This window comes from Bidens hawaiensis, unplaced genomic scaffold (genome assembly GCF_021521415.1).
Source record: "Bidens hawaiensis isolate Kalapana, Puna unplaced genomic scaffold, B.hawaiensis_p1.1 tig00011661_1, whole genome shotgun sequence".
In the NCBI taxonomy this organism is placed as follows: domain Eukaryota; kingdom Viridiplantae; phylum Streptophyta; class Magnoliopsida; order Asterales; family Asteraceae; genus Bidens; species Bidens hawaiensis.
In genome coordinates, this window is record NW_027491918.1 from 306,950 (window position 1) to 379,038 (window position 72,089).

General features: G+C 35.7%; 2 protein-coding genes and 1 pseudogene across 3 annotated transcripts in view; all 3 read right to left on the bottom strand.

Annotated features, from left to right (window-relative positions):
- The window catches only part of LOC143538650 (bifunctional riboflavin biosynthesis protein RIBA 1, chloroplastic-like), a 3,772-nt pseudogene extending 1,301 nt beyond the window's left edge, over window positions 1-2,471 (bottom strand). Inside the window, exons 1-3 of the transcript XR_013136282.1 lie at window positions 1,319-2,471; window positions 628-849; window positions 214-536 (exon numbers count right to left, since the gene is read on the bottom strand). The product of XR_013136282.1 is annotated as a bifunctional riboflavin biosynthesis protein RIBA 1, chloroplastic-like (transcript). The remainder of the gene's footprint in view (window positions 1-213; window positions 537-627; window positions 850-1,318) is intronic.
- Window positions 2,472-21,740: 19,269 nt separating this feature from the next.
- Window positions 21,741-27,747, bottom strand: LOC143538629 (ABC transporter G family member 1-like). The gene is made up of 8 exons (XM_077032144.1): window positions 27,531-27,747; window positions 24,708-24,787; window positions 23,458-23,922; window positions 23,289-23,372; window positions 22,941-23,057; window positions 22,664-22,858; window positions 22,478-22,564; window positions 21,741-22,380 (listed from the first exon to the last, which is right to left on the bottom strand). Exons 1-8 carry the CDS (start codon window positions 27,745-27,747, stop codon window positions 21,757-21,759), a joined length of 1,869 nt encoding a protein of 622 aa, XP_076888259.1. The 3' UTR covers window positions 21,741-21,756.
- Window positions 27,748-41,671: 13,924 nt separating this feature from the next.
- On the bottom strand, window positions 41,672-46,773 carry LOC143538652 (ABC transporter G family member 1-like). Its single transcript, XM_077032163.1, has 8 exons — window positions 46,315-46,773; window positions 44,071-44,150; window positions 43,405-43,869; window positions 43,229-43,315; window positions 42,960-43,076; window positions 42,672-42,869; window positions 42,501-42,587; window positions 41,672-42,401 (listed from the first exon to the last, which is right to left on the bottom strand). The coding sequence occupies exons 1-8, from the start codon at window positions 46,598-46,600 to the stop codon at window positions 41,769-41,771; spliced, it is 1,953 nt and encodes a 650-aa protein (XP_076888278.1). The 5' UTR covers window positions 46,601-46,773; the 3' UTR covers window positions 41,672-41,768.
- Between the last annotated feature and the right edge of the window lie 25,316 nt (window positions 46,774-72,089).

Here is a 72,089-nt window from a genome sequence, read left to right on the forward strand (position 1 = left end):
TTTAGACAAAAGGTGTTATGGGCCACCTTTCAACCCATTCACTCATGAATGGGCAGATTCGGGTCTCATAATATGTCAAATGGGTGCAAAAACCCTAATAAAAACTAGCATAAAAGGAAACAAGTCAAACAAAAAACATTTGATACATATTGGATAAAAAGTGTATTGGGTCAATCCATGAAAAACAAACAAGCGAATAAGATCATTATTTACCTGATTAGATCAGCAATAGATATAATCTTTAAATTTTCCCTTTTGACAAATTCCTTAAGCTTTGGCAATCTAGCCATGGAACCATCATCATCCACAATCTCACATAAAATGGCTACTGGGTCAAACCCAGCTAACATAGCTAGATCAACAGAAGCTTCCGTATGGCCCGGTCGTTTTAAAACACCGCCTTCTCTATATTTCAGTGGAAAGATATGACCTGGGCAGTTAAAATCCGAGGGTTGTGAATCTTTTGAAGCTAAAGTTTTTATGGTTGTTGCCCTATCATTGGCTGATACACCAGTAGTTGTACCATGTTTTGCATCCTACAAGTTCGTAAATAATTAAATATATTCATTTATTTGATAATTTAGTGCTGTTTGAAATTGCTTTATGAAAGTGATTATCTTTACATACCACTGAGACTGTGAAAGCTGTAGTGAGTTTTTCTTCATTATCTTTATGATTAACCATTAAAGGGAGTTCTAATCGATCCAAATCTTCAGCTTTCATGCTAACACAAACAATCCCAGTTCCATGCTTAACAATAAAAGCCATGGCCTCTGGTGTGACACATGATGCTGCCATTATCAAGTCTCCTTCGTTTTCCCTGCATTCGTCATCGACAACCACTACCATCTGCAATGTGAACAAAAAATTGGTATAAAATAAATATATAACTTTATAAAAACTATTATTCTATATAAGAATAATAATAAAAACTAAACAATATATTTTATGTTACAGATAAAACTATTAACTAAATATATAAAACAAGTATAAATGTATTAAAATTAATTAATAAATAATAAACGAGTCGAGCCCAACCCAAGCTCGAGTTTGAAAAACTACTCACGAGAAGAGCTGGAACCATAAAAATAGATACGAGTACGAGCACTCGTAAGTTCAATACTTCAACGAGCTCGAGATCGAGTTCTCGTAAGTTAAAACGAGTCGAACTCAAGCCTGAACGAGCTCCAGTCAAACATTCTACTTACTTTTGGGTAGGGGGTTATATCATACAGTTTTGAGTTTTTATCCTCACAAAGACAGAAAAACAAAAACTTATTGTAATTTACAAACAAAGATGAAATGAAAGAATACAAACCTTTCCTTGTCGTATATCTTCAATTGCCTCAGGAATGGACGAGAAACCCGGAGTGGGCTGATACAAATCATACTCATCGGCAGCATTAGAAAAATCATTCATCTAGGAGTTGTGTCAGCTGATAAGGTACCCAAAGCTATTGAATCAGGCTGTATCACTATCCCAGATGATGATACACTTACACCATTAACTCTTTTTTCATTAACAGAAAAACCGCCATCTATAGGCAATAGTGAAGCTCTGAGCCTACCATCACCTTTACTTTTGGAGCATGATCTAGTACCAAGATGAAGAAACGCCTCGGATGCATTCCCATTGGATGAAAATAGGTTTAAAAAGTGATGACCATTATACGAGCTCACATTTGTGATCATCCTGCATAATTGTGATTATAGAATAAAACGATTGGATAAGTGTGTTGATTATTAATACAGCACGGTATAATAACGACAATAGTCTCTATCTTCGAATAAAATGTTGTAGGATGTTAAATGCATTTTATACAAGACATTGGGTGACTTTCATCATGTTTGATTGGATTTGACCAACGTTAAGATAAAACACAACCCAAATCTACCCAATCACAAGTAAATGATTTAAAATTGTCATCTCTAGTTACATCATTTACAACCATCTAACCAAAGGCCACAAAGAATATAATATAGTTTTAATTCAATGCTTGAAAGAATATTTTATAGTTTAATGATAGTTATGACCATTAGCAAAGTATTATAACTACCCCATACAATAAAGACATATATTGAGCCAAAATCATTATGATCTATGTTTTGTATTATACTAATGAACAAATAGATGCTTCCAATTAAAAAATTTCCTGAAATCGCATATAAAAAAGAATTTTTATCATGTAGAAAAGGGCAAACAAAAAAAATGCAGATTCTAATTACAAGATATTCTAAAGGAAGGGTCTATGTTGATCAAGATCGAAGTCGAAACACTTTTGTGCCTAATGGGACCCTACATGTTTTGTAATGACAAAGATTATGCTTTCCAAATCTAAAGCAAATAACAAGGGAATAAGTCCTAACACAGTTTCTGGATAAGTTAAAACATTCAACTTTGGTCAGATAAATGAAGTGTTTCAACATAATATTATATCATACACAGAATCAATACTGTCAATTACGATTGTAATGAAATATTGGTCCCGACCCTGTCTACAGGAATCTAATTAAAGAAACCACAACTCATAATTTGAACAGAATAAGCTTCATATCCAATTCCAGTCCTAGGGTTTCGTGTGTAATTAAGTTCAAAACACCAAACTGGAAATATATGTTTGAAACAAGTCAACAACAATCCTAGAATCGTGTAATCGTTTGCTAGAGGTAACGACCGATCAATTACAAAATAAACAATGCAAAAGCAACCGGATCGAGCGGCAAGTTTCTACAATGTTTGAAAGAATATAATATAGTTTAATGAAAGTTACAAGCATCAGCAAAGTATTGAAACTACCCATACAATAAAGTAACACAATTAGCCAAAATCATTATGATCCATGTTTTGTATTTAATGAAAAAAGTAGATAATTCCAATTAAAAGGTTTCCAGAATTTGCATACGAAAAGGAATTATTATCTTGTAGAAAATGGCAAAACAAAAAAAAAGCAGATTCTAGTTAGAAGATGGTCTAAAGGAATGGTCCAGGTTGATCAAAACCGAAGGCGAAACACTTTTGTCTCTAAATGTTTTGTAATGATAAAGAATATTCATTCCAAATACTAGCAAAGTTGTTAATTAAATCCCAACTATATATAATATTATTATGACTTTTCCTCTTGAGGATAATAAATTAATAATAAGTACAAAAATTCAAGTATAATATTATATTATACACAGAATCAATCAATACTGTCAAATATTAGATCCCAACCACAACTCTTAATTTGAGCAGATTAAGCTTGACATCCAATTCCAGACCTAGGGTTTCTGTTTGTAATTAAGCTCAAAGCACAAAATTATAAATATCTACGCGAAATTACAATCAATTACAATCCTAAAACCGTGTAATCATTTGCTATAGGTAACGAACTAACGATGGATTACAAATCAACAACGAAAACAAACAATAATCGATAAAAACAAAACTGTGAATTTGAATCGATGTATATAAGCATGCAATTGAATAGGAAGAGAAGAGGTTACTTCGAGCGGAGTAGAGGAGAAGAAGACATGTTAATGGAAGCCATTGATGCGTTGAAATGGGGCTCCGAATTGAACAAATTTGGAAGTTTTGAATTGATTTGATGAATGAAGATAGAAGGCAAATTGGGTGTTGATTTATTTATAATAATATTAGATGGCAAGTAGTGTGGAATGAAACAGGTAAGGCAAATTGGGTGTTGATTTATTTATTTATAATAATAATATGTTTGTGGGGGAAGAGAAAAAGGGTCATGCACTTTCTAGCCATTCTTTGAATATCTAACAAAAAAATAAATAAATAGTAATAATTGATAATTGTAATTTGTGGGTTTGAATTAGACTTATGTGTCGAATGTAAAGTATTGGTGGTGTTTGTTTTTTCAGAGATAAAATCTTTGCAGTCTGTGGATCACATTTGTAAGTTTCTGTAGTAGAAGAGGTGAACTAAACCTCTGCAGTCTATAAAAAGAAGACTGTTTGTTTTTTAACGTCTGCAAACTGCTAAAATCAAACAGAATTTTTTAAATAAGCAGAAATTTAAATAAAAATGTCCTTTAAAATAGAAATTTAAATAATCTAAAATAATATTTATAAAACCACAATTTTTTTCTAAATCACGTGTTTCTTATTTGATAGATATTGTGTTTAAAACAATGTTAAAGGTGAATTGTGAAAGTTGAGAACAAGTCCTCTTAGTACTATTCTTTCTTTTGCTTACATATAAAAATATACAACAAAGATGAAAATACAAAGAAACTTGCTTTAGGGTAAAATATTATCTTCAAAAAGATTATTAGATATCAACAAAACCCAAGCCCAATTCATCCCATATTAAAGCCTAAATGTTCGATTCTATAATTCTAGGTTCATTCTCATCAAATCTCATAACATTATTTCTTTAACAGAAACATACATGACCGTTTGTAATATGTAGAGAACACATTTGAATATTGCTAAAATAAATGCTAACGTATGTAGATTGCTAAAATAAACTAGTGGTGGTGTATGAACTGTGGTAGTGGGTGGTGGTGGTGTTGGATGGTGATAGTGGTAGTGGTGGGTGGTGGTGATGGACGGTGGGTGGCGGTGGTAGAAGGCGGTTGTGGGTGGTGGATAATGGTGGTAGACAGTGGCGGTGGGTGTGTGTACGGTGGTTGTGGCGAGCGTTGGGTGGTGGACGATGGCGGTGGGGGATGGGGTGGGCGGTGGTGGTGGCGAATAGTGAGTGGTGGTGGTGGTAGCGGACGGTGGGTGGGTAGTGGTGGATGATGGTGGTGGTGGATGGTGGTGGTGGTGGTGAAGGAGGACGGTGGGGGTTGGTAGGGTGTGGTGTTTTAACCTTTTGCAGACCTTATAAGATCTCAGAAGTGGATGAGCCAAGTCTGCACCAAGAAGAGTTTGCACATACGTTTTTAATGAAATGTCTTCAAGAAAACAAGCACTCTGCAGATAGCAATGTCTGCGCATGATCTGCACGACGCAGGTAAAAGAGGTCGCGCATACATTTTTCAGAAAAACAAACATCACCTGGGTGGATTTGGATTTACAACACTGGGCTCCCCTCTACATTGTTATTGTGGGTTGACAATGTACATTATTTAGAAAAAGAAAATTATTTCTGACACAACACGTATATAGCACAGTAATAAACATATTAAAAGGTTAAGTCGGGAACAACAACTCGTTAATAAAGATGTTGTCTATTTAAAGGGTTTTAAAAGTTTTCTTTTGGTGTTCAGGTAATATTTTGATTTTTAAGTTTTCTATGTAGCTGTTTATTTTAAAGCGAGTCTAGTTGTTTTCTTGAATTATTTAGGCTATATGTTGTAGGCTAACCAAAGATCTCTGATTAAAGCGTCTCGTCAACGTCAAGTAGGTAGGAGACCATTAACTAACCAACTCTTTAATAATGTGTTGTGGGCTATTTAAAGATTAAATAAAAAAATTAGAAAAAAAAACCTAATTGGTGCATTGGAGGATGAATAACAGTTAACGGGAAAATGCTCCCCCCCCCCCCCCCCCCCGCCGACACGTTGTTTGGAGTGGGTGAGGTTTGGGGCGTTAACATGTCTAGTTGGCATGGAAACGACTTGGGTATAACCTAATAAACACTTTGTTTGGAGGAACTTCAATGATTACTCCACAGTCCACACATTTTTGCTTCCCCATTCTCTAATATCTTTCATGAGGTTTCTCTAATTATTAGCTAATCAATTGTTTATTTCCAACAAATTTGGTCCTTTTCAGCTGGTTTCTTGAATCTTGAGTTAAATATACAAACTCAAGTTTGTTAATTTAAATGAGAGGTAAGGAAAAAGAACCATAAAAGAAGACCAAACATAGAAATGTTCATTTGAGGTGAGTGAGTGTTTGTTCAAAGTTTATATTGTTACAAACTCATCGATTATTACTTATATTCGTAAATAAACATAAAATCGTAAACACGACATGATTTTAGATGTGTTCGGGTCATGGTTTGTCTTGGACACGAATCAATACATGACATGTTTTTGTATTAAACTAAAAAATCATATGTCAACTTGAAATTTAGAAAATAAAGATCTTTTCAACACATGAAACTTACATGAGAGATAAAGTTTGTTATTTCAATCGTTCTTCACAACCAACTCTATCACTATTCCATTCTAATAATAGTTTCAAAAATTTTTTTAGCAATTTAATCTTTATCTAACAGACTTTCAACTTATCTATCGTATTCACAATTTCTCGAACCAAATATCAAGATCTTTTATGATTTGCAAATATGAATTTGATTCTATCAAAATGAATGGTTGTTAGAACAAATTGTAACACGTGTGGGGCTGTGGGCTATTCTTTAGTGTACATTGGCCTTTTGGTTCAATGCTGTGAGATGATGGTTAAGGTTGAGATATTAAGTCTTAAGTTAAAACCTGATTTAAGGAGGGTTTTTCTACAGTAATGGGTTTCCTCCTTGATTAGTGGTGAAGCTTGGGCTTCGTCACGGTGGTAACCGAAGTCACGGACCCAAAAATTTTCGGGTCGATGACTTGGTTCATGTCGGTGGTTCGGTTCGGGTCGAAACAAACAATATGGCATCTATATATCTATTTTTTTTTCATTCATTCAAACGATTGTTCTTACAATTAAAAAAACTAGATAGTTTTTTAACCAACAAGACCTAAAAGAATCAGAATAATGCGAGAGACGAGAGGAAGGGTGGATACCTTAGAAGAATAGTTACAAAGCAGCTCAACGACCTTTAAAATTTTTGAATTCCTCAATTGTGGATTCCGAATCAAATGTTCAGCAATTTCTTTTTTTTATGTAAACCACCAAGCTATTCACAAGATACTCATCTGACATCTTATAGCGAAGACGATTCTTTAATATTTTCATTGCTGAATCACCAGGATTCACTTCATTAGCATCTGACTGTGGTTGTGGAGCTTTCGAATCACCATGATTTTCTTGTTGTTTACTTGGTTAAGATCCACATCATTAGATTTGATTGTGGTTGTTGTGGAGCTTCAGAATTAACTCGCTCACTAGTTGAAGCTCTTTAACATTTACTCGTTTGTTCATCACCCGCTTTTTTGAAAAAAGAATAAATAGTATCTTACTTTTTTATGATTTACCTAATTAAGAAAATTCAATAGGGTGAGTTAAAGTAAATTTCACCATACAATACCAGTTACAAGCTTAGTTGATTAATTTCCCTAATTCAATAATTACAAGCCCTAATTTTATAATCCTTGAACATTAATCAATATAAATGCAACACAATGTTTAACAACACAAAGATAAACTATTACCTTGTTGACAAGGCTGAGCAACGGACGGTAGGTGGTGGAAGTGGTGGACGGCGGATGGTTGTGGCTGTGGCTTGTGGTGGTCTCCGGCCCTGTAGGAACAACCGAACAAGTTGCAGGGACGCAAGTGAGTTTTATAAACATCCAAACCCTAATCAGTAATCAATCTGCGTTCTTTTTTTTTTATGTTTTGTATAAACAAGTTTTTGAATTTAACAAATAGCCCCCTCTATTTTGAGTTTTATAAAAACAAAGCTTTTTACTATATTTTGTAACTTTTGTTTATAAACCACGAGGTTTTATAAAAAGACCAAACGATGGGGTATTATATTTAAAAAAAATCAGTGGTGACCGGTATCATTTTGGAAAAATACATCGAGGGTAACCACAATTAATACCTATAAAAGTTTTCAGAAAAAATCGTGAAATTTACCCTACTAACGGAGAAAACGCCAGTGACCAGGGCCACCGGGTCTCCAAAGAGCGCCGCCCCTGTCTTTAATGGTGTTTTTAAATAAGTCAAAATCTGGAACGTCAAAATAAATATGAATGATTATGTGCGAATCCAAACACTATTAAATAAAAATAACTAAAACCATAAAGTTATGAGCAAATTACCAAAATAGCCCATTTCATGAGAGAGAAAAAATCAAATAGCATTTGAGATTTCAAATTCTTAAAATAGCCCTTCAAATCTCACGTACACGTGAGTTTGTGAGATTCCCCGTGACTTTTCGTGGACGAATCAGATTCTGCCAAGTGTGTTTCACTCCCACCTACCCCGATATTTTTCATCTCAGATCTGTCGGAAACGTAACTTTTGACACCAAATATAACCTGAAAAAAACCAACTGTAACGTGATGTTTCAAGCTGTTTTTATCGGCAACGTGAGTTTTCAAATAAGATTGATTTTGAATTATTTTGAAATTCATCTCCTTAGATGAATTTCATATGAATTTCGTTTTTTTGAAAAAGGCAATCATCTTCATTATCTTCTTCATCTTCTTCATATTCTTCTTCATATTCATCTTCATCACATTCATTAATAATAATCCCACCACCTCCTCCAACCATATAACACCACCTTCTACACTCTCCACCCATTAGCGCCGGAGACAACAAAACGGCATCGGAAAAGCCGTCGGAATGTGGCGGAGAATCGTCGGAATCCGCGGTGGGAACGTAAACACACAAATTAGAAGCTAAAGCCATCTTCACCTTCCTCCATTTGCTATTACCCATTATTATTTAATAGATCTGGAAGTGGGTTTTTGATAATTTGATAATATTGTTAATAATAATAATAATAAGAGAAAATTCCCGATATCGTTAGTTTGTTTGGATCTCACCAGATGATGATGATAATAAGGATGTTGGTGGGTGGAGGTGTAGAAGGTGGTGTTATATGGTTTGAGGGGGTGGTGAGATTATTATTAATGAATGTGATGAGATGAATATGAAGAATAATATGATGAAGAAGATGAAGAAGATGATGAAGATGATTGCCTTTTTCAAAAAAACGAAATTCATATGAAATTCATCTAAGGAGATGAATTTCAAAATAACTCAAAATCAATCTTATTTGAAAACTCACGTTGCCGATAAAAACAGCTTGAAACATCACGTTACAGTTGGTTTTTTTCAGGTTATATTTGGTGTCAAAAGTTACGTTTCCGACAGATTTGGGATGAAAAATATCGGGGTAGGTGGGAGTGGAACACACTTGGCAGAATCTGATTCGTCCACGAAAATTCATGAGGAATCTCACAAACTCACGTGTACGTGAGATTTGAAGGGCTATTTTAAGAATTTGAAATCTCAAATGCTATTTGATATTGACTATTTTGATAATTTGCTCTAAAATTATTCTATCAACGAAGTACAAGAGCCCACGTTGAAAAGATATGGTGGGCGTGGGACAGAAGGTACTGAATTTTATGAGCCGATAACTATTAAAAATTAATAAAAAATTAAAATTGGATGCGGATGCTAGATTTGACTTTGACCAATATCTTTATTCAAAAGTTGGGAAGCATCTAAATTCTAACTTCTTTTAAACTAATCTTTCTATTCAAAGTGTGATTAGATTTGTAATTGACTAATTGTAATCTTAATACATTTATTGTGCTACAAACAACGTTTTTAAAGTTGCATCAAATAGTTATATTTATACTGTTTCTTCTACGGGTTTGACGGTTATACTCGTCTAAGGATCGACCGATCGAGAACTTATACAAACATTTATAGCGTATGTTTTACTGGTTTGATGGTTTGACTGGTATAAGAATCAAGTAACATGATAAACAATTTAGTAATTTAAAAAGTATGAACTAGTATTAGTATACTATAACTAAACTGAATACAAAAGAAAAATAACTAACACTATCGATTGGTTTAGCTGATGATGGTTGTATTGGGGTGTTACAGGCCCGTCTCCGAGAATGATAAAAAAAACTTAGGCCTCGTACGAGATAAAATTCGAGCCTCCTCCTTAGTTAAATACCCGCCCCATTAGGGTATCAGACTGGTTTGGGATTACCTTTAAATTTTCACATATTTGAGACAGGTATGTGATTTGTAATATACCAATTATCTGACTCTATTACATAGCCCCATTTACCAGATAATATACCCAATTGTAACCCGCCATAATAATTTTTTTAATCTATATTATATATGTTAATATACTAACTACAATATACATTATTATATTCGGAGTATATTATACAGACTAAAAATGTTAAATTTCATTTAGTTATATCTTGATTTAATATTTAACTAGGTTATTAACCCGTGTACGACACGGGTGGAAATATTGAAATTTTCAAACTAACACGTGTCATTTGAAAGGACAACATAAGTTGTTATATGTCATTCAGGACGACAACATACTTTAAGTTGTAAATAATATTTGTACGAAAACAAATGATTGTGAAATACAAAGATAAACCAAAATAACATTCAAATTACAGTGAAAATATAATCAAAAGTTAAAAATGTAAAATACATAAGCTATTATAAAGACTTCCTTATAAACAATATTGATTCTTTATTTGTAACTTTGTCTTCCTTTTTTAATATAAGAATTTTGACACCACTCTTCGCTATTGATAAAGCTACATAGAGTTCTCCATGTGTAAACACCGGGTCTCTGAGATATATGTCAACTCTTGCTAGAGATTGACCTTGACTTTTATTAATGGTCATTGCAAAACATACTACAACTGGAAAAAAAAACTACATTCTCTTCAATTTAAACGAAAGTTTCTTATCTGAAGGTGTTACACCATAACGAATTATATAAGTGTGATAACCAGCATTAGTACCTGAAAGAACTTTTACTTCAACAAAACGCATACCCAGATTAATTACTCGCAATCTAGTTCCATTACACAAACCGTTCTTCTAATCCATATTCTTTAGTAACATTATTGGCACATCGACTTTTAGAACCAATCTATGAGTCAAAATAATTTTGGTTTTTCTGATTTATTTAGCATAATGTGTTTTTTAAAATTTTAGTTTAAATTAAAATATAAAATATAATTAGTATGGTCTTAATTAAAAACCAAAAAAATGATTTTTTTATATGGAGCACAACTAAATTTGTTAATTTTGTTGCTAAGTATGGAAACAATATAAATTGAGTAAACCATATATAAGTAAAAAAATAATGGTGAAATATCTTTGCGCCTCTAATTAACATAAATTTATTCGTATACACATCTTAATTAAAACATATATTTTAATTGGTTTTAAGAAAATAAAATAGTATGGATAACTGGAAATTATGTTCCCTATCAATTCTAAAACAGAAAATAGAAAAAAGAAATATGTAAACATATATTAAATGTTATTAAAAATTCGTTTATTAAAAATGTATAATGTAGTTAATAAAAAAAATATCAAAAATCGTTTATAAATTCCTGTTACAAGTGCCAAATTTTTAGGTAATAACATATTAATTTTTATTTAATATATTTTAGTTAATAAAGAAATTATACTTTAGTGTATTAACGCGTTTAAAATAAAATGTTATCGTTCAAAATGTTAATAAGTAGTTCTCTTGGCGTTGAAGCTGAACGTTTACAAAAAATATGCATACTTAAAAAAATTTAAAGGGTGACTAAAAAATATTAAACTGACTAACCGTTTAAAATCTTCTTATTGGAAGGCGTTGATTGACCAAAAATTATGTTTTCTTTAATTTTGAATACATCTGTAATAGAATATAATATGGTTAGCATATGAAAAAGATGAACATAAATATAAAAACAGAATTTTATAGAGCATGATATTTCAATTTTGTTGACTTAATGAATGATTTTAATACACAAAAAAGATAAATTAGAAAACCAGGAAACCAATTAGGTTATTTATATTTTATGTTCATAAATATATTAAATACATGATAATTAGAAATATTACACATGTTACAACAATAACACAACTTACTCTACTGGATATGAAGACTATCAGCTAATTTGAATCCACATAGATGATCAGAAATTCATTTATCTAAAAGTATCTAACCCATCAATATATTTCTAGAATAGTAGCCCATGTTACAAATGGGTTGAAAGCATATCAACAAACCACATATATATATAGACAATCATAAAATTTCATAACTAACATATTAACCAACAAACATATTTAACATAAATTTGTAACCAAAATATTAAACATTTAGATTGTATAAATAAAAAGGTAATACTTACACAAATTTACTATACACCTAAACTAAAAAACCAAATGAAGATATGAACATGTTATAATCATATTAGCCCACCATTAACTTCTTCGACATTTCATAAACAAAAAAAGTAATTTTAAAAATGTTAAATTTTATTTAGTTATATCTTGATTTAATATTTAATATTTTGTTTAAATCAGTTGATTGTATGCATCTTCTCATTAAATAATCCAAATGTGTCTTTTATTTTTCTGCTTATTTTTTAATTGATTTTTGTTTGTATTAGAAACTGAATTTAATATAGTATTAATTGTGTTGACAATGAATTTAATTGAGTATATTAATATAGAATTAATTCCTCTGGATTTTATCAAATCAAGTTTGGGCTCACATTGCCATATATATCTATAAGCTAAAAAAATCCTTTGGGCCCTTTTGATCTTTTGGGCCTTGTGCCATTGTACATATTGCACTGCCCTAAAACCGGGCCTGGGGTGTTAAACAGGTAGTGTTCATGAGTTGACGAGTACAACCCGAACATGACCCTCATATTCACCGGGTATCCTGAATATGACCCGTTTGACCCGGAAGAAGGATTTCATTTTTTCTATTTTATTTTACACATCTTAGTACTTCTAATTTATATTTTAACAATTAAAACAAAACAAACTTGATGAGGAATAAACACGAAACAACAACGATGACGAGTAAGCACTAAACAATGGCAATGACGTCGAAAAATAAATGGCTTAAGCTTGAAAATGTATCGTAATTTCTTTTTATTTTAATTTTCAAAAGTAAAAAGTAAATGAGAAAATGTTGCAATTCAGTTGTAAAATATATTTTTACATTAAATTTTATAATATAAAAAATCTACAAGTTTGATTTCTAAAAACAAAAGTTAACTTTTTTTTTTAATTAAGACCGGTTCCAAACCAAATTGGTTCTAGACGAATCCTAATTGGAGGTTCTCACCTTACGAACCAAATTTAAATCCTAGTCACTTTCTTTAAAACCGGTTTTGACCAATGTTGGCTTAAACTTAACCTGTTTGAAACCGAACCGGATTGAAAAGAAAGTGAAAATGTGCACCTCTAAAATCCAGATCGGTGAGTGATGGACTAAACATGTTTGATGGGCTAGAGAATAGAAAACTAGAGAAGGCCTGACATTCTGACAATGGTTGACAATATGGGGCCTGTTCAAGTGCATGGGCTTAGGGCCGTCCAAATCGCTCGTCGTTCGCTTGGAAATTGCTCGGAAAATGCTCGCTCGTTTTTTCGCTCGATTGTAAACGAGCCGCTCTGCTCGGTTCGGTTTGCAAACGAGCCAAGCAACGAGCAAAGGTCTGCTCGGTTCAGTTCGGCTCGAATATTTTTAATTTATTTTATATATAATTATATATGAACAAATATAAAAATATATAGACAAAACACATAAATATAAGCTTACAATTTTTTAACCCCTTTAAATTTTTCCTATTTTGTCAATTTTATAGTTTTATTTGTTCCCTTCAAGTTTTTCGAATACTAGAAGTGTGTTTACATGATCAATTTATCTCACTTCAAACTTACTTTTAATAAAAACTTGCAACCCATTACACGTTTGTCTAAAAACTACTAATTTATTTATAAAATATATAATTTACGACCTTTAAACTTGTTTCTTATTGAAAATTTTAAAGTGAAAAAGAAATAAATAATGCCTGAAATCGCTCGATGTTCGATCGAAAAATACTCGATTCGATTTTGGCTCGTTTCGGTTTTCGCTCGGTTCAAATTTCAGCCGTTCGGTTCGGTTCGGTTGTAAACGAGCCAAGCAACGAGCAAGCTTTCGCTCGGTTCGGTTCGACTCGTGAACAGCCCTACATGGGCTCCATGCTTATGCTAGTTGCATTGGTGGATTGGACCCATATGTGTGGCAATATACAATCGGCCCAATATATATGTCCACCTTCAAAAGTGAATACCAGTTATTTTACATCCAATATAGATAGTAGCAATCTTCACGATGATATTATGGTGGGAAATCTTTTTGTCGATTTCGACCTGACCATCTTCATTACTTGCCTCCTTTTTCGACGGCATTTTACACTTTGAGCCGACTAGTCTACACGTATCATGTAAGTTAGAGGTTCATCATCAATACGTGGTTGTCCTTCAATGACACTATTCTTACATTGCGTATTGTTGATTTAATTGGGTTTGAACACGTTAGGATTGCAAGTTAGTAACTTGGCATATTGTTGGATTGTTACTTGTTCATTTATGTTAGATAAGAGCATTGTTGGACAGTTGGAGTGTTGGACTATATCTTGTTGATTTTGGTTAGACTTTTGAATTTTAAACGTGACGAGTAGTAACTAGGCGTAGTGTTATTTTGTAACTTATGCCTAATGTAGCTTAAAGGAATTTGTGGATTTAGAAACACAAGAGGTAGGACAAGAAGGGGTGGCATCGGTGAGAGGACCCGCCCTACCACATGTTGAGTGGAAAGCACCGATAAGGACCCTCTCTAATGCACGTTGATGGGCCGATGCACGTTGAGGGGCATTCTAGTTCTGCATATCATGGTTATCAGGCATCTAGCGACACACTAAAGGGTTGTGTTGGTGGTGGTCCTTGCTGTTATTAATATTACATCTTGCTACAAAACCACCAAAACGATGTCCAATCGTTTCGTGTAGGTATACAACCAACCCTTATATGGAGGAGGCGTCCCAACACAACTGGTCGATACCGTTTTCTCAACATCGAGTAACCTGGTGAGTTTTTTTGTAACTTTTTCCAACTTCACATTTTGATTTCTTTATTTATGACTAACAACTTAAACTATCTTTTAGATTACGGAGAAGCGTGTGGAACCAAGTCGGGGCGAGCTTTACTCGTCTCATACAAAGAAGAGTGATCAGGAGGGTTTAACGTCTCATTTTGTCATCGACTCGCCCCTCATTCGAAAGAGTGCATAGCGTTGGTAAGACTATTTGATTTAAAACAATTTATATATATCATTACCAACCCTTTTTTTTAACTAAACAAATTTATTTGCTTCGTTAAATTACAGGAAACTATAATAAATTACTTGGTGTCAAATACATATCTTTGGATTTCGACATGCCAATTGTTGATGACCCACAACTGTGGGAAATTTGTTTATAACTAGTTTGTTCACCCGCCGTGTTGCGGCGCGGCGGGGTTGGGTGTAAGTTATGTGTTTTGTTTATGAAAGGTTGGCAACATATTTTCTTGGTTGCATATTCTAGACATAGGCTGCATTATTAACATTTGTGCAGTATAGTTACATAGTTATGCTTCCATATAGTTGATATGCCTATACAAAAATATTAGATCTGCTTCCATAGTTGGTATGCCTATACCAAAATATGTGGAGTTTCATATGTAGGGAGTTTCTCCAAAAATGTTGTTTCTTGTGTCCGTGCTAGTCCTGCCAAAAGTATGCTTTTTTTATGTTCCCTGATTTATGTAACAAATATGTTAGTTTAGACGTGTTTAAGCTATTCTTAAGATATTCAATATAGATGATATCTTGGCCGGTTGGATCTGCATTCACCTGATGTATTTGATTTCTCAAATATGGTCGTGAAGCTTCATGTTTTTCTTCTTGCCAGCCAGTCCCGCAAGTAACAATTCATTGAGTAAAAAACAATCAGAATAAAAAAATCCAAAGTCCAGATTTCAATTGAGTTTTGTTTTAAAAGTTAGAACGTGAATCAAAGTATTTATTGAACACAAAACTCACCAATAAAGCTGTTACAAATAAGAAAGTGAACAGGTGTCATTAATACACATGAACTCATAACAAACCATCTGATTGTGACACACGAAAGTAAGACATAATGCAAATAATTTAGACGCTCTAATAGAGTATATAGAAACAAAAAAAATTATATTCTTTTGAATTTCACTGAAAAGATATTTCTGTAGTTACTTATAATATTAAGTATAGAATTTATATGTTTAGAATCCCAAAGTGAAACAGTTAACACAGTGGTAACAAATTGGGTATTTTGCATATGAAACTATAAAAATCACTAACATATTGGGTATCTTTGAACCTAATTTTTGAGCACCATTAACAGATGCTTCTGATTGCTAATATCAAACTGGGTATTTTTCATAATTTATCTTTCATTGTATGGCAATTAAAAAAAAGATAACATGTAAAAAACAATACCAAAGCCCCTAGCTGTGTTAAATTAGTCACCAGAAGTTTAATGATGACTTCGAATAGTGCAGTATAGCATTTGATTTAAACACAACAACCTCCTCCTACAGGTCAGGGCAGTTCCGATGAAGCTGTTAACTCCACGTGGAAAAAGACGGCGAAATCGTAAACTCTAATAACCAAAATCGAGCTAATATAAACGCACAAAATCATGTGAATCTACTTGATATAAACACAAATACTAACCAGAAGTGAGATAGATTGTTGGTTTATAAAGAATGCTTTGCATTTCAAATCATTAATGTGTTTTGGGCTTAGTTGGTTGTGAGTAGATGAAAACCCCACAGTTAAGCATCTTCAGATGAAAATAGTACTAGGACGGGTGACCTCTTGAGAAGTCTCCACCGGTCAACCAAAAACAAATTTGTGAGTTCCTTGATGGGCTATCCATCAGGGACAAAACGGACAAGTTATCCATCGAGAATAAAACAGACAATATTGGTAGTACAATGAGCTAGATGTTGCAATACACATGGTTAAAAGGAGGCAAAGAACATTCACAACGGCTCTTCCATAAATATGTAAGTGTGTTTCATATATTTTATAGAGATACGAGTGGAGAGGGAGAAAAAGTTACTCTTCGTGAGTACATTTGAAAAACACTTTCATCATTTATAATTTTTTTAATACTTTTTGAAAATGATTATAAGTGAAGGAAAGAGAAAAGTTAATGGTAAATGTATAAAATTATATTAAATATTTGAAAAGAGAGAGATCTTTATCTTTATCTCTATGTTTATAATTATATTAAATATTACTAAATTTTCTTTTTCATTTTCAATTAACTAATATTTTTTTTAATTTATTGTTACTTCTCTCTTTTTCACTCACAACTGCTCTTAACAAATTAATAAAAGTCAAGTGAGCCCCACATGTTTGGGTGACGAGTGTTACAATTTTAGTGGTTGGTAACGGCTATGTGAATAAAAAATTAATAAAAGTCAAGTGAGCCCCACATGTTTGGTCAAGAAAGATTTCTCGGTTCTCCTGTTCTCAGTCACTTGTGTGTGTGTGTGTGTTGGGGGGGGGGGGGGGGGAGGGGGTTGGTGTTCCCCTCATTCTCCCCCCTCTTCTCGTCCATTTTTTCTTTCACTACGGGTGATTTTTGTATTCACAATTTTATATTATTATATTTACTTTTTAAATTTTAAGTTCAAAAATAAAACAAAACTACAAAAAATAACATAAAATAATTTAAGTTTATAGATTTTGATAGAAAAACAAATTATAAAATATAAATGAATTTACCCATAAGAAATTCCGTGGTTAAATTGTGTAAATTAAACAAAACAATTCCGTTAGGTAATTAGGTATATATTATGTTTAAGTTGGGCCCATCATCTACTTTTGGCGGCTCCGGATGATAATTAATATGAGACTAGGCGAGTAAATGACATTTATTGTTGAATTCCTAAACAAAACGAATTTTATCTCACCGCACTGTCGTGCATTCGGATGAGTGATCACGGGCGTTGACCTAAGGGTGAGAGTTTTCCACGGATCGAAGGGTGAGTGTTGTTAAACCTTAGACAAGTGAATCAAGAACATCAAAAACGATATTGTCTAAAACGTTTATGCGACTATTTTCATTAATAAGAAACAAGAACAAATATTTTCTACTCTCTCTTTTCTCTACCAAAAGAAAATAATGATGAGTTTATATAACACCCACAATTCTAATCCTACTCAAACTAAGAAACATAATAATACTAGACTTCTAGGGTCAAGTTATTCTACAAAGGGTAATAAAAATGAGAAGTGTGAGAAGCCATAAATAATTGACATGTGTCAAGTGGGGACCAAAGAAAAAAGGGTATAAATGTAATTGTACATATTTTCTCTCTCCACATGCAAGACACATGTTAATACCCCCATCGTTTTAGAACGCTTATAACTTTTCCGTATGATATTTTTTTTTAAAAAAAAGTCATCATAATAACAAGCGTTTTTTTATATTTAATATGAGTGATTTTTGTTATATAAAATTTAAAACAAAAATCACGTCATTGTGTCTTTTCACACACCATTGTGTCTTTTCGCTTACGATTGTGTCTTTTCGCACACCATTGTGTCTTTTCACTTATCATTGTGTTTTTTTCGTCATCGTGTCTTTTTCGTCATTGTGTCTTTTCGCACACCATTGTGTCTTTTCGCATATCATTGTGTTTTTCGTCATTGTGTCTTTTCGCACACCATTGTGTCTTTTCGCTTATAATTGTGTCTTTTCACACACCATTGTGTCTTTTCGCATACCATTGTGTCTTTTCTCTTATAATTGTCTTTTTTTTCGTCATTGTGTCTTTTCACACACCATTGTGTCTTTTCGCACACCATCGTGTCTTTTCGCTTATCATTGTATCTTTTTTTGTCATTGTGTCTTTTTTCGTCATTGTGCCTTTTCGCACACCATTGTGTCTTTTCGCACACCATTGTGTCTTTTCGCTTATCATTGTGTCGTGTTTCGTCATTATGTTTTTTCGCACACTATTGTGTCTTTTTTTCGCACACCATTGTGTCTTTTCGCACACCATTGTGTCTTTTTGCTTATCACTGTGTCTTTTTTCGTCATTGTGTCTTTCAATTCATCATGATGTTTTTTAAATACTAATAACACCATTGTGTAATAATAATATGTAAAAATAATGATAAAATAACAACAAATTATCTAATACATAAAACACAATGATTAATACATGCTACACAATAACTTGAAACGTAAAACACAATGGTGAATACGTATAACACAATGATCTAAAACGTAAGATACAATGGTGAATACGTATAACACAATGGCCTGAAACGTAAGACACAATGGTGAATATATATAACACAATGACTTGAAACATAAAACACAATGGAAACAACATATTACACAATGACACAATGAACAATAAAAAACACAATTAAAAAACCCATTATTTTTTTTTATTTTTATATAACAATATAATACTTATATTAAAGATAAAAAAACGCTTATTATTATGGTGAATTTTTTTTAAAAAAATAATGTCGTATGAAAAAGTTATGAACATTTTAAAATGATGGGGGAATTGACATGTGTCTTGCATGTAGGGAGAGATCGTCAACAAAGGTGAGTTATTACCTTCATGCCTTTTCATCAATTTTTATTTATTAAATTAATCTCAGCCATTCAAATATAAAATCAATGGACTGAATTTCTTCTCAATCTTCTCATTTTTGTTGTTCTTTGTATTTTAACTTTACCCAGACTTCTAATTTATTTAATAACTAGTTTTTATCCCCCGTATTACGGGGGTTGTTTTATATTATTTGTTCTAATATTTATTTATTTTTTGAGTTTATATTTTTTTATTGTATGAAAGTTAATAATATAATTATGGTTTGGTGATAAATTGTTTCACAAATAAATGATATGTTATAACCCGATTTAAAAGCTATATGGTTTTGATGAGACCCAAACCCGTTTATTTATTTTACTATAAAATTGGTTTTTTAATTAAATAATATTTAAGTTAATAATATACTTATGGTTTGATGAGACCCAAAACCCGTTTATCTTTTCACTGTAAAATTGGTTTGTTAATTTAATATATATATATATATATATATATATATATATATATATTAAAATAAATAAGATATTAATTTTTAGTATATCCTATATTATAGGATTTTTATATCAATAATTTGGTGAGGATAGTTTTTAATTTAATGAGATGTTATAACCTGTTTAAGGAATATCTGGGTTTGATAAGACTCATACCTTTGAATTCGAGTCAAATGCATGAGAAGCCTCCATTTAAAAATCAAGCAAATCTGGTGACTCCAAAAAAGAGGGGAGCGACCACATCGCAACACCTAGGATTTTTGGATCTTCGTTTATATATATTATAGATAAATAAAAGATAATTATGACACCAAGTTATTCAATTTGGTCATTGAACTTTGGATCTCCACCGAACCGCCCCTTGAGATCTTCCATACCACCCTTGCACTTTTCGTATTAGTCATTCGGGTCCTTCCATTTGGTGTTGCTCTGTATCCCGATGTGATGAATTTAGCCAGTAGCTCATTTGGATGATTTGTTTGCCGTTAAAAAAAGTTGGCCCTTGGTAATTCGTGCCAACTGCGATATTTGTGATGTATGTGTATCACCGACGGATTACAGTTGGCAACTCTCTTCACCAAAGATATTTCGACAGGATCGATTGTTAGTTATAGTAGTTTGTCTAGTGGTGATAGTATAAAAATTAAATTTGATGATCAATTAAATGCTCGTCACATAACTGTCATCTACAATATCACATTACCTGTTAGAAACTTGTGGCGAACACTGCAGTTTCCCTTGATATGCATTTTGTTGTAATCTAAGGTAGGTCTCACTTGTATCTGGAACGTAGGGTCACATTGGCAAAAATAATTAATAAAACCAACAAATACTACATGTGGAAATTATGCAGTAACGTCGGGACGTTTAATTTGTGAGGACCTCATTGACATTATTATACATACCGGTACCCGCGTCACATGTAGACGGTACCTGTCAATATTCATGAACAAACAACGATAAACACAAGATATAGAAAAAAAAAAGACGACTGAAAAAGAAAAAGAAACATAAAATATGAACATGACAAACCGAACTTGTCAGGTGTTTCTTTAATCGTAAGGAATTTGCTATTCAATGATCAAATTTTACAGTTATAGTCTAGGTACCTAAAAAAGACCATAATTTTCAATAACCAATGGTTTTAATACCAAATCTGTCACACTCTATTATTGTGGAATTACAAGGGGCGGCGAATAAGGTTTCGCAATACATTATTTCATGAGAAAACTAAAGTTTATCCATTCTTTAACTTAATGAATACTACATTGTCCTTGAAAAGCTAGCGCTATTACAACTTGTTTGTAGAAAGTGATAAACAAACGAAACAAAAGCTAAGGGGTTGTTTGGCAACCACTGCACCTGGAAGTGCTGAATCTGTAAGGGGTCTGAATGGTTAAGAGATTTTGAGCCAGTAAGTGCTAAGTCAGTGCTGAATACGCCGATGTGGTGGTGACTGGTGGTGATGCGTGAGTGGCAAACTAAGGGTTATGAATACATGTCAAGGGACCAAGGGGCAAAATTTTCATTCAACATCATATATATTGAAGCTTAATAGGTAAGATGTTTGTTGCCTTATATTTGCAACTTTTGTATGTAACCTTTTTTCTTTTAATCATATGTGATCATTCTAGTGCGAGTTCTCTCGCTTCATAAATACTTTGTTGGGTTTAGTGAACACTTAGAAGGCTAAAGTCACTATGACCGAACCACGTAAATCTCATGTTCGTGTTTTCTTATTATTTTCAAAGTGAGATATTTTTGTGTGTGTTGGTTGTTTCTCCAACAAATACATCATATATAAATGAAAGTACAGCATATACAAATCTCTCTTTAACACTGATAAAGAGGTATGATTGGCACATAATACATTTCAAGATACAAGCTAGGTTCATGTAGACAATAGATGTATAAACAAAAGAGAGATATTACATGGGTTTTAGATTCATCAATTAATACTCAATAAGAAAGTTCTAACAATAGGCTTCACCCACTCAGTTGTCTTTATAATACAAACGAGTATCATCCTGTACACAAACACCATACCAAATACGATTCTGAGATCGACCCACTTAGAGTATCCCATCTCTACTTGCAATACACCCTTCAATATCATATCTCCATCAAGGGTAGGAGGTCCTCCCAAGTACTCAGGAAACTTAAGACCATGAAACTCATTTTTGTACAATCCTTGTAATGCATACTTGTGGAATGAAACATAGTGCATTGGGTATTTCCAAAATACTTGAGCTAGATCATGTGGCAACCTAAAAAATCCAGCACTTAATATCATTACACCTTGGATTCCCGCACCTAATATTATGCCCATGAGCAAATTTGGCACGATGGTAGCCATGATCATCATGAGGCATTCCACGATTAACATTGATGCGAAGAGCATTGATGCAAAATAGATGAAATGTTCACATTCTCTCTGAAGGCCTATAAGCGAGTATGCTATTACACTCGGGACTAGAGATATGGCAAATAGGTAGGGCGTCGAGGAGATCAGATGGCTGATAACAAATGATCCAACCCCATAATGCCCATTTAAACGTTCCCATTGAAACACCTACACGTATGCGGTTACAACATGGTTGTCAAAAACAGAAATTGGAAAAAGATCATTAATTTTTTCGAGATATAACACGTGAAGTGAATCAACAAACCTTCATTTCCTCCATGAAAGATGGGAAACCGCCAATAGACAAGATGGTAAGGAATGAAGTGACAAACACAAGCATTGAAATCCTAGCCTGTCATTGAAATCATGTTAGAAGAGCATTGTATGTTATACATACAATAATTTAAATAATCTACTCTTCTTAACGTGTATATTCCAATATATAACTTACGTTTAAGGAGTTAAATCCGTAACCAAGATCATAGTAGATTGTTCCCACGGAAAATCCTAAAGCGATATATATACCAAGGCGTAGCCAATAGTATCCTATATCGCGGTACATGTTTATGCACGATCTTTTTGCAAGCACCCGACACTGTGTAATGAAGCTAGCTTTCAAGTGTCCTTTTTCAGCCATCCCTCTTTCCTATAGATTTAAAAAATGTGATTATCCACTAATGTATTCAATATAGACCTTGATTATAATAAGAACTAGTGAGATCATGTACTTGTTCACATATAGCAGCTATTTCACTTTTAACATCCATATATATCTCAGATGACTTGTAGGATTCTGAAAGTACATCGACTACTTTCTTACCAGCTAAATGTCCATTAGCATGGTCCTAAACATGGGAAATAAGAAATAGTTAGTACATTGATCAAACAGATTCAACAAGCTAGAACAAAAGTCGAAAAATGGTGTTACACTTATATGCCAAATTGCCAATGTAACATAAGCAACGAAGTTAATATATGAAATTCATCAAATAAGCTAACTTAACCGACTAAATTGAATGATTACAGAATCACATTTAATAATCATTGATGTGAATGAGTGAATAGTTAGGACCTACATCAAAGTCTGTGTTGATAGTTATGAGGAAGTGATCTGCAGGATTTTGTAAATCTGGACAAGGAAAATCATTTGCTGCAAAAAACTGTTTATAACAAAACTTTTATAATTTTGTGAGGATCTTAAGTCTTATAACTTTTCTCATGATCATGATAAGATGGAGAGGTTACTTGATTAGCTTTAAATGTTGGACCGAAATATATTGTTTTCCCCAAAGAGAGAAGACATAGATTATTAAAAAGCCCAAAAACTTGGCTACCAGGTTGATGGATAGCGGCTAAAACCGTCATCTCATATTGTCGAGTGAGCTTAACAATCTGGTTCATGACATAATATGACGCTGCACTGTCAAGACCACTCGTAGGCTCATCAAGCAAGAGAAGTTTAGGGTGTGTTAAAAGTCCTATGCAAACGCTTAGACGTTGTTTTTGGCCACCGCTAAGTCCTTTGATTCCCCAACCACCTATTCTTGTGTTCATGGAATCTTGGAGTCCCATATCTCTTATAATTTTGTCTGCTCTTTCCCTCTTCTGGGATCTTGGCATAGACTTAGGTAGTTGTAGTTCAGCTGAGTAGTATAGTGTTTCTTTAACCGTTAAAGTCCATGTTAAAGCTTTTTCTTGAGCCATATAAGCCTACACCAATATTAAAGAAGAATAACTAGAGTTCACGTTCGAAATATTCAAGAAAAATGATCCGATTCTAGAATAAAATCGCAACCTTGTGTAACATCTCGCCTCTAGTATCAACTAATATTGTCCGTTTTGACCACAATGGGCTTACGGATATGGTTTTGGATTTGGTTGCCCAAGTAGAGACTTCCTAGGAGTTAATCATTCTAGTCTTGCTAGCACTCGAGCAACTTAACTAAGAAACTCTTGATGAGGAACTAATCCAACAGTTGACAGACTCTTATATGGATCAATATTTCGTGCAAGATTTGTAGCATTCGAAACATTTCAAAATAAGATATTGCGTTTTCTAGCTGTCACCCGTAATTTAGGTTGTCATTTACCTTTTTGTTTGTCATTTCGTTTATCGTTTGTACTTTCGGAATTTTGCTATACCTGCCAAAATTAGAAATCTCTATATGAAGGGCCTATTGGAATGTTTTATTCATTCACAAATTTATCAAAAACCAATTAACCTTGAGAACACGTTCTCTACTTATTTTATCGCTTCCGCTCTGCATGAACTATACATTTAATCACAACTATTGCACAAAAAACAAGCCGGTGAGGTGGTGATACTTCATGACAGGTTTTCCTAATGAACCCATAGCCTCTATTGTCTATAGTGAATGTGTGTTTATGTAGTGTATTATTCCTTACGCGTAGAGTTTTCCTTTCCTGTACTCGAATACTATAAATAAATAAATAAATAAATACAAATATTACTCACTAACGAGTTAAGCACATACCATAGTGCCATATGTGAGTCTTTGCTTACTTCCGTTTATTAGAATGCGTCCGGTGTTCCTTACGTTTGATGCCAACCGCCCTGCGATTGTAAACAACAAAGATCTGTAACCATAGTTGCATGTATAATTGACTCAAAAACTTTTCCATCTAAAGGATATAATATCATGCAAGTATTAGAGTTGAAGAAATAACCACATGCATATAGAGTTCTGGTTCGAGATTCTGAAATCTGAAAATTTGAAAACAATATTACAAACCAGTTTTTTTTAACTTCGCGTGTATTTTTTAATCGCCATATGTGATTCGTAACTAACTTTTTTCTCTACTAATTTCTTTTACGTGATTACTTTGCAATGCATGAAACGAGGTCCAAAATGAGATTCATACAATAGAGATATCGGTCTTCAAAGTAGGCGGTTCAAGATTTTGAAGGCTGAAATTAAAAAACAATATTACAAAATAGTTTTGCACAACTTCAAATTTCAATATAGCATCAGTTCCCAAAACTTTTGCATAACAAAAAAAACCTGATGCAAAATTTCCATTGTTACAAAGAGAAGGAAGATAACTTTTTCAGACTTCCCTCTCTCTGACTAACTTTGACATCCCTATATTTTGACTCCTCGCTATTACAAACGGAGGTAACCTCCCTTAAAAAAACTTTCTCATGCGCGCGCGCGCGCACACACACACACACACATATATATATAGGGTTGGTATCATTTAAGAACCCCAAAAATGTTAAGAACAACAATCAAACATTTTTTTCATTTTTTTATATACTAACATTATTTAAGAGTAGTTTTATCATATATTATATAAAAAATTTTGATTACATATATAAATCGCAAGTTTACATATGTGTAAAATTTATGTATTAACATATTTACATAGGTGTAAAATAAAACATAGATATGTATAAAAACTAATTTTCAAAACTATAATTATAAACATAGATATACAAAATGATGAAACTACACTCAAATAACATTAACATACAACATTTTTTATAAAAAACGTTAGTTTTCAATGGTTCCTTCAAGTTCTTAAATAATTTAAGGGTTCTGTAATGATACTCATCCTATATATATATATATATATGGTGAGAATCTTTAGAGAACTATTTAAAATTAAGAACTATTTTAGGAAAAAAAAGCCTCTTAAAAAAATTACAACATGAAAAAAACAAATAAATTAAAAAAGTAAAAAAAACCAAATAAATTTATTTTTCATCCCGGTTTCATAAAAAAATCCTAATTACATATGTATATTTTTATTTAATCTCGATTTACATAATGTACACATATATACATTTAATTTATCTTAATTGTACATATGTGTATAAAGAATAAAATACATAAAATTAAAAAATAAGTATTATACATATATTTATAATTTTTCCAAATCGATATTTTAAAAAAATTGTTTTTGCTGAGATGAAAAATAAAATTTTTGGTTCTTTTACTTTTTTTATTTTCACGTTTTGTTTGTTTTATAAATTTTATTATTTTTCTTAAAAAGTGTTTTTTTTTGTGTTTCAAAATGTTTCTCAAAGTTCTTAATTTTAAAATGAAAATGGTTCTCACATGATCCCAATTATATATATATATATATATATATATATATATATATATAACAATTGTTTTGTGAAAAGTATGAGAATGTTTTAAAATAAAGTAAACCACCTAAATAGGACACTATAACTTGTAAATAGAAAAGTATACAACTTTTAGAAACTAACAATCTTAACCAGTGGATCCTAGATCTAAGGGTGTACATCTATTCTATGCTTACATTAACCTTACCATATATATATATATATATGATCAGGATCATCAGATAACTTTTTTGAAATTGAGAACTATGAGAACCATTTTGGACAACAAAAAACCCAAAAATAAAAAAAATTATAAAATAAAAAAAACACAAAAATCAAAAAAGTAAAAAAACCAAAATTCTTATTTTATCATCCCAGTTTCATAAAAAAAATTGGTTTAGCTAAATTATATACACATATGTATAATATATACATATATGTACATTTACATGTTTTTTTTGTACACATGTGTATAATTTAAGATAAATGATACTGTACATATGTATATATTAAGTAACTAAAGATTATATAAAATTATACATATGTGTATAATACGACGTTTTTTTAATTTTTTTAACGAAACCGGAATGAAGTATAAGAATTTTGTTTTTTTTTTTACTTTTTTAAAATTTTTATTATTTTTTGTTTTATGATTTTTTTAATAATTTTTTAAAGGTGTTTTTAGTGGTCCAAAATGGTTCTCAAAGTTCTCAATTTGCAAAGGGTTCTCTTAAGATCCTTACCCTATATATATATATATATATATATATATATATATATATATATATATATATATATATATGGAAGGGTTATCCTAAAACAAATAGTTTTCTAGGAAGATTAGAATAAATCAAAGCTATTAGATCATATTAATCAATGGTTGAGATTTAAAATTACCAAAAACCGTTATAGTTCCCTAAAATTACACTTTCACCATTATAACCGACATAGTTTACTAAAATTGTTCTTTTACCATATATTGTAACGCCACATGTCAAATATCTGATGGTTCTTAATTACCATTCTTAGGAAAATTCTTATTTGTATTTGAATATTTTCTATATATATTATATATATATATATATTCAACAAAAGGAATCCAAAGGAATTTAGTAGCTAGGATATATTGAAAATTTACTTACCATGGTGTAAAGTTACCATATGGGTTTAAACAACTTTTAGAAAAAAAAATGAGGCAATTTTAAAGAGTCAAATGATTACATACCAGCCAAAGAATCAAGAAGAGTAGATTTGCCACAACCGGAAGGACCCATAATAGCCACAATCTCTCCTGGTTTGGCATAACCGGTAGCACCACAAAGTATGGTATTACATGCATCTTTTTCATTATAGCTCGAAGCCGAAACTCGAAGCTCATTCCATGTCAAATAGGCTCCGCTACTTCGCTTCATCGCAAGGGACTTGGAATCAACCATTTCCATTTCCGCCTTTCCTGGGAGAGGGAGAAGGATAAAGTGAGTTGATCTGGAGTAGTTCGAGATGGGAGGAAGACTAGGGACGATATATATAACAAGAACATTACAATGGTTATTTACTTATTTTATGAATTTGTTTTTTATATTTAATGTCCTTTGTTTACATTCGTGACACATGGGAGAGAAATGCATGCATCATCATAATTATAAACCTAAACAAATTAATTTGATTGGTATATATATACCAAAATGAGAACAAGAGCCAAGCTGAAATAGAAACCTTTTTAATTCTTCAAAGTGGAATATTATCTTGATAGCTATTTATGAATTCTCAGCCATTCACACAAATTATATATATATAATAATAATAATAAGAAATAAAATCTGTTTATTATGCACGTTTTAAATAAACGAGAGATCGACTGTCATGTTCTGTGACCTTACATGTATTTCTTTATGTTTGCATCACAAGAATCATACCCACTGGAATACCATAAAATTTCGACAACGCGATTACGCGAAAAAGAAAAACACAAGGCTCTAATCATCTCTGGATCTAGATTTCTAATTTATACTATTTCTGTTCTCCTTTACTTTACTGCTAGTTGGTCGAGGAACTAAGATTATGATATAACAAAGTAATTGGAATTGAAGCAAAGGATTCACTTTTAATTGAGTAATTGATTTCAGGAAAAAAAAATGTGTACATCACATATATAAGCCTCTTAAATAGAACGTAGCCACATACACTTCACCAGGTTCGGCTTCACTTTTCAGTTTTATACATAACCTATTGGTGCGATTTAGAGAGAATTCATTCTTTTTCGGCGAGTGAACCCACTATCATTTTAAAAAAGTATTCGAACCCACTGATTATGAAAATGTAGTCAAAAGAAACTTTAGTAATGAATTTTTTTTATAAAATATAGAAAGTTAAAAAAAGTACGTATAAAATATAGAAAGTTAAAAAAAGTATAAAAGTTACTAACAAACATTATAATATAAGTGGGTCAATAATATAACCCATATATATGTATATTATAAAAAAGACCCAAAATTATTAATAGATAGGGTTAACAAGTACAACCCGATTAACTTTAAACATAATATCTAATTAAAAATTAAATAAAAAAGCGAAAAACAATGACCAATTAATTTCTTTTCTATCGACCAGGTCCAGACTATCGCCTCATTCACCAGTCTGGGCCCGAAAACAACAACGATGTAATTTTGTTATGAGAGTGATATTGCGTTTTATTTATTTGGCCACATGACCAATTTGACACATCCGGGCCAGAAAATTTTGACACCCATAAAAAAGCGAGTGATGATCCCGAACAGTCTGAAAAAATTTCTGGCTCCGCACTGATCAAACGTAAAAGAGAAAGCAACGACTCATTCCATAAGATCAATGGCGAAACTTGGATGAAAACACCAAGGGGCCATACTCCATACGTATAAAAATTTTCATAAACCAGGGGAGGGCTTAAACTATTCAGACGAAAACGGGTGCGCCCTTGCATAACTGCATAAGACTCATATTGTCAATAAAAGAACACAATAATGAATATTAACACAAACAAACGATTTCTTGGATTAATCAATATAGGATCAATCTTGGTTCATTTATTTTTTCACATCCTCTAATTTATTCATTTCATCCCGTATAATCTTTTCCCTACTATTACGCTCTTTTCCAACATGCAAATTTTTAGTGAGATCTGTTTCTTTAAACATTTGATGTATATGACCTGTAAAACCCTCTATTTTTATAACATATCCTTGAAGGATTAATTGATTATAACTTAGAGTGTTTCTATCAATGTCGGGGACATAAAATACATTGGGGATAAACAAATTTTCTTGGTTTGTTTCAGCAACTACGGTTCCTAATCCTCTTATGAGCGCAGTCCCTGTATTCCCAATACATGTTTTTATACCATAGGAACTTTTGATACATTTAAACATAGATAGGTTACCTGATACATGAGGTTTGGCATTGTAACTTATATCCCACATGTTTGCCCAAAAACCTATGTCAGAACCTACAACCAATAAATCTTCGTGATAGTAATCTGTATTGACTTGATTTCTGGTTCCCACTGTCAAGGATTGTCGGACTTGTTGTGTGGTCTCATCGTCTTCTTTAATCGGGCAGTGGGCAATCAAATGCCCAACTTCGTTGCAGTAATAGCATCGCCGTTGGTTCTTCTTGTCCTTTCTTCGTTTTATCTTTTGTTGTTCCATTATGCAGTGTTGACAGGATTTCATATTGATAATGAATCGTGAAATATAAATTGAGAGTTTTGTGTGTGAGAATCGATCAAACAAACGTGGCTCTGATACCAGTTTATTGTAAATCAGAGAACACAATAATGAATATTAACACAAACAAACGATTTCTTGGATTAATCAATATAGGATTAATCTTGGTTCATTTCTTTTGTCACATCCTCTAATTTATTCATTTCAACTCGGACACTTGGTAAAACACAACTGGCCTAACAACTCAAATTCGAAAATAGAACTAGACCACATAGAGTCATAGACACATGCATGTAGTTAGTGAATCACGTGTTGCATGATTTTGGATCATTATTCGACACTTACTCTAAATTTGAATTAACTTCATAACTCCTGGAAGAAGTGCAAGTTGTTCATTAGTGTTGCAATGAATCAATGATAAAAAACAACATTTTCTTGTGCTACAATTTCCTGGATATTGGGTGCTTGAGTTTAATGCGCTTTTAAGTACTGATTGTGCAGAATAAGGCTATTGCTAAGGTTTATTGTCGACATGTTGTCACGATAAATGGTAGTAGCAGTAGTTTGAGGCAATCCCAACTTTTCAAGGTTTCAGTGCAACAAGATAGCTTGATACAATGATACGTGGATGCAGTTGCTAAAATGTATACTCAGCCTCAGTGCTAGATAAGGCAACAATGGTTTATTTCTTTGAACTCCAGCTAACTACACCACTACCAATGGAGAACACACAACTGGCCCAATCAATATCGATGAACCGAGCCATTTTGATACTTGCCCCCTTATCATACCGTATACCAAAAGTGGATGTGTTTGCAATATACCTCACTACTTTTTTGGTTGGCATGGGATGAAGTTTTGATGGAGATTGCATGAACCAAGACACGAGACCAACTACATAATTTAAACCTGGCCTAGTGTTGGTTAAGTATATCAATCCACCTACCAAACTTCTATACACTTACTCGATCATATAGTGTGTATGAATGATTTTAAATCCTCGAATGACTGTAACTCCCAGCTATAGTTTCAACATGAAACTTGATTAGTGTTTAGCTTCGCGAAAGTTACATGTATACTCATTGTAAATGATCACTTGGCCAAGTGAGAGAATGTTTGAAATAACCTAATTATGTGACCATCATATCATGCTCATGTAACTAAAGTTAATCAAATTGACATAACTACAAGTTCCCAGTATTTACTTGATGGCCAAGTCCCAAGCCAATCAAATAAACGAACAAAGAAATATACCGAACTTAACTTATTATTATATCAAGGAAACTAGCTCAAAGCCTCATCATATCATGCTCATGTAACTAAAGTTAATCAAATTAACATAACTACAAGTTCCCGGTATTTATTTGATGGTCAAGTCCCAAGCCAATCAAATAAACGAACAAAGAAATATACCGAACTTCACTTATTATAATATCAAGGAAACTAGCTCAAAACTTTAATACAATAAACTTTAAAAAATGATAATAGTGGGTGATATCTAACTCTAACTTGTTAGATCTATTTATACTAGTTTAGCCAACTTGCCAACTACTTGCATTTAGGACAACTAGTTGACATAAATGTCCAACCACCAAATTTATGACCAACTACATTAGTTAAGGCTAACTACATAAGTTAATTCCAACTACCATATAGCCTTTTAATCCCATACACCATAATGAGATACTTATGCCCGAACTTGACGTGTCCGACTCGATTAATTACCAACATTCACCCCCTAATTTCCGAGTCTGATTTCGGGAGGTCTTCAACTCCAAGTAACTCGCGCATCTCCTTGAACGCCTTTACTTCTTCAATTTTGGAAACGGCTACCAAGAGATCATCGACATATACCACAATAATCAATATGGACTTGGTTGATTTCTTCACGTATACGGCTTGTTCCTCAATACATCTTTTGAAACCCATCTCACTTAGAACTCCTTTTAACTTTGAGTTCCAAGCTCTTGGAGCTTGTTTTAGCCTATAAAGAGCCTTTGAGAGTTTAAACACTTTATGACTCTTTCCTTCCTTTACGACCTCATCTGGTTGTTCAACAAACGCTTCTTCTAGTAAATCACCATGTAAGAAGGCGGATTTTACATCCATGTGATGTACCTCCCACACTTCACTCGCGACTAAAGCTAGAATAAGTCGAATTGTCTCGAGTTGGGCCACTGGTGCGAACATATCATCGTAATCGATCCCATGTCCTTGTACATACCCCGTTGCAACTAACCATGCCTTATACTTGTTTACCGACCCATCTAAAACTTTCTTAACTTTGAAAACTCACTTTACCCCGTCAGGACAAACCATAAGCTTCCACGTGTTTTTTTTCTCGATTGATTCCAACTCGGATTTCAATGTTTGAACCCACTCTCTACTTTTTTTTGCTTCTTCATGTTTTGTAGGTCTGTCTTCAATTAAAAGCATTAAATCTTTATCGAGTACATAATCATCAAGGTATCTTGGTGGAACCGACACCCATGCGGACCTCCTAAGTCCGGAACCAAACTCGTGATCCAAAATTGAGTTGTTGTTGATATTTGGGTTAGATGATGAGCCCAAGCTGCTCCTGTTTGGGCCTGCTGAAACGCTCGAGCCATTGATCGGAATAGACTCGTACTCATTTTCGTTATTGAATTGCACATCTTGCTCTCCCCAATCGATAACAAAATCTTGCCAAACACGCTCATCAACTGTTTCGTTGGAATTCTCGAGCCAATTCCACCCTTTTCCTTTATCAAATTTAACATCCCGACTAACCATAACTTTCTTTGTAGCCGGGTTGAATAAGCGAAAAGCCTTGGAACCATGCTCGTTTCCAAGATACACTAATTTCTTACTCCGATCATCGAGTTTCTTTAGGTGTTGGGTTGGGATTTTTGCGAATGCAGTACAACCAAATACCTTTAAATGACTTATATTCGATTTCTGCTATTTGAATGCTTCATTCGGAGTCTTGTCTTTTATCGCTCGGGTCGTTACTCGGCCTGCCATGTTTGAGAAATCCGGTCTTCGTTTACGAGTAAACACATGTTTTTTACAACACGCATCTTGACCTTGTAAAGTCGGTTCGTCTTTGGTACTTTCATAATTAGCCTACTGTTACGATCATACATCCAAAGATCGTTCTTTTTCAGAAGAACCTCACACCCATTATCCGTAGCTTGAACCAAGCTCAATATTACACAGAAGACTAGGTATAAAATAAATATTAGTAATTTGTTTTACCTCCCCGTTGTTGCAATGCAACATAATAATGCATTTCTCTTTGATCTTAACTTGGGAATGATCGCCAAAACGGACTCGGCCTGCAACCTTTTCATTAAGCTTTGAAAAGAATGACTGCTCTCCCGTCATGTGATTGCTAGCACTATTATCGAGGTACTAGATCCCTTCTTCCGGTCCTTCGGATTGGTACCGACTTGGTAAAACTTTCTCCTCGTTTAAGTAGACTGACTCATCTACTTGTTGTAACATCATAAGGTTCTCGTTGGCCTCGGTTAGATTTGTTTCCTTCATTCGTTCTGGGCAAGAGGAAGCAAAATGACCCATCTGGTCACATCGGTAACATTGTAACTTTGACCGAAACTTACTATTATGTTTTTCATTGGTTTGTTGTTCGAAGTTGTCTCGGGTTCCCTTATTTTGGCCATTATCTCGACCTCGACCCCTACCCCAATTTCCACCGGTTCCTCATCCCCTTCCTCTACTTGATTCACAATTCCGGTTATCGGAATAATGAAATAGTAGATTACCTTGATCTACTCTACGTCTTCAAACCCAACCGTCTTTAGATCTAGGATTGTTCAAGTGAAGCAACAGTATGAACAAATCGACGAGGTAAGCTTCTAAGAAATTTCTTGACAATTTTCTGTTGCTCGAAAGTTTCTCCGAGTGTGGCAGAGTTCGAAGAGATCGGAATATTCTGTTTGCATAATCATCGATCTTTTCTGAATCTTTCGTCTTCAAGGCATCAAACTCAACTATCAATGTTTGAAGCCTTGCTTCTCTTACCCTTTCGGATCCTAGATGTCGGGTTCGGATTGCTTTCCACATCTCTTTTGCCGAGTTCATACTGTCAACTAATTGCAAAATCTGTTGTTCAGGTATGGATCGGAAAACTAGGGCGGTCGCCACATTATTTATCTTTGCATCAGTCGTACCAGGATCTATCACATCTTATATGCTATACACATTAAAAATAACCTTCATGCGGAGTGCCTATACTGTGTAGTTTGTTGCTGTTAACATCGGGCATTGAAACGAGCTCGAGCTACTGCCCTGCTTGGCTAGCGGCGGTGGTGTAGTTGAGTCACCCATGACTGATCAACCCAACTTGTTTGAACAATATTTGATTAAACCTAGCTCGTTCAACCAAAGTATAAACACCTCGGTTTCTCTCATTCTTGACAGCAACGGACGCTTATCGATTGGTCCTTGAACGACTCTGATACCAATTCAAGTCCCAAGCCAATCAAATAAACGAACAAAGAGATATACCGAACTTCACTTATTATTATATCAAGGAAATTAGCTCAAAACCTTAATACAATAAACTTTGAAAGATGATAGTGGTGGGTGATATCTAACTCTAACCTGTTAGATCTATTTATACTAGTTTAGCCAACTTGTCAACTACTTGCATTTATGTCCAACTACTTGACATAAATGTCCAACTACCAAACTTATGGCCAACTACATAAGTTAATGCCAACTACATTAGTTAATGCCAACTAACATATAGCCTCTTAATCCCATGCACCATAATGAGATACTTAGGCCCGAACATGTCCGACTCGGTTAATTACTAAGAGATGGAAGTAATTATAATATATTAAAGAACTTTATAACGTTCCATTAGATGCCTTCATGAAGAGAATCAAGAAGTTTCATAACTGATCACCATCATTAATCATAATCATGGATCACTAGTAATATATAAAACCGTAAAGAACACCAATCAAAATCTCTCCCATCCTCATAAAAAATTTTAGAATAATAGAAGTTTGTTTATATGATCATTATATCTTACTTCAAACTTATTTTTAATAAAAATTTACAATCTATTACATGTTTATCTAGAAACTACTAATCTATTTACAAATATATTATTTATATCCTTCAAATTTGTTTCTTATTGAAAATTTTAAAGTGAAAAAGAAATAAGTAATGCTAGAAATCGCTCGATGTTCGATCGAAAAATGCTTGATACGATTTTAGCTCGTTTCTGTTTTCGATCGGTTCGAATTTCAGCCGTTCGGTTCGGTTCGGTTGTAAACGAGCCAAGCAATGAGCAAGGCTTCGCTTGGTTCGGCTCGGCTCGTGAACAGCCCTAGCCAGGAGGTCTATAACCTTACAATAAGTAAATGGCCCATGTAGCAATGATTCATCGGCCCAATATACCCACGGACCAGCCTCTAAAAGTGAATATGGGTAATTGTAATTTTACATCCACTATATATAAAAGTAAGCTTACTATGGCCTTGACTCTAATAATTTGGAAGGGACCCTGCCCTATCAAACAGTTTGATATCATTTGACTTCAAGCCCTTTTGATACATGACGGTTAGATACTAAGTTACTAGCTGCATTGATAACTGATAATTAGGGAAGATATTATGACCAGAATATCGAACAAGGACTTAAAATCAGAAGTTTGCTAGATTGGTTAATGGTATCTATTTTGAGGTCGATGAAATGAATCTTCGTGTTCGTCCTTCAAAAATCGATACTAACATTACATATGTGCTTGTGCTGGTAAGATAGAGGCTACCAACCAAACTTCTTAAAGTCCAGTATCTAAATCGGTTTCCAAGTTGATTTTGTCAATCGTGTACCATGCTCCATAGGTGTAGTAGTCAGTGAACGAACAATCGATTAACCTAAATTTTTTAAGTAACCCATTAACATATTTCTGCTGAGATAATAGTAATGTCTCTTGATTATATCTAATTTCCACATTGAGAAAGCAATGTAGAATCCATAAGCCGGTCATATCAAATTTCTTATGCATGGAAGTGTTAAAATTTAATAACTTACTCCGTGAATTGATGGTAATAATGAGATCGTCAACGTACAAGAAAACAAATAGTAGAGCCTCGTTTGAATGATTTATAAACAATGTGTGCTCGAAGGTACATTTCCGAAACCCATTGTTATGAAAAATAATTATCAATTCAGCTCGACTAAGCTAGCCCGAGGAGCTTGTTTTAGCCCATATAAAGCTCTTTTAAGTAAGCATACTTCATGTTCTTCTCCTTCTTTGATATGAGCTTCTGGTTGTTGTAGGTAAACTCATTCGTTTAAATATCAATTCAAGAATGCTAATTTAACATCCATTTGCAAGAGCAATGATTAGTCCAACTGTCTCGAATCTTGTAACCGAAGCAAGTATTTCTTGACAATCGATGCCATATTTTGAGAATCCCCCTTTCCTACCAATAAAGCCTTATGTTTATCTAGTTCGCATTTTTTGTTAAACTTTGTCATGTATATCCATTATGTTCCTATATGTCTTTGATGTTGGGGCAAGTCAAGTAGTTCCTATGCCTTCAAGTTCTCGAATCTGTTTCAGGATCTATAGAATCTATCCTCCTCTTTTCTTTGTTAGCCTAAACGTTATGGGGACCGAAACAATGTAGAACACAAAACTGTCAAGAGACTCATGGGTTTTCGGATTTAAAGGCACAATGTTTTCGTATAAGTTACTAATACATCTTGTGCATATCGGAATGCTTTCGGGAGAAGAATCATCCATTTCACCTTCTAAAGAGGTGTTGGAATGTGACGATACATCATTGTTTTGGTCACTATACGTGTTAAAGTATTTGGGCTTCTTGGTGAGTTATTATCATAGTTTGTCAATAGCTCTACTTGAGGTTTATCTAGGGGTGTCAATCGTGACAGGTTGGCAGATTGAAGGGCTTTTGATTGGAAAGTTGGCGTATTGAGCTTCTTCAACCTTAATTCGACCCATATATTTATCCGTGTCACGTCAACCCACTGAAATTAATATGTGTAATACCTAGTGAACATTTTAAACACTTAATTCCAATTAATACAAGACATTTTATAATTTGTGATATTTTTAATTGTTTTTGTGCATATATCTTTTATTCCCGATTAACAAACTTGGGCTTACACGTTTAGCTCATGATTAGAATAAGCGAATACGAATAATTAAAAAATAGACGATTAAATATAATAAAATAAAAATGTTGGGAATGAATAGTTGATAAAAAAAAGTTTAAAAAGAACATTAATTTTACTTTTAAAAGTTAATGTTTATTTTAAAATCAAAATATTTAACTTAACATTTCTCATATGTAAAATCAAAAGTTTAACTTCTCTAAAACTCTTAAATGAGCCTTGTTCAGGTTGACATGTTTAAAAAAACGAGTCATATCAACTGACCCAAAACTTATTATTATTATTTTTTTGTGACGGGTTCGGAGCGTGTTCCATATAGTGTCACGAATTGCTGCCTTTATTGTCTCTTATCCTTACACTAACATATTAACCTTAAACCTTGTCCTTATAATACCATCACATCACATCACATCACACATCACATTAATAGGGATTGATTGGTAACGTAGGGTTGTTAGTATATATAGACCGGTGTTGTATACAATATAGACTGATTGGTATTGTTCGTATTTAGACCGGTGTTGGATAGAAATAGAATATAGACTCTCCTGTATGCAAATCTACTCTCTGACTTGTCAACTTAATGCCGTCTAGAGCATCACATTAATTGATTTAAAAATTTGTGGTGAAGAGAGAGTCTCACTTGATGTCTATTGGTTGTTGAGTTAAGATGGTAGGTCTCAACGGTATTTCAAAGTAATGCAACAAATATCTATACTGTGGATATGAATACATTCGGACGTAAATACGTTTGATTTTGGGGCCTAGTGAAATAACTGTACAATGATGACAGCATTTGATAACACAGTTCTTGTTTTTTCTTTTCAAAAGATAAACAAGTTAAAAAAATATAGTTGAAACACGAGACTGTTAATTGGTTATTTTTATTATAATAATAACTATGTCCGGTAAAAATCACAATCCTAGCAAGTTATGGATAGAGTCTGCGAAGGTGAGATGTATGCAGATTGCATACCATACCTCTATCTCAAAAGACAAAAAGGTTACCTCATTAAAACCCTCATGTCTATAACAAACATGCATATAAAAGCATCATACAAAAATATGCAGTGCTGGTGTGTGAGAGTGACGGTTTCAAAATTGCATAATTAGAAAGCCACTACTAATAGAAAAAGTCATCAAAAGAATCAAAAGAGTAAAAATAAGTACTAAATACATCATAAAAACCATATAGGCAATACTAGCTGGATACAACATCATGAAATTAAATATAGGCATAATTACTAGAAGACAACAATAAATAAAATCTAGCTAATTAGTATGCTTCTTTAAAGTTCTCTAACCTTAATCCTATGTTTATATGGACTTCTATTCTAAATAATATTCTTAGAGAGACGTAACTCTACCAAAATTAATCCTGTCTAATTCGCTTATCTCATGTGAATTGGGGTATGTCTCTACTCCTCCATAATGAGGGTTTCCACTGCTCTAATAGGTGCTATCTCCCCTCGACCCTTAGTCTTTGCCTAAAAACCCCGTTTCTTATCCGATTAACTGTCTATGCCATATAAAATAGTCGGTCGTTCCATATAAATTAGCCGGTCTCTACTATCTCATCACACATCCACCTCAATATCCTCGTCTCTACTATCTCCACCTTACGCACTTGTTTCTTCTTAATGGTCCTAGTCTGTACCATATAAATTAGCTGGTCGAACTACAACCCTATAAAAGTTTGCTTTTAGTTTAGTCAGGAAATTCTACAAACAAATTATTGGTAAGGTCTAGGAATTGTATGATATTGACAAACATTTCCTCTATATATTATTATGAATTGAGAGAATGCTCCTGCTAAAACACTTATAACTTCGAAAACAATTTTTCTTTTCTTTACATGTACTATAGAGTATTTTAAAAAATAGAAACAGTAACAACTATAAATAAGTACTAGTGGTATAAAAGCGGTAGGTCTACTATAGTGGGTAACAAATGGTTATCAAATAAACAGGTAACTGTAGCACCCTTTAAAAGTATAGTAATAACTATATGTACATTTTTTTAATGACCAACTAAGTAACGCCGGGTATTTCGTACGCGATCCTCATTGGTTAAAGGTAGCCCGAGCCGGCCACTAGTCCGGACGGACGGAGCCCCTAGCAGTCCACCTATTGAGGGATTCATCGGATAAAACCTGACCCCCACGCCTGCCAAATGGTACGACAGCGAGGAGCCGGTAAAACCGGGTGAGATTAGGACTCGAACCCTGTCAAGCCAGGGTCATCCCTCATATCTCTCATATAAATTGGTGATAGTGAGGTTTGAATCCCCTACCTCTCACTTGTAAAGTGAGGGCTCTACCATTGAACCAAATCCAATTTATATATGTTAATCTGATGGTGGATATGAAAAGTATGTTTATTGTACGGTGTGTTTTATTAGATCTAATGGTGAAAACACATTTTCTATAATTCTTAGGAAAAATATACTTCTTATTATAACATTGCTCTTATATTATTTATTTTTAAGATAGGTTGAATGAATGAATGTTAACACCCAACACATAAATATAAATGCATACTGCTACAGGAAGCTGAAAGTGAAACCACATGGCTTCAATTGTTATCCATCCAAAACATTCTCATCGACCCTAAAAAGGACATGAAATATATAGTTCATAAATTCCGATGTTAGGTTTAATTACCAACAAATAATCGGAACCCCATCGATTGCAACTTTGTGCCACCTAAGAGGTTTGGACCATTGCAGAAAGTATAATATCAAAGCCATATGGGTTTCAAAAAGCTTGAAAACGGCCTATACACCGCACCTATATTTAGACAGGAAAACGGTTGGCCATTACATCCTTGGTTGTGTCACCCTAGGGTTGAGTACATTAAAACCAATCCTAAGATTATGGATATGGCTCATTTGAGTTATTTCCCTTTATTTACCATGCATGCGCCATGCCAGTTTTTCTCTTTATTCAACGTCATCCCATAAATCGTGTTATGGTTCATTCTCCATCGCTCTCCACAATTATATTATTTAATAATAATGGGTGAGGTTACGGTACAATAATTGTTTAGCGTACGATAGGTGCGCGAGACACATAAAGGCAAAAAACAAAAACGCTCAAAGGCAAAAAATACTAAAACAATCAAAACGCTCAGCCAAAATCTAAAACGCTCAGCCAAAAACTTAAAACGTTCAAAAATGGTTTTCGTAAAAAAAAGTAAAAAATTGACCGGTTAACGATCCAAAATGGTTTATTTCAGTGAACCAATGATTAACTGGATATGTATTGACGATTTGGAGATCTTGTGATGTGATTTCGTGGATCAATTTCATGAATATAAGTATTCTTGTACCTAATGCACATTAAACAATTGTTGTATTCTATCTTTTCTTTAATAATAATAATATAAATAACTGAAAAAGCAAAACCAAAAAATAAATAAAATGATTGGCTCTCCCAAAATAAGGAGTGTGAGCAAGGGTCTCACGCGAGGGAGGGGGTCACTCAGTGATCCCTACCCATCGGCATTAGATAGGTTTTGGGAGTCATGAGTAAAGAAGTTTTTATACATTTTTTTTTCTAATATTCGTTGTATTAGTTTAGTATATGTGCATTATACGCTATATAAAAATATTAACACATAGAATTCTTAATCTTTATTACATCCTATATGTGAAAAAGTGTATTACATACACTAATGATTTTAACAAAATTAATAATAATATGTAAAATCTAACAATTTTGCTTCAAAAACACATTAATCATTATTGAATGTAATTTAATTTAAGTTTACTATATGATTGAGGAGGAAGCAAAAATAAATTGGGTGGCATCGTTAAAAGTTACGGCTCTGGTTAATAGTGGGGGGTTTCGGCTAGGGTCATTATGCGAGTCTAACTTCGCCGTACTTGCGAAGTGGTGGTGGAGGTTTGAAAATGAGACGAATGGGCTGCGGAAAAACATCGTATGGGCTTTTCACCATTCGGAGAGGTCATGGCCATGTATACCCGCAACTCCGCAAGGGTGGTGCTTCCTTGAAACATATTGTTAAAATCTCAAAAGGTTTGAAGAACTTGGGTAAGATCTTGAGAAAGGTTTTCGGCGAGAAGTGAAGGATGAAAATAACACTTTATTTTGGATTAAGCGATATGGTGCGGGAATACAACATTCAAGGTGTGGTTTTCGTTACAATTTCAACTTGAGTGAAATAATGTACAAGGGAGAAATATGTGGACAATAGGGATGGTCTAACGTGTCGGATAGGCAGATAATGTGTGAGTGCGAACTTTGAGGACAATGGGGATGGTCTAGAGCTCCAACGGTCAAGCGGTTCGACTTGTTTTGGGTGTCGATTGGTTCGTGTGGAATTTCAATGAAGGAAAAGTTTTCTAAGTCAATACACATTTTAAGTGTTACTAATGTGTTTTTGGTGAAGAGGTTGGTTCTATATGTGTTAATTAAATTGCTTCTCATAAATAAAAATATTCATTCAGAGGTTAGGAGATATTGAGTGACAAGAATATAGGTAGAATTGTTTTTTTAACATAATGATATATATGCTTCAAGATACAAACAAGCATCATGTAACAAACATATAAACAAAACAAAGATGCTCACTACATGGATTCTAGTTTCCACATGTAGAACTCAACAAGAAAGTTCTAATAATAGGCTTCATCCTCTCTGTTGTCTTGATAATACAGAAGAGTAAAACTCTATACACAATCACCATTCCGAATAATATTCCAAGATCGACCCACTTAGAGTATCCCATCTCGACTTGCAATAAACTCTTCAATATCACGTCGCCGTCAAGGGTAGGAGGTCCTCCCAAATACTCGGGAAACTTAAGACCTTGAAACTCGTTTTTGTACAATCCTTGTAACGCATACCTATGTAATGAAACATAGTACATAGGGTATTTCCAGAACACATGAGCTAGATCATCTGGCAATCGAAAAAATCCTGCACTTAGTATCATCAAGCCTTGGATTCCAGCACTTGATATTATGCCCATGAGCAAATTTGGGACGACGGTAGCTACTATCATCATCATGCATTCGACGAGTAACATTGACACGAAGAGCACTGATGCAAAGTAGATGAATTGCTCATATTCTCTTTGAAGTCCTGCAAGAGAGTAAGCTATTGCTCCTGGGACTAAAGATATGAGAAGTAGGAAGGGTGCGGAAGAGATCCCGTGGCTGATGACATATGAATCCAACCCATAGTGCCCATTTAATCTTTCCCATTGAAAGACCTACACATATGTAGTTGCAAAACGGACGTAAAATAAATTAAAATATGCTAAAGCACATATTATTTCTTCAAGAATATATGAATTATGTATAAAGCAAACCTTTATTTCCTCCATGAATGAGGGGAAACCACCAATGGCCAAGATGGTAAGGAATGAAGAGACAAACATTAGCATTGAAATCCTAGGCTGTCATTGTAAATTATAACAGAGAGCTCTTAGAATTCATTGGTGGATAATTTGAATATATACATTCCGATATATATAACTTACGTTTAGGGAGAGATATCCAGAATCAAGACCGTAAAAGACTGTTCCTAAGGCGACACCCAAAGCAATATATATACCAAGGCGTAGCCAATAGTATCCTATATCGCGATACATGTTTAATAATGATCTTTCTGTAAGAACCAGGCATTGTGTAATCGGACTAGCTTTCCGGCTTTCGGTTTTCTCAGCCAGGCCTCCTTTCTTCAAAATATAAAACTCTCATTATCTGATATTGCTTCAGTGTAGACCTTGGTTAATATAAATTATAAAACATATTGTGAGATCATGTACCTGTGCACATATATCAGCGATTTCGCGTTTGACATCCATATATATCTCAGATGACTTGTAAGATTCCGAAAGTACATCGATTACTTTCTCAACGGCTAAATTTCCATTTACATGGTCCTACAAGTGGGAAAAGAAGAGCAGTTAGTTAAACAAACAGTTTAAAATTTACGATAAACCTGATCTTTTCTTAGAATTATGATCTACCAAGAACATACGTCTTTCATGACTTGATACTCGTTCATGTGAAAGATTGAACAACTATGACATACCTCATCAAAGTCAGTGTTGATAGTTATGAGAAAGTGATCTGCAGGATTTTGTAGATCTGAACAAGGAAAACCATTTACTGCAAAAAACTGATATTTACAGCGAACTAGTTACCGTCACGATTTTGTTATCATCATAATCGTTACAACTTTTGTCATGAGAGTTAGATGAAGATTACCTGATTTGCTAAAAATGCAGGACCGAAATATATTGTTTTTCCCAAAGAGAGAAGACAAAGATTATTAAAAAGCCCAAAAACATGACTACTAGGTTGATGGATGGCTGCTAAAACAGTCATCCCATATTGTTGAGTGAGTTTAACAATCTGGTTCATGACATAATACGACGCTGCACTGTCAAGACCGCTTGTAGGTTCATCAAGTAAGAGAAGTTTAGGATGTGTTAAGAGTTCTAAGCATATGCTTAGACGTCGTTTTTGGCCGCCACTAAGTCCTTTGATTCCCCAGCCTCCTATTCTTGTGTTCATGGAATTTTGGAGCCCCATCTCTCTTACAATTCTATCCGCTCTCTCCCTCTTCTTGGATCTTGGCATGGACTTAGGCAGTTGCAGTTCAGCTGAGTAGTATACCGTCTCTTTAACCGTCAAAGTCCATGTCAAAACTTTCTCTTGAGTCATATAAGCCTACACTAATATTAAAGAACTGTAAGCATGATCATGTATGTAACTGTGTTCAAAATTCACATTTTAAGCTTCCAAAATATGGTTTGAATCTTGAAAAGTAAATGCAACCTTGTGTACATTTCACATTGTTTTCTTTTCCTGTAGTTCAGCATTTTAAATGAATTAATACATTTGGGACTCACTAATGAATTGTGCACATACCATTGTACCATATGTGTGTCTTAGCTTCCTTCCGTTTACCAGGACTCGTCCGGTTTTCCTTACGTTTGAATCCAACCGCCCTGCGTTTGTAAACAACGAAGATCCAAAATTAAAAGAATTGAAACAAAAGAACAAAACCATATTGGAGAACAAGACCGTCTCCGAGAATTGTTAAAAATTTTTGGGCCGAAGACAAAAAAGTAAATTTAAAAAGGTTCTTGAGTAAAAGGGGTTTTTTTGTTGGATTTAAACAATTTAATTTTTAAATGAACTACTTGGTTATGATTTGCATTGTGTAGAAAACCTTTTGTATAAAATTAGGCTTAAAAATGTCATAAGTTGGACCAGAACCCACAACCATTTGATTGGGAATCATACCCATAGCCACCAGATCAAACTAGTGATTGTGTAATTGAATTTAAACATTAAATATACAATACATATTGTTTTTTATAAAAAATATATATAACTTTTTTTAAAAAATACGGGCCTAGTGAGGTGTCGTGCAGGGTTCGTCGACCACCCTGCCGACCTGTTGGTGAATGATATTTTCTATGCCTATATTGAATAACTTAAAACTTTTTGATTATATATGGTATTACAATGAAATTGATAATTATACATAGATTTAAAAGCGATGTATTGGTGCCTCAAGTGACTTATTGGTCCACTTGGCGGCATCAAAGTGGTCAATTCTTTTTTTTCCTTTTTAGCTATTATTATTAGTACAACCAACCGAATTCGTGTAGGGCTGCGGTCGTGTAAAGTGCTGGTTATTAGTATTTTCTTCAGTTTCTTGTGGTATTTATGTTTTTTTGTTGACATCACATTCGATATCAACCGAATTCGCATTGCTTCGCAACCGCAACCCAGGTTTTCTTTGTTCGTCATGAGTTTACTGAATTTGTTTATTTATTTTTGTTAAGTTTTGGTGTTGAAAAGCGATACCGACCAAATTCGTATCGATGCCTCACAGTAACGGGTAGTTTTTTATTAGGCCGGCGCATTGTACCGGGTTAAAAACTTAGTTAATGATAAAATGTCAAAACTATCGATTTCTAAAACAAAAGATAAAATAATGACTAACAAACATATTTTTGAAAAAATAAATAAATAAAAAATATAATAAAGTCGACTAAGAAAAACCATATTTGTGGACTGTGGTGTCGTGGTAAATATGAAAACCGGGGTTCGAGCTAAGAGACAGAAGGTGGAGAATAAATAAAAGAACTTATTAAAAAATTTATGATTTGACTAGGAAGTTTTGCACCCAAAGTAATAAATTTGGGTGATATCAACCCAAAATACTAACTTTATTTTAGTTAGATTATTCCTCTCTCTCTCTCTATCTATATATATATATATATTATGTGGGGAGTACTTTTAGACAATTTTTTGAAAGTTGTACAAATAAATAGTTCCATCACTTCCATCATGTATACATATGTCAAAGAAACTCAAGGAAAGTTCAGATAATGACAATAAATGTTTGTTTTGAGTTCGATGTTGTGACGAGTGAACTTGGATAAGAAGAAAAAGTGGTTAACTCACATGGCTCTACATGCAATCTACTCCTAGAAAAGAAGTCATTGTTAGACTGCCTTGAGTTATAGTCACATTTCCTTGAGTTGACCAATTATAGGTGTACCGAACTGCCCATTTATATAAAAACTTTCTTAAAATGCCTAAAAATACTTCGACATTTCTAAACAAGCTACAAATCCAAACATTACTATAAATTATATACAAATATACATATGGTACCGACAAGCATCAAGCCATCAAGTAATATATGAATCATCAGTTAAATAAACTCTTTGTGACAGTTGGTCTTATAGTCCAATGACATAAAATGATGGTTAAAGTTTGAGATCTTAAGGTCTAAAGTTTAAAACCTAACTTAGAAGGGGGGGGGGGGGGGTTCCAACATGATGAGTTTCGTTATTGATGGTGTTTTAGGGCGCGTCAGGACTGAAGCGTCAAAATCTATTGAGGGTGGTTCCAAACGATATTAAAATAATAAATAAATAAACTCTTGTGCACATCTGAATTAAGTATGATGTTGGTTAACATTTGTGTTGATTATTTTAACTTTTTATATATTATGTGTTCTTGTTTTATATGTTGTATTCACATATGAATGTATGATTAGTTGTCCTTACTGCTCGTGATCTGACATACCCGTGGGTTTAAACTGTTATTAGGAAAAAATGGAGATATATATATATATATATATATACATACCAGCCAAAGAATCAAGTAGAGTAGACTTGCCACAACCAGAAGGACCCATAATGGCAACAATCTCTCCTGGTTTAGCATAACCACTTGCACCAGAAAGTAAGTTTTTTTTACATGCATCTTTTTTTCCATTAAAGCTTGAAACCGAAACCCGAAGCTCGTCCCATGTCAAATGGACTCCGCTTCCTTTCGACATCACAAGTGACTCGGGATCAACCATTTCGACTCCCCATTTTCGGCCTTCATCTGGTTCTGGACATATTTCATTATTATGTACTAGACTACCCATTCAAGACTAGAGATATATAAGAGTATGAAGTGTAGTTTGGAAAGGGTGAGAAGAGCAGGGGCTCTATATATACAGAAAGAGCAATGCAATGGTAGTTCAGCGGCTTTAATTTCTATTTAATATCTCCTGTTTACAGTCTCGTGACCCATGGGAGACAAATTCATGTATTATTATTATTATTATTATTATTATTATTATTATTATTATTATTATTATTATTATCGAACGCTACCAGATAAATTTATCACATCGGGATACACTTGTCTTTCCATTATGGGAAAACTCAAACCTAAAGCCAACATCCGTGAACACTCGCCCCGAAGACATGACAGTGCAGTGAGAGAAAACTCGTTTAGTTCAAAGATCCAACTAGTGAACGTTAGCTCCATTCCTAATCTCACATCATCACTCTGGTGTCATGTGTTGCCACTGGAACTAAATGTTGGGGGCAATAATCAAAACTGGGTCACATGGAACGCCAAATCTCTTTCTTACGACTCCACCACCTATATTATATTACTAGCTTTAGAGCCCGTGTCACGCACGGGATAATCCAAATTATAAAATTAAAAGTAAAGCGAATAATTACGTAACGTATACGAAAAAAATGTATTACATCTATGCTTGTATATATATATACTACGTGTACATAAATTATTTTATTTATATCACAAAATGGCTTTTTTAAATGAACTTAATAAAAAAATGCAAGTGCAAGAACGTAACAAATAACGCACTTTCTATTGAAAATTTTATTCTCAGTATCATATATGTATAATTAAAAAAAATTTGGTTATTAACCAATTTTGAAAATAAGACTTCTCATACGTTAATAGTTCTAACCACTCAGCATTAATACAGAAGAAACGTTATCTTTATTGATATATTTATCAATTTACCACCCATCATAGGAAAGAAAAACATTAAATTGTGACGACAAATGTTCTTCAATAACTATGTTATTCTGATCTACAACATGAATTTTTGTTTTGATAAATTTCATGAGGCTTCTCGACTTTGTCATAATGACAACACAAAAAATAACATGTTAACATATTCAACTTTGTGAATATTTTGCTTCATTTGTAACCTCTCGAAAAATACCATACATATTTTGGGTTAAAAATGTCAACTTTAGAAATAGAATGACCCAAAAATATTTTAAATATGTTAGGAGAATAATATATATAGATTGTAAGTTGAAAGAATTCCATACTTAAGAAAATGGGGGAATGGAAATCCATCTCACATGAAAAGAAAGAAAGAAATGAAACTCCTTCCTATGGGTATAAATAAGGAAAATAAAGTTCATCCCAAATAGAAAGTATGAAACTTTTGGAAGCTCTTTATAAGAGGGTGGGGGTGGAAAACCCATCACTTGCAACACCCAATGGGGTGTGTCACCTCACCCCACCACTTTCCATCACTAGTGATGGAATTTTAGTGGGGGTGGTGTTGTGATGGTGTGATGTAGTGTGAAGATGGATTAAATATTTATATTTGTATTGTGAAAATGTAATTTCTCGGTATCAACCACGTAATAGCCATCACGGTCCAACCCCCATCATGCGTGATTGGGGGGGGGGGGGGCAACGGCGGTGTGCCATAAGCCATCACGAGTGATGGATGGTCCATCACGGACCACCCCCACCCGTCTAAGGATAGGAGTTTCCATAGTAATATTTTTTAATCCATGCATGCACCAGTGGTCCTAGCGAAGGGTGCGGAGCACCCGACGCGCACGGGCTCGGGCGACGAGCCCAATGTGGCGCTTTGATGGCGCACTTTGCACTTCGCACGCTTGAGAGCCGCCTTTATGTTTTTGGAAAGTGGAAGCGAAATTTCTTGAACCATCGCGATACGCGATGGATCAGAAAGACAACCCATCGCGTATCGCGATGGGTATGTCACAGAAACCCAAAATGGGTGGTGTCGCGATACGCGATACCTCAAAGCCAACTCGTCATCGCGTAGCCTGACACCAGTGACACGTGCCCCGCCATGTGGCACCCGTGGCAAGGCTAGTTATGACACGACATAGCTAGTCGCGATACGTGATGACCTACGAAAGGTCCATCGCGTATCACGATGCAATAAAATAATATTAAAGTCTGTCGCTAATCCATCGAGATACGCGATGGATCCTTTGCAAGACCAATCGCGTATCGCGATGGGTCATCTGGACAACGCCTATAAATTGGTCAGCCAACCCTTCATTTCATATCACAACTCACCTCTCTCTCTAAAACACTATCTCACTACCTTATTTCGCGTGCCACCGACGTTACGATCGTCACCTTGAAAAACGTTCAAAACCGACAGTTCCTCGAAGTACGTGCCATCACGAGGTGAACAGAAGTCCCGCCTCGAAGTACATGCTGATGAATCCCGAAGACTGACGTGCCTCGAGTTTGCATGCCAAGAGTGTTGAAAAAATTTCATCGATAAACGTGCAAGCGTGGAAGTGTTGCCCGTGAGTTTAGGAGTTTATAAGCCAAACTGCCCGAGTAAAATATTATTATAATATTAAAATAGGCTTAGACCTTAGTTGAGGGTATACTCGATACCTTAAGAATAAACAGCAAAATATAAATAAGAGATAATGTTATAAGAATAAAGAATCTTAAATAATAAATAATGAAACAAAGTATACGTTTCTTTGATAAAAAGAAACGTAGTATTTAGAAATGCAAGTAATCTAACTAGAGGTTCGAACATAACAAGTAAAGAAAAAATGTTTTGAATTAAAGATTCGAAAGGAAAATATAATCGAGGTAAAGATTGTACAAAATGGACTAAATGTCTAAAGCTAGATTATTGATCGTAATAACAAATGGTTATACTCGTACTATAGGTTTGAGATAGCAAAGAAAGACAACTCAATCAGTGAAGTGAAGCTGATCATTTTTAAAAGGTGAATACGCCCAAACTTTTATAACTAGTTTAATCGAGTCCTTTAAATTGATTACATGAGATTACGTATCTGTAAACATTATAAACAAAAGTAATCGCGGGCCCTCAGGCTGTCATATACATTTGTCTGGATCCTTTCATATGTGGTAGACGGTGGGCACACCGTGCCACACCTGGTTATATGCCTTCGCCATGACGGGCCGGATCTAAGTTACGTCCGAGAGAGGGTAATCATGTGTATCCTGATGGTAGCTAAGTAAACTCGAATGTTGCGGCGTTTGCTGAGCAGTTTCAAGTTGAGCTTAAGTTTGTAATTGTGTTTATGTTTTAACTTGATTATTCCTAAGCCACGATTGGCCGAGACCTAACTTATGTCTCGAGGGGTAATTAAGTAAATAAAATTTTATGCGTCAGCTTATTCACCAACATATGTTGCTGACGTATTTTCAAACTGTTTTACAGGAAATGAAGAATATGCACTTTGGGTATCGAAGTAATCACTAGGCGATCTGCTGGCTCAGATCATTTTGCTAAATATGAAACTTGAATGGTGGTTTTATATAAACAATGAATCTTATTAAACGGGTATTTTATAATCCCGTATTTTTATATGTAAATATTAATATTTTCATCCACGCTAATATTTCCACATTTAACACGTAACTCTGATTTATTTACAAAACTCCATCAACTGTTGGTCACACGCCTAGGCGGTAGACGGGGGTGTGACAAGTTGGTATCAGAGCCATCGATCTAATCGAATTGTAACATCCTACTTTCGGTTATATTAATAAAATAAAGTTCGTTTATTTTATAGCGGGTCGTTATCGGTTTAGTTGAATAGAATACGAGATGGACTTGTGTTGGGTAAATGGATATGGGTTATGGAGGAATGAAGGAAAGACCATGGGCTTAAGCCCATGATCAAAAATATATATACCCTTAATCCTCCATTTAATTCATTTACACATATCCCTTACACCATCAAAAACACACACTTAAGATTCTCTCTCTAGTTCTCTCTCTCTCTAAACCGATATCAAGAAGGAAACCGAGAACCGACCTGAGGTAATGATAGTATTTTATTGTTTGAGCTTAAAACCGTTAGTTATGAACACGAAACGACGAGCCGACAGCGTTAAACCGTTTAAGTCACGAGATCCGGGTGGATTCGGGTATAAACCGAACCTATGATGAGCTTAGGGGTCACCCTAGCTCAGATCTGGATCGAACGGGACGAAAAACGGTGAAAAACGAGTTAAAACACGTTTTTCCGGCAAATCCGCGGTTTTCCGGCGGTGGCGCCGGAAAAGGTTGGTACGAGGTTAGCGATGTCAGGGAATGTTCTGACATTCCCTGACCTAACCCTAATTCGCTAAGGGTAACTAGCGAAGTAGGTGTGATTCGCCAGCCGATTCGCTAAAGAAAGATTAGCGAACTAGCATGTCATTCGTTAAGGAAATAAGGGCGAACTAGGCCATTCGCTAAGGCCATTCTCTAAGAGAGGGACAAATGAACCCCCTTTGTTATAGGGTTCATTCGTTGACCAGATTAGTTCGTTAAGGTCCAATTCGCTATAAGGACCAGTTCGTTAAGATACCTGATTCGTTACAAAGGCAGATTCGCTATAATGGCTAATTCGTTATGAATTCCCATTCGTCAAGAACTGAGTGACGAATTAGAACTTTGAAAGAATGACAGAACAGTCCCTGGACTTAGAAAAGAATGATATAATTACAAAGTGACCCTTGGACTTTGATGATTTATGAAAGATGCCTTCAATGGTTAAAGTGTAGCGATTAACTAACCGGTAATAATCCAATGAAGTAAAACCGGCTTAGATACGTAAGATTAATTAAGTATACGGTAGGAAGAGTTAGAGCCGTATTTAATCTATGTATGATTATACAGTTAGTCGTGCTCATCTCAGGAAAAGATTAACTATAAACGGTGAACGCAACCGCCTTGAGGTGAGTTTCTAGCCCCACTTCCTTGTTATATTTTCGGGGCTGTGTGCATACTCGATGTGATAGTTAATACACTTATCTTAAGTGGTAAGTGTATGCCTTGTATGATTTTATGTATGATGATTGTTTGACGGTGCGTGAACGATCTTCGGATATTGCATGTGCCGTCAGGTGGTAGTTAAGATATGATTGATAAGTATGATGAAAGATATGATGTATGTATGAATATATGATGTATGCATAATGTATGTATGTATGTTATGATGATGGTACGTGAACGCTCTTTGGAGATTGCACGTATTGTCAAGGAAAGTATGTATGAACAGGTACGGTACAGTTACACGAAACAAAGGGACTAGACCCTAATAATATCTGTGATGGTAGGGACCTGACCCTAATAATATCTGTGATGGTAGGGACCAGACCCTAATAATATCTGTGATGTTGGGGACCAGACCCTTTATAATATCTCTGATGTTAGGGACCAGACCCTTATAATATATGTGAGGTTATAGAGCGGAAGGCTCTTTAAATAGAACGGATAGTTATGTATGAAAAGTAAGTATGAATAATGTACACCCCTTCGGGCACGTGTGCAAGTATGAGAACATATTGTATGTTGTATGATTAACTAGAACTCACTCAGCGTAGCTGACTTTTAGTATGCACGCAGGTGAGTAGATTGAGGCAGCTTGCATAAGTGGAAGCACATGGCATGGACTTGAAGAAGCTGGCATCTCAAGAAATGTTATGTTATTCTAAAGACAATGTTTATGTTTTAAATGATTTGAATGTTCGTTAAGACAACAAAGTATGGTTTTGTAATATGATGGTTTGAATGTTTTAAGATTCCGCGAATGTTTTTATTAACTCTGATATTATGAACTGTGTTTATGAGTAAATCCAACGTCCAAATGTGAGGCACCGGTAACGGGGCTTTACAAGTTGGTATCAGAGCAAAGTTCGAAAGATTTAAGCATCTTATATGCTTAGACTCGAACAGAGAATGGGATTAAAGTAAGAAAAGAAAGAAGATGCCAGTTCAAGAATGCAATGTGTCACTCAAGCAAGATCAGTAACGGTAAAGTGTATGATTAAATATGTATGTTAATGTTAGCTTGATTGCTAAAGAAAGGATATGTGAATGTTAGGGATAGAATTACTTGATTGATTAACTGTTTAGGATAGAACCAGCACAAATAGACTCATAAGGGAAGTGTATAGGACACGGAAAGTAACGTGATCAGCTAATCACAATTGGCCACTGTTATTACCTGTTAGCCTTACTATCCTTGTACTAAATGGTTCCTTAAGTGATGACGTTTGTGTTTCCTTATAGAATACGATGGCTGGAGTTAAGAAAGTTGCTGGAAAGAAAGGACGAATGGGACGTCGTGGCAGGCCACGTGTTGTCAGAGAGCCGTCGGTAACACCAGTTACCAATGCTGAGGGTGAAGGGAGTGTCGCTGGAGGAAACCCGAGTAACAACGAGGGAGTTCAGCTGGATCCCGCTGTTCATGTTGCTATTGCCCAAGTGATAGCAACTGCTATGAAGAACATGAACCCCGATAAGCCTGCTGGAGGCCCAGAATGAACCGCCGTAAGGGCGGAAGGCGAAGGTAGGAAGGATGATGAAGGGGAGAGGGTAGAATCGAGCGTTGTGAAATCAGTGAAGGTGGATGGTAGACAAAGGGGCCGAGGTGGATGCAACTATAAGTCTTTCAAAGGTTGTGATCCACCACAGCTAACTGGCTTGAGAGACGCAATCGCTACTCTCCAATGGATAACCGCCATAGATAAAATTATCCGAATTAGCGAATACCGTCCAGACCAAGCTGTGGGATATGCCACCCAATCATTCGGTGAGGAGGCAATGTATTGGTGGGAGTCAGTTGAGCAGAGGAAGAGTCGAGAAGAGATCAAGACCTTGAGGTGGGACGATCTGAAAGAGTTAGTGGTGAAACGATTTTGTGCTGATGCTGAGGTAGAGAAGGTTGAATTGAAGTTCTTGAGTCTGAAGGCGGGTAAGATGACACACCGCGAATACCTCACTGAATTCAACCGCCTGTCAAGGTTGGTGCCAGATATGGTGGACACCGAGGCCAAGCGGATCAAATGTTACCTTAGGGGACTGCCGCAGAATGCTCGCGTCTTGGTCAAGACTGGTAGACCGGGTACCTTTGACTCTGTTGTGGGACTCGCAGAAACGGTTTATGAGACTCGATAGATGAAGCGGTTATGGAAGAGAAGAAAGAGAAGAAGTGGATCGCTCCTGCCAAGCGACCTGGTACTCAGTTATGGAACCCCAAGAACAAGAAACCCAGAGTTTGGGAAAAGAGGTCGTGTAAGACCTGCGGAAAGATGCATGGTGGTGAGTGCAAGTGGGGTAGAAGTTCTGATGTTTGTCTCAAATGTGGAAAGGCTCATGGTGGAGAATGCAGAATGGGGTCGAATGCCTGATATAAGTGCGGGAAGGTAGGGCATTATGCCAATGAGTGCAGTGCGAAGCCAGCATGTTACAAATGTGGCAAGACAGGCCATATGGCAAGAGAGTGCACTGAAGGTGAGGCTGGAGGTAGTGGGAAGAAAGATTCTGATCAAGCAAGGCCGAGGACTAGAGCCTATATGCTGACCCAGGAACAAGCTAGACAGATTCCTGATGTTGTGACCGGTACGTTCTTAGTAAACAGCATTTCTACTTCCGTATTATTTGATTCTGGTGCGAATAGAAGTTTTGTAGCTACGACATTTAGTAAACTAGCTAAAATGAAAGGCTGCCGAGTGTCTGAAACTTTTATAGTAGAAACCTCCAGTGACACTTCGGTTAATATAACAAAAATGGTTAAGGATTGTAAGATAGAGTTAGAGGGACATGAGTTCCCTGTTACTTTGTATGTTATGACCTTAGGAGGGTTCGATGTAGTCTTGGGAATGGATTGGTTGTCTGAGTTTGAAGCTCTGATAGTATGTAAGAGTAGATTAATAAAGCTAAGGTCTTTAGATGGTAGTGCGGTGACGGTTTACGGTGATAAAGAAAGTTCAGGGTTTAACGTCATTTCGATGATAAAAGCCGAAGGGTTATTACGACGAGGATGTGGTGCCTACCTGGCGTATGTTGTCAACGCTACGGCCGAGACGAAAGAAATGAAAGATGTTCCTATCGTGTGTGACTACCCAGAAGTGTTCCCTGAGGATCTTCTGGGGTTACCACCGGAGCGAGAGATAGAATTCCAGATAGATTTAATACCAGGAGCCCAGCCCGTCTCGAAAGCACCTTACCGTCTAGCTCCGTCCGAGATGAAAGAATTGATGTCCCAACTGCAAGAACTCCTCGACAAGGGTTTTATTAGACCAAGTGTTTCCCCGTGGGGCACACCAGTGTTATTCTTAAAGAAGAAGGATGGAAGTATGAGAATGTGCATAGACTATCGTGAGTTGAATAAGCTTACGGTGAAGAATAGATATCCTTTGCCAAGGATTGATGATCTGTTTGACCAACTGCAAGGTTCAAGTTGGTTCTCACGGATAGATCTCAGATCAGGCTATCATCAACTTAAGGTGAAAGAGGCAGAAATCCCTAAAACAGCGTTCTGAACGCGGTATGGACACTACGAGTTCCTCGTAATGTCATTCGGTCTAACGAATGCTCCCGCAACATTTATGAACATGATGAATAGGGTTTGTCGGCCGATGTTGGATAAGTCGGTTATCGTCTTCATTGATGATATATTGATTTATTCAAAGAGCGAGTCTGACCATGCTGAGCATCTGAGAGAGGTATTGGAGACTCTGAAGAAAGAGAAGTTGTATGCTAAGTTTTCGAAGTGCGCGTTCTGGTTAAGAGAAGTGCAATTTCTAGGTCACGTGATTAATCCGGAGGGGATTACCGTGGACCCAGCTAAGATTGAAGCGATAACGAATTGGAAGACTCCACAGAATCCGACTGATATACGAAGCTTCCTAGGGTTAGCTGGCTACTATAGGAAATTCATCGAAGGTTTCTCCAAGATAGCCGCACCGCTGACCGGTATGACCCGAAAGTCGATAGTATTCAGTTGGGGAAAGTTTCAAGAAGAAGCCTTTGAGGAATTAAAGAAGAGACTCACGCAAGTTCCAATCCTTGCTCTACCCGATGGTGACGAGGATTTGGTTGTCTGTACTGATGCTTCGCATCGTGGGTTAGGTTGTGTGTTGATGCAATGAGGAAAAGTGATAGCTTACCCGTCTAGACAGTTGAAAGTCCATGAGAGTACTTATCCGACGCATGATTTGGAGCTAGCAGCAGTAGTGCATGCCTTAAAGATATGGAGGCATTATCTGTATGGTACTAAGTGTACCATCTACACAGATCATAAGAGTTTAAAGTACTTCTTCGAGCAAAAAGAATTGAACATGAGACAGAGAAGATGGTTGAAGTTGATAAAGGATTACGACTGCGATATTAAGTACTACCCTGGCAAAGCTAACGTGGTCGCCGATGCACTAAGCCGTAAGAATGAGGAAGTCCTTGCAACTGTGAAGTCATACAAACTGATTATGAATTCAAACCTTTTCGAAGAAATCATCAAGGTGCAGTCAGAGGTGCTAGTAGACGAGAAGTTGGTAAAGAAAGAAAGAGTTTACGGCCAACAAGACGAGCTAATGGAAAACACTCATGGTGTTAAGACTAGGTTTGACCGTATGTGGATCCCACGCCATGGAGATCTCAGAGGTCAAATCTTAGATGAAGCTCATAAGTCAAGATATTCGATTCATCCAGGAACTACGAAGATGTACCAGGATTTGAAAAGAGATTATTGGTGGCCAGGAATGAAGAATGATGTGATAGATTATGTCAGTAAGTGCTTAACTTGTTTACAAGTCAAGGCAGAGCACCAGAAGCCTTATGGAAAGATGCAACCTTTGGAGATACCAGAATGGAAAGGGAACACATCACCATGGATTTCATAACTAAGCTACCTCGTACAGCTAAGCACCATGATACCATCTGGGTGATTGTGGACCGTTTGACCAAGAGTGCTCACTTTCTGCCTATACGAGAGGCTATCTCGTCAGAAACGTTAGCAAGCTTGTTCATTAAAGAGGTTGTATCTAAGCATGGAGTACCGTTATCAATTGTGTCCGATAGAGATACTCGGTTTACTTCGAGATTTTGGAAGAAGTTCCATGAAGCTATGGGAACGAGGTTGAACATTAGTACGGCGTATCATCCCCAAACAGATGGACAGTCTGAAAGGACGATCCAAACCCTTGAGGATATGCTACGTGCTTGTGTTCTAGACTTTGGTGGAAGTTGGGATGATCATCTGCATCTGGCAGAGTTCTCTTATAACAACAGTTACCATTCAAATATTGGTATGCCACCATTCGAGATGTTGTATGGGAGACGTTGTAGAACTCCCGTATGTTGGGGAGAGATTGGTCAGAAGGAGATGGGAAGCCTAGAAGTTGTGCAAGAAACCTCTTCGAAGTTCGATCATCTGCATCTGGCAGAGTTCTCTTATAACAACAGTTACCATTCAAATATTGGTATGCCACCATTCGAGATGTTGTATGGGAGACGTTGTAGAACTCCCGTATGTTGGGGAGAGATTGGTCAGAAGGAGATGGGAAGCCTAGAAGTTGTGCAAGAAACCTCTTCGAAGTTCGATCAGATCAAGGCAAGAATGAAAGCTGCTCAAGACAGACAGAAGTCGTATGCTGATAAGCGGCGACGACCGATTGAGTTTAACGTTGGCGACAATGTGATGCTCAAGGTCTCGCATTGGAAAGAAATAATTCGTTTCAGGAAGAGGGGAAAGTTGAGTCCAAGGTACATTGGACCGTTCAAGATTTTAGATCGAGTAGGTGAAGTGGCTTACAAGTTAGATTTGCCAGAAGAGTTGGAAGGAATTCATTCAACTTTCCACGTTTCTCATCTGAGAAAATGTCTAGCTGATGACACGTCTCACGTGCCATTGATGGACATCGAGGTTGATGAGCAGTTGAACTACATTGAGCAACCGATAGAGATAGTTGACCGCAAGGAGAAGCAACTTCGTCGCAAGGTTATACCTTTAGTGAAAGTGATATGGAAGCATCGCAAGGGTTCAGATGCCACTTGGGAAGCGGAGGATGAGATGCGCAAGTTTTATCCGAATCTGTTTATGTAATAGTTAGGTTTTGGGGACGAAACCTCTTTAAGGAGGGAAGACTTGTAACATCCTACTTTCGGTTATATTAATAAAATAAAGTTCATCTATTTTATAGCGGGTCGTTATCGGTTTAGTTGAATAGAATACGAGATGGACTTGTGTTGGGTAAATGGATATGGGTTATGGACTTGGGTTATGGAGGAATGAAGGAAAGACCATGGGCTTAAGTCCATGATCAAAAATATATATACCCTTAATCCTCCATTTAATTCATTTACACATATCCCTTAAACCATCCAAAACACACACTTAAGATTCTCTCTCTAGTTCTCTCTCTCTCTAAACCGATATCAAGAAGGAAACCGAGAACCGACCCGAGGTAATGATAGTATTTTATTGTTTGAGCTTAAAACCGTTAGTTATGAACACGAAACGACGAGCCGACACCGTTAAACCGTTTAATTCACGAGATCCGGGTGGATTCGGGTATAAACCGAACATATGATGAGCTTAGGGGTCACCCTAACTCAGATCTGGATCGAACGGGACGAAAAACGGTGAAAAACGAGTTAAAACACGTTTTTCCGGCGAATCCGCGGTTTTCCGGTGGTGGCGCCGGAAAAGGTTGGTACGAGGTTAGCGATATCAAGAAATGTTCTGACATTCCCTGACCTAACCCTAATTCGCTAAGGGTAACTAGCGAAGTAGGTGTGATTCGCCAGCCAATTCGCTAAGGAAAGATTAGCGAACTAGCATGTCATTCGTTAAGGAAATAAGGGCGAACTAGTCCATTCGCTAAGGCCATTCGCTAAGAGAGGGAGGAATGAACCCCCTTCGTTATAGGGTTCATTCGTTGGCCAGATCAGTTCGTTAAGGTCCAATTCTCTATAAGGACCAGTTCGTTAAGATGCCTGATTCGTTACAAAGGCAGATTCGCTATAATGGCTAATTCGTTATGAATTCCCATTCGTCAAGAACTGAGTGACGAATTAGAACTTTGAAAGAATGACAGAACAGTCCCTGGACTTAGAAAAGAATGATATAATTACAAAGTGATCCTTGGACTTTGATGATTTATGAAAAATGCCTTCAAGGGTTAAAGTGTAGCGATTAACTAACCGGTAATAATCCAATGAAGTAAAACCGGCTTAGATACGTAAGATTAATTAAGTATACGGTAGGAAGAGTTAGAGCCGTATTTAATATATGTATGATTATACAGTTAGTCGTGCTCAGCTCAGGAAAGGATTAACTATAAACGGTGAACGCAACCGCCTTGAGGTGAGTTTCTAGCCCCACTTCCTTGTTATGTTTTCGGGGTTGGGTGCATACTCGATGTGATAGTTAATACACTTATCTTAAGTGGTAAGTGTATGCCTTGTATGATTTTATGTATGATGATTGTTTGACGGTGCGTGAACGATCTTCGGATATTGCATGTGCCGTCAGGTGGTAGTTAAGATATGATTGATAAGTATGATGAAAGATATGATGTATGTATGAATATGTGATGTATGCATAATGTATGTATGTTATGATGATGGTACGTGAATGCTCTTCGGAGATTGCACGTATTGTCAAGGAAAGTATGTATGAACAGGTACGGTACAGTTACACGAAACAAAGGGACCAGACCCTAATAATATCTGTGATGGTAGGGACCAGACCCTAATAATATCTGTTATGGTAGGGACCAGACCCTAATAATATCTGTGATGTTGGGGACCAGACCCTTTATAATATCTGTGATGTTAGGGACCAGACCCTTATAATATCTGTGAGGTTATAGAGCGGAAGGCTCTTTAAATAGAACAGATAGTTATGTATGAAAAGTAAGTATGAATAATGTACACCCCTTCGGGCACGTGTGCAAGTATGAGAACAGATTGTATGTTGTATGATTAACTAGAACTCACTCAGCGTAGCTGACTTTTAGTATGCACGCAGGTGAGTAGATTGAGGCAGCTTGCATAAGAGGAAGCACATGGCATGGACTTGAAGAAGCTGGCATCTCAAGAAATGTTATGTTATTCTAAAGACAATGTTTTATGTTTTAAATGATTTGAATGCCCGTTAAGACAAAAAAAGTATGGTTTTGTAATATGATGGTTTGAATGTTTTAAAATTCCGCGAATGTTTTTATTAACTCTGATATTATGAACTGTGTTTATGAGTAAATCTAACGTCCAAATGTGAGGCACCGGTAACGGGGCTTTACGCGAATTAGGTATTAACTAATAATACCTAAGCTTCGATCCAAGTGAATAAGAATTTCTATTATTATTTTTTATATATTAATAGGGATAAGATAGTTTGGTAACCCTTTCTATCCCTCCTCAATCTAAACCACCCATAGATGTCGTTCAAAAAGGTAATTGACGGCTTTATGTGCGACGCAAGGAGATCTGGACGCCCCAAACCGATATTCCCGGAAGACAACATGAGTGAAGACTACTATGAAGACCTCTTTAGCCAAGATCATCTGATTTTCCGACCCACGCCAGTATACTTCCCCGGAATTGAACAACTACCAATCAACATACCAAGCAATTCTCCGACACAAGAGTATCATCCTGCAAATATTCCAAGTTACCATCCGTCAAACATTATGGATTATCACCCTTCTGACATACCGACATATCACCCATCCAATGATATGCTAGCAAACAAGCAAATCAAGGTTGAACCCGAGTCCGACTCATCAAGTTGGATGCAATGTCAAGGACGATGGCATTTCGGAACACCTGTCTACAACCACGCCGATTCTCACCACAAATCTTATGATGGTCCTTCCCGAAGACCATAAATGAGAGTCACCCAGCCCTATGAAAAGTTTCACCTTGATCCTGAAGTGACTAAAGCAACGATGGCTATTGAAGAGGAAGACCCAGAGGAGGAGGACCCGAAAGAAGATGAAGTGATTTCTGAAGATGTAAGCACCCCAAGGGAAGAGCCTTAAACGCATTCAATTTGTGACTCTCCACCAAATGAAGGATGTTAACATCCATTCTTCCACAAGACTCCATGCTATGATCCTCTAGACCCTTATGTGCAATATATTCAAGGAATCAAGATTAGGTTTCCACCGGATTTCCCTCATTTTCAAGGTAAGATCCCTTCAATCTTTGAGCAAGCAAACGAAATCTGTCAAAAAAAAAGTGGTAGCTGAAGCTTTCTTTAATCATCCATTTGAGGCAACATCATCTCCATATCGATGGGTTACCGTGACCCGCTGCTGCAATATGGATATCCAAATGTTATGCCACAATCCCAGGTGGAACACCTTGATCAAACACTACATGGGACTGATGAATTGAAGAAGAAAGTTGCTACGGAGAAAAGCAAGAAAACGAAGATTGGAGATAAAATTCTCCACAAGTGCAACAAGATAAAGAAAATGATCAAAGGCTACATGAAGGATTAGGAACCTCTTCAGAAAGATTGTGTGTTTGTTGTAAAAGAACGTGTTATGCTTGTACTTAGAATATGAACGTTGATCGTTCATGTAGAATATATATATATGTGTGTGTGTGTGTGTGTGTAATGTGTGTAGAAATAATATATATATATGATCAATAATAGTGTGTGTTTTAAGAAAGAATAAATTTATTTCAGTATGTCAAACCAAGAAAACTCCCACAATGCGGAAGCTTCTCAAGAAAGATAAGACAATCATGCTCAAAATGAACATAATCAACAAATTCCCAAGCAATATATGAAACAAATCCAAGAAATGATAACAAAATCCGTGAGAGCGAAATCGAACAGAAGAAGTGAATCCAGGCAAACCCATTACACTGACCAAACTCGAAAATCAATAAAATCTAAATCACGCCCTAACCCATCTCATCCTGAAGAAAGCATTCATGAATCAAACATAGGTGGTGATTTCAATCGTGAGTTTAAGAAATTGAAGATCGATGGTTGTTCATTCAAAGACTTCAAAAACTTCAGCCCCAAGGAATTCTATGGCGACAAGGGCGCCATTGCGACACTTAGGTGGCTAGAGGAGATGAAATCGATAGTAATAATTAGCAAATGCGCCGAACAAGAAAAGATTCAATATACGACGCAAATGTTCAAGGGAGAAGCTCTGGAGTGGTGGAACACTCTAATTATGAGCAACGGGAGAGAATTGTTGTACCAACCAAAATGGGAAGAATTCAAGGAAATGGTGTTGGCAAAGTTTTGCCAAATGCATGAGACCGACCTGATCCAATTGGTTTGAACTAATCTTTGTGAATACAATACCAAGTTCCAAGAGTATTGTAGACACGTGCCCCAGCTGGTGACGCCGGAATCCAGCAAGGTAACTTGATATCTATGGGACTTCCGCGAGAAATCCGCGACATGGTAAGGTCTCACTTACTGCAAACCGCTGATTCCGCCATGGAATTGGCTGGTTACTTGATGAACAGGTTAATCTGTAACAAGGAGGAAGATAATTAAGAAGGTGGTGCCAGCAAGAGACCACAAGAAGTTGGGAAGTGCCCGATTCAAGGGCTAGGGTTTAGAGAAACGAAAAGTTGAATCCAACTCCAACTACACTCAATGCAAAATCTACAAGAAGTATCATAAGGGTCGTTGCCACTTCACTACATCTGCAACAACTGTTTGTGACTCGTGTCACAAACAGGGACACGCAATGGCCGACTGCTGGAAGAAATCAATGACTTGCTACAACTGCAAGAAGATGGGGCACCTCAGCTTCGAGTGGCCCAAGAACAAACCCGCTCTGCTGTAGGCGCGGGAGGAAGTGGTCACTAGAACGAACCAAAGAAAGGGCACGCAAGAGTCTTTGTTCTTTATACGAAGAAAGCGGCCGATATGCTGGAAACTATCACCGGTACGTTCTTAGTTAACGACACGTATGCTAGAGTTTTATTCGATTCAGATGATAATCTAAGTTTTATAGATTATAGTTTTTGTAATATATTAAACGAACCTCTAAAGAAATTAAATAAAATTCTAAGCATCGAAACCGCTAGTGGCGAAGTGATGAAAATTTCTGAAGACTTAGAAAACGGGAAAATCTTATTGGTCGGTTACATTTTACCCATCCAACTGTTACCTCTGACTCTTGTTGGTTTTGATATAGTACTTGGTGTGGACTGGTTATCCGATAATCATGGCCATATCATTTACAACAGCAAAACCATAGAACTTCAAGCCCCGGACAAATGAACCATTCGAATCGAATGGGACAAGGACACTGATTTTCATGATTAGAGCTAACAAATATTTGAACCAAGGATGCTTAGCATTCATGGCCTATGTCACCGTAGAATCGAAACCCGAAACAAATTTAAGTTACACAAAAAACCCGAAACAATCCTTGATAAAAAAAAAGTAAATAATTAAATATGATAAACTTTGTTATGTCTGAAAGTGATTGGTATGTACTATCCTTACATTTTAACATATATATAGTTTATTTCATTAACCGAAAAAATAAATTGATAGATTTAAAACATATAATTTTAATTTAATGATTTAGAAATAATAATAATAATAATTGAAAAATAGATTGATTTTAAAAAATGAATCGATTTTTAAGCATATATTTATAATTTGATGATTTTAAAATTACTTTGTAAAATGAAAGTATATTTTAGTTTTGTTTTTCTATACAATCTTCTACAATATATATATAGTACAATATGTTAATGATAACATTTGAAATTATATTTTTTTTCAATATTTGACAAACATGGTTTGCTGATATTTAAATTCACCAAGTATTTAGGAATATATAGTAAAATAATATGTTGATATTTATTTTATAAAATTGTATGGATATAATATAAATAGAGTGTAAAAGAAAAATGAATAATTATTGATCTATTATATATATTAGGGTTAATTAAAATCTTCGTTTTGGAGGGAAACATTGTAAGAATTAACCAAAAGATGACAAGTGTTCACAGTTATTTTACTTTATTAAAATAGAGAGATATTATATTGTATTATATTGTATTGTATTATATTATATTATATTATATTATAAACCTAATCAAAGAAACAGCAAAAAGAATTCACGCGATAATTTTACAGTTAGTTCCGCCCAAATTAAAGTAATCTTCTATTTCTTCTTTCTACGAGCTAGACTTCTCGGGTAGAAATCTCGTCTACGAGACAATACAAGCTACAGTTTATCGATATGACGGTTATCAGGGTATTGACGAGGAAGCAACCGTATGATTTTAGGCAACGATTACTATAAAAAATAAAACATCGTAAGACATCATGTATTATTAGTGAACCATATGCATGAATACAATATGTATAATTTTAATGGAAATCTAGTTAAATTATAATCAGATAATTACAAAACAAAACTAGTTTAATCGTGGTAATTTACATTTTTTATCTATTATGTATACACAACTTTCAGTTGTTGTCATTTACCTTAAAAATGTTAGGAATCATAAATTAAAAAAAAAAAAAAACTTGCATTATTTGTCACTCTCACTAACGGGCGTCAAATTTGTCATTTAAATCTAGTCATGTGTTTTGCACATGAGGCCAGTGTAGTCTTTTTATCACTTGGAAGGGTATTTGTGTAACTAAAATGGTATCGCATACGTGTCATCTTTAAAATACTAGTTAGAAAATCCCAAAACTAATTATAGGTGAAAAATGTGTTAGGATTAAACGCACACACGAAACTGAACACGACACGAAAGCAATAAACGAACACGAGGATTTAACGTGGTTCGGTCTAAACTGACCTACGTCCACGGGTGGCAACTAGGTATATCTTTATTGAGTGACAAATATTACAAGTACATAATGTTGTGTTTATATAGAGACTGAACTAGGGTTAGTAAATTATTATGCAAGAAATCTAAACCGGGCCGGGCTTGGGCCTGACCGCCCACACCCGTCTCCTCTTTTGACTTCATATAATAAACCGGGCCAACAAGGCCTACGAACCCAACAATCTCCCAGTCGGAGGCCTTGAGTACTCTCGTCTGCACTCCTGATTGTACTTCTGTAATATGAACATTAAACTTCTTCTAGTTGCCACCGCCTTCTCATCAATTAACCTGAAGGCCCGTTGAAGCTCCCCGGAGCTCCAACACGTCAGTCACGGCTGAAACTGCCCCTGACCCATTCTCTGTCCCTACCGGCTCCCACTGTAACGAACTACCGGATCCTGAGATAACCTGAGAACAAACACTCTCCATATTCAGCAAGTAATTCATTGGAGAGACTTTTACAACTGGAATACTGGTTTTCTTAATCCACTGTCGACCTGGAACTGTAACTGAAACACGACCTGTGCTCCCACTGTCACGATGTCCCCCAACTGATTTAACCTTCCTAGCTCGTTCATCCTGAATCTTCACTTTGGCTCTGGGTTTGTTACTTGCAAAACGAACCTTCTTCTGCCCACGAGATTCTGTGAACCGGATTTTGTCTTTCACCAAAACTGGATCCACTCCTTTCGATGACATATCGACCATATACAACGAACCCATTTTCTTGCCACAAGCAACAACGAGATTCCCTTTGACTACTTTCCACTGCCCATTCCCGAACTTAACATCGTGCCCCTGGTCATCCAACTGCCCAACTGAAATCAAACGTTTCTTCAAACTTGGAATAACCCTCACGTCTTTCAAAGTCCAAGAAGTACCGGCTGAAGTTATCAAATCAACGTCTCCCATACCCGTAACCTCTAAAATATCATCATTCGCTAGTCGAACCTTTCCAAAATCCCCAAATTTAAGATTCTTCATCGTTTCACTACAGTGAGTGGCATGAAACGATGCACCAGAATCCATCACCCAAGCATCAACGCTACTCTCAACACTACAAACCAAAGCCTCATCACTACTGACCCCGTCATCTGTGTCGTCTTCTGTAACGTTCACCTCTTTCTTACCATTCGGACACTGATTCCTAAAGTGTCCTTTCTCTTTACAACCCCAACATTCAATATCCTTACGAGTCTTAGACTGACTCCTCTTCCTGCTCCCACTGCCTCGCTGTTTTCCCCTACCTCTACCTTCTGTGACTAGCATATTGCCTGATGATTCACCTGAACTTCTGCGTCTTGAATCTTCTCCCAGAATCAGATCTCGAATCCCATCGAAAGTAATATTTGTAGACGAACTACAAACTGCAGTCACTGTTTGCGACCAACTTTCGGGCAAAGAGGATAATAACAAGAGGCCTTGAACTTCATCATCAAACTTAATGTCAACTGACACTAAGCGGGACAAGATCGAATTAAGATTATTGATATGAGTTGTAACTGACCCACCCTCTTTCATTCTTGTTGTCACTAGCTCTCGGATAAGATAGACTTTATTCGCTGCCGAAGGCTTCTCATACATGTTGGATAGTGCGTCCATCATACCACGGGCTGTGGTTTCTTTCATGACGTTAAACGCCACATCTTCCGACAACGACAATGTAATACAAGCCCTAGCTTTCTTGTCTAACTTCTTCCAATCTGCTTCTGACAACTTTTCTGGTTTTTCATCCTCAAACACTACATCAAAGTCTTTCTGACAAAGTAGTGCCTCAATCTGCATCTTCCACCAACCGAACTTCTGTCCGTCAAACTTCTGTATCGAAACCTTTCCGTCTTCTGCCATAACAATGACTAAAACGAAAAACTGGATAAAAACAGAGACAGACACAACAATGGCACGAGCCTGAACTTAACGGCTGTTCAACTGAACTCTGTTAAACAATCAACCTATTTATACGTGCAGCGGAATAACGAACTGTAAATCAGAAACCGAAACTTTAAACTGAAACGATAAAACCTGACAAACGCGGTTGGCACTGGTTCTAAGTTTCTTTAAATTTCTTCTGACTTGAAACTGTTCTTCAACGAAAATAGGATCTTGATATAATCGTTATTGGCTCGTACTTTGCAAAAATAGGATCTCAACCCAAAAAAATAATTCAACTTAATTCCTTTGCTTTTTGTTTTACTGCCCAAGTAAAAAAAACAAGAAAAAAGGAGACTATTCTGCCAAAGTATGGGCCACCTACTACCTTTGTCAAACCAAAACCAAATTTGGTCAAAACTACTTTTCTTCTTCAACGTGAACAACGGAAACTCTAAACAAAAGAATTAACCCTATTCTTCGCAACTCAAAACAACAAGCGTTGGCTTACGGTGGTGTATGGCGGTGGACTGAACCCTAGTCGCGATCGTCGGGCTGGGTTTAGTGGCGGCGAAACAGCGGCGGCGTAAACCCTAACGACAATCGGAGAACCGTAGCGGCGGCGGAACCCTAGCGCAGTAGGGTGGCGGCGGCTGGATGGTTTGGCGGCGACTCGACTGGTTCAACGTGTTCTTCGCGTGATCCGAACCTAAGCTCTAGATACCACTTGTTAGGATTAAACGCACACACGAAACTGAACACGACACGAAAGCAATAAACGAACACGAGGATTTAACGTGGTTTGGTCTAAACTGACCTACGTCCACGGGTGGCAACTAGGTATATCTTTATTGAGTGACAAATATTACAAGTACATAATGTTGTTTATATAGAGACTGAACTAGGGTTAGTAAATTATTATGCAAGAAATCTAAACCGGGCCGGGCTTGGGCCCGACCGCCCACACCCGTCTCCTCTTTTGACTTCATATAATAAACCGGGCCAACAAGGCCTACGAACCCAACAAAATGCACAACCACATACGTGTCGTAAGTATGTAGCTTTTTTCTTTTCTTTTTTGACCGGCAAGTTTGAAGCTTATAGCGTATTTGTACTATTTTAAAAATTCCAACAAAGGTATACAGCTGATAACTATGTGTTTGTACTATTTTAAAATTTCCAAACAACGTCTTTTCTATTTTCAATAACCATGACCCTTTACAAAATATTGATTTGATGTTGATTCCAATCAATATCAAAATTTGATGTTGTTTGCACAAATGAATAAACTGGTTGATAAACGTAATGCCCACGGGAGAGTTGTGGCCGGTGGTACCGAGTAAAAACCATCTCAGGAGAGATGGCTATACCAATCATCCAGAGTTTCAACGAATATATGACTGTAATTATCGTTTGAAAAACAAAAAAAAATCAAATCCAAATAAATCAGTCAATATACCCTTTGTTCAAAACAAAAAAATTCTACTCATCTTAAAAAATCTCTATAAATCTTCTCAAAGTGGATCTTCTTAACATTCCGTCATCTATCTCGTAATCTGGCAGCGATGAAGATTAAGATGCCATGAAATTTCTTGGTCTAGTCTCACAATCAACAAGTTGTCGTCCAAAAGAAATACTAGTTGCGGTAAAGAGAGATCATGGAGCCGCACAAGAACGGCTAATAAGAGATTATTTCGTTAAAGTTCCTAAATTCAAGCAGAGGTTTTCAAGCGTAGATTTCGGATGTTGTGGGGGGGGGGGGCTGTTTTTAAGAATTGTTGTCGATTAGCAGGCAACTTTGACGAATTTCAACAACGTTATGATGGTAGATTCAAAAAGGTGTTTTCGTCAATTCAAAAGTTCACATACGCAATTCACTAGCTAGTATATTACATGGGATTGCTTCCAACGATTACGATGAGGTACTAGCTATGCCGGAAAAGAATATATTTGCATAGATCAACCAGTCATGACATAGAATTTTATACGGTGCTTATGAAAGAATCCATGGATTCTAGGGATAATAGCTAGCATTAATTTTACTCACTAGTCTTAGAAGAATTGTCTAACGGAGTGGCGAGCCAATTCATGCGAGGAGATCACTTACCCAACGATATCTCTCACAGCGATTGCCTCATGATATTTACGGATATAACATGCATTTTTTGGTGCGGCAGGTCTATACCCGTCCTTATTATGCAACAAGCAAATGCATGGGACAACACACGGGTATCCGTTTGATGTGAATGTGAACCATTTTTATTTAGGTTACAATCTTGCAGATGATATACCCTGCCTGGGCGGTGTTCATAAAATACTAAGTTTTCTAATCAATAAAAAAATAGAAGTTTGCAAAGGCGTAAGAAGCGACAAGAAAGGACGTTGAAAGGGCTTTTGGTGTTTTGAAAGCAAAATGGGGAATATTTCGATTACCCTAACAAGAAATGCATCCTAGAAGTATAATTCGATTTTCTGTTCATGTACGCTTGCACCATTCTACAAAACATGATAATAAAAGACGAGGGCAAGGCGATATCACCATAATACATACCCGACCCTCCAAAAACCATGTGGCCGATGAAGATTTCATTAGTGCACTACATAACTGAAAATGCATTTGGCTTTGCGATTTAATCTTATCAAGCATATACGGAATACCGGCTAACCACAACTTGCAGATCTAAATCAATTTTAATTTTTAATGTTGCTTTTAGTTTTTTTCTTTTAATTTTACTCTTTACCTTTTGTTTTTTACTTCTCTTTAGGGTCCTTTCAATTAATATAAAAGAGTTAGTTAATTTAGTAACCACTAGCTTGGTCTAGTGATAAAGGTATATATCTTACAATCAAATGGTTGAGTTTTATTCTCATTTGAGACATGGGTGAATAGTGAAAAAATTAACTGTTAAAAAAAAATGTGTTAATTTAGGTTTCAAAAATAAAAAATGGTTGAATAACAGATTGAGATGAGCGAAGGACATTTCTATATTTGAATGATTATAGGTAGGGGTGTTAATCGGGTCAACCCGATCGGGTTTCGGGTTAATCGGGTCGGGTTAGTCAGGTTTTCCTTAAAAAATATCTAACCCGCAACCCGACCCTATTAAGGTTCGGGCTAGTCGGGTTTGGGTTATTTGGGTTTCGGGTTTGTCGGGTCGGGTTAATCGGGTTAACCATGTTACTTTATAATTTAAGTTGTTTTATGTGTTTGTAACTTGTAGGTTGCAAAATTTCTTATTTCACTTAATTTTCTGTTTGAGTTTCTTTTATAAGTAATTATCTTATAATTTCACATATAAACCTGTAAATGAACCGAACGGACATGAACAAAGGCGCCCGTATTCTTTCATTTAACTTTTAACGAACACGAACACTTAATCGTAAAATTATTTGTGTTCATGATCATTCATTTATAATCTAAACGAAGAATTCACGAACATAAATGAACATAACTAAACAAAGATAAACGAATATGAAGGAACATATATTTACATACATTAACGAACACAAACATACATTAACAAACATAAATGAACGCATTTAAATAAACACAAACAAACATATATAAAACATATTAGGGTGATATAATTACTAAATGCAAATATTATTTAATAATTTTCTATTAATATGTAAATGAACATGAACGAACGTAAACAAACTTAAATGAACGATCATAAACAAACATTCACAAACATAGATGAACGAGTGAAATATGTGTTCATGCTCGTTCGTTTATTTAAATGAACACAACATAAATGAAACATTATTGCCTTTATGGTGCTTATTTCACCTTTTAATCATTGTATATAAAGTTAAGTATCGCCACTAATCGGGTTATTCGGGTTAACCCGAAACCCGACTTCTTCCCAAAAATAAACCCGAAACCCGACCCTATTAACAATTCGGGTTGACCCGAATAACCCGATTAATACTTTTTGACCCGATTTAACCTGACCTGAATTTGCTTATTCGGGTTCGGGTCGGGTGAGTTAATCGGGTTTGGATATTTTGGACACCCCATTATAGGGAATGGATTGACGTGGCACTGAAGAGAGAGAGAGAGAGAGAGAGAGAGAGAGATGGAAAAGACACTCCCAGTCTCCCACCACCTTAACAAACATTGTTCATTAAACGTAATGATTAAACTTTTAAAACCATTTTAATAAAAATAAAACATTATTAATAGAGTCCGGTATTAACAATGGTGAAATTACAAATATAACCATTTTAATAAATGTAAACAAAATAGCTATTGACATTTAGGATTACCAAGAAATGAGGAGATATAACTTGGCGCATGAGGGCCGGCAGTCTGGCATAGCAAATTTGAAATCCTTTGCCATGATATTATAGTTTGGCGCATGAGATATGTTTGACGCATTACCTCATCTCTATAATTACATTAGAAAACACTACTGAAGAGGTATGTACCCGCCTCAACACCGAACAAGGCGGGTCAACCCACAAGATAAACACATTATGAAGGCACAAAGCCAAAACCTATGCGCATGGCGCATACAAAACATGCTCAAGCATCATATGCCCAGGCACACATATGCTCGCGCATCACATATGCGCGCGGCGCATATCACATGCTCGTGCATATCACATCTGCCCAGGCACACATATGCTCGCGCATCACATATGCGCGCGGCGCACCAGCGCGCGGCGCATATCACATGCTCATGCATATCACATCTGCGCATGAAATATCTGCGCGTGAGAATAAAGAGAAGACCTCGCGCATCCTCAGGATGGGCGCATACCACACATGCACATAATCGACCTCGTCCTTATCCAAATCAGGATTAGGGCAACCTTGATTGTGCACGTCAGACAACCTTCCAGAAGGCATCTTTTTAAGGAATAAGGATATGCTGATGTTGATAGCCGCTAAATGAAAGTTGGACAGCTCAGCATGACTCATGGGTTACCACGTGATCATAACCAATGAAAGAGCACCAGGTGTCTCCAGGGACACGTGGCGCAAATCGATTGGAGGAGGCCAACAAAACCCTAATTTGGTCTCAGCTCAATCAGTGGAAACCCTAGCACTATAAATACATCATAACGTACACAGTTACACAACACACATTGATTCACATTGAAGCATATTCAATTACATTCACTGACAGGCAGCCCTAGTCAGTTACTTTCTCATACACAGAGAGAATCAGAATAATCATACAGAGTAACATACAGTATTCAGCTATTAAGCAATACTCTCCCAATTCCCTTACTCACACATTATTATCTTCTCCTACACATACTTATTCTCACGCCGGAGGGTTACCCCAAAGAGGACCCCTCTGTCCCTTTCTGAGGGGTAAGTAACGGCGCTGTTCATTTTGTAGGTGGAAGAACATAGATCCAGAAGAACCATCGGTGAAATAGTATAATCACACCCGAGGAAAGTAGATCTGCTACCAGTGAGTAGATCCACGTTTCTTCATTGGCGCCATCCACTGTTACAAACGGCAATCAGATCTCATCAGATCTATAAAAAAAAAAAATCAATCACCATGGTTTCTGGCGTTCGTAACGTTGATCAAGCTCTGGAGGATATTGAACGTGAGGGTGTTAACGACGGACAGCAGGTTCTGAGGGTTCCGCGTGATTCTACGCGTACCACCAGCAACCGTCCCTTCGTCACAACCCCTCACGGCCAGACTGAAACTCCTCCAGACGATCTCACGTTACAAAATATGGCCGGCGCGAAACTGAAAGGACCAATGGGTCCAGAAGAAGAAACAAATGATCCGAATGAATGGCTCATAAACGAGCAGCGGCGTCTACTGGAAAAGTACAATGAAATGGTCAAACAGAAAAAGCTAGCCGACCAAAC

Excerpts from the sequence above, each read along its gene's own strand:
- LOC143538629 (XM_077032144.1), bottom strand. The coding sequence starts at position 27,747 with ATGGAAATGGTTGATTCCAAGTCCCTTGCGATGAAGCGAAGTAGCGGA. Across the intron at positions 23,058-23,288 it reads CTATCAACACAGACTTTGAT|GACCATGCTAATGGACATTT; the intron begins GTAGGTCCTAAC and ends TCCCATGTTTAG. Across the intron at positions 22,565-22,663 it reads ACGGATTTAACTCCTTAAAC|GCTAGGATTTCAATGCTTGT; the intron begins GTAAGTTATATA and ends TTTCAATGACAG.
- LOC143538652 (XM_077032163.1), bottom strand. The coding sequence starts at position 46,600 with ATGGGTAGTCTAGTACATAATAATGAAATATGTCCAGAACCAGATGAA. Across the intron at positions 43,870-44,070 it reads GACACACATATGGTACAATG|GCTTATATGACTCAAGAGAA; the intron begins GTATGTGCACAA and ends ATATTAGTGTAG. Across the intron at positions 43,316-43,404 it reads CTGCATTTTTAGCAAATCAG|TTTTTTGCAGTAAATGGTTT; the intron begins GTAATCTTCATC and ends TGTAAATATCAG.